This window comes from Passer montanus, unplaced genomic scaffold (assembly GCF_014805655.1).
Source record: "Passer montanus isolate IOZ18808 unplaced genomic scaffold, ASM1480565v1 scaffold76, whole genome shotgun sequence".
NCBI classification, from domain to species: Eukaryota; Metazoa; Chordata; class Aves; order Passeriformes; family Passeridae; genus Passer; species Passer montanus.
Genome location: NW_024372813.1, coordinates 2,616,115 through 2,683,504, shown reverse-complemented (window position 1 = coordinate 2,683,504; position 67,390 = coordinate 2,616,115). Strand labels below are relative to the sequence as shown.

The window sequence follows — 67,390 nt, the reverse complement described above, 5'->3', positions numbered from 1 at the left end:
TGTATCCAGGGCAGGATTGTTGCCAGGTGTGCCCTGGTGGAATGCTCAGGTGGATTGGATGGTTGGCAGCATTTGTCCAGAATCAAGAAAAGAACTAAAATGCCATCGCACTCCTCCCATACCATTCCAGAGCTATGGAATATCTAAGCTGTGGGCAAGCAGACCCCACCCGTCCTACCTGGGATGATGAGGGCATCCAGCCCATTGACATCCAGCGTAGCCAGGTCCTTGATGTTGCCCCTGGCTATCCTGGCACTTTCCACCAGGACATTGCGCTGCTCCGGCGTTGGCTGCCCCTTCACGTGGTCCACCACGTGCATCTGGGGGATGTTGGGAGCATACACCTCAGCCTGGAGTGAGGGGAGAGGGCTGTTATCCTTCAGGAATGATGGAGAAACGTGGGAGAGGCACAGGCAGTGAGTGGGAATGCTGGGGGGCTTTCTTGGGAAAGAGCTGGCATGGAGGAAGGAGGGAAGGGAGGAAGGAAAATTCCAGTAGTTTGTGCCCAGAACTGCTTATCTGGGGGGTTGAAGAGTCCATCCATATCCCAATAAATCCCTCTTGCTGGGTGAACATCCAGAGAACTGCTATCCCATCCCATCTCCCACCAGGACAGGACTTGGAGTTTCCTCTCCCCATCAACTTTCCCAAAGTCAGAGTGTTTTTCTGGAAAATGTTTTCCCTTCCTTTAGCACTTTCAAGTTCATATACAGAAATTAAGAGTGGAAGGTGGTGAACAGATTTTGGGACTGTCCCATCTGTGCACTTCTGGGGCCCACAATTTAAGAAGGATTTAAGGAACACCAAGGTGTCCCGGGGAGGGCAGGGCTGGAAGGAAAGAATGTCCTGTGAGGAGCAGTCGAGGACTTTGGAATTATCTAGGTGGAAGACAAGGAAGATGGGAGGCAACCTCCTGGCAGCTTCCCGTGGAGAGGAAGGTACTGAGCTCTGCTCCCTTGCAGCTAAATAATCCATTCTACGCTGTTGTGTTTCCTTAGAAAAGGAGGATTGAAATATCGCTCGGGTTTCCTCCACTAGAGGCCCCTGCCGGTCCAGGGATGAGGGAGGGACAGGCTCCGAGCCCGCTGGGCTGGGATATGGCAGGAGGGAAGGACTGCGGCAGCTCCAGGAGAGGAAAAGGCAGAATTGCACACAGTGGAGAAAACGTCTGGCCAAGTCTCATCGTGGAGCCAAACAGCGAGGGCAGGGTTGGGGTGGTTTGGGACTGGGGGGGCTGGCACAGGAGGGTCACCCTTTTGCCTCTGCGTTCCACAGAGCAATTCCCATTCCCAGGGGAACGGCTCCGACCTAGGCACGTGGGTGGTTCACAGCAGAGTGAGATGTTCCTGAAGTTTTCCCTCCCTCCTTCCCCCAGTCTCACGGAGCGGCTCTCCCGACTTTTAGAGCAGCTGCACCTTTTTTACCCCTCAAGTTTCACTCACGAATCCTGTCTGTTCTCTCACCCCTGGCAGTGTCCCAAGCCGGGCTGGACGGGCTTTGGAGCACCCTGGGACACTGGAAGGTGTCTCTGCCCGTGGCAGGGGATGGGAGTGGATGAGCTTCAAAGTCCTTCCCAGCCCAAACCATTCTGGGGTTCTTTGAGTAGATTTTCACTTCTACTCTTCGAATGTTTTAAAAAGATTAATTTCAAACAGCCCAAACTGTCTTTTAAACAGAAAGATCAAGAGAGAAAAGAGGATGTGAAGCCAGAAGCGAAGAGAGAAGGCATTCAGGAAAGTCTGCTGGGGGTTTGGATGCAGAGCCCCACGCCAATCCCTTTGTACAGCACGGCTGAGCAGGAGCTCTCCACACCGCTCCCGGTGACTCCGGGCACCGCTGCCGGCTTTTGGGGAGTTTGTCAGAGCCAAGGAGCGGAGAGGATGAGGAGCAGAGCCGGGAGAAGGAGCCGGGCAGGACCCGGCCCGTGCCTCTTACCTGAGCCCCCTCCCGGCTGAGATGCACCAGCACGGCCGAAGCCTCGTGCACCTCGCTGCCATCGAACACGCCGCAGCCGGCCAGCACCACGGCCACCCGCTTTGCCATGCTCCCCGAGCACCGCGCCGCTGCGGGCTCCGCTCGCTGCCGCCGCCCTTTATAGCGCCAGCCCTCCCCCGGGCAGGAGGGGCCGGAGGGCTGGCCTCGCCTTCTTACTGGCATTATTTCCAGCTCCACAGGCAGGGCATATAAATATTATTTGTTTCCTCAACTGGCTGCTCCCTCAGACATCTTCCTCCCCGCACGTTGTCTGCAGAGCAGCCCCAGCTGACATGCCCTGCTCAACACAGCAGCTGTGTTTTTCCTCCTCAGCTCTTGATTTTCCATTCTAGTTCAGACTGAAGCACCAAAACCTTTGCACAGGAGATGTAACAAAGGGAGCCTGCCCAGAGCCAGGACTTCAACCAGTGCATTCCCCTTTCTGACCCGTTCTTTGAACCCTGCACTGCAAAGGCTGCTTCAGACTTTTAGCACCACACCTCCTTTTTGGATTCTGAATGTTCCTTCCCTCAGATCCCGTCTCTCAAAAGTGGATATTTTACACTTTGCTGCAGTTGTTTGCTGGCTTTTGCATCCTGAGTTTAGAAATGAATGAAGTCATAGAGTTGGAGGTGACCCCACAATGTCCAACTCCCAGCCCTGCACAGGCACCCCAACAATCCCACCCTGTGCCTGAGAGAGTTGTCCAAGCACTTATTCATCTCTGGAATAATGGGATTCTTCATCAACAGCACCATCTCTCCATTTATTTAATTCCAGGGAGGTGGCCCTGGGAATTGCTGGAGCCCTGAGCTCTGGAGGGGTCCCTGGAGCCGGATTCGGTGTCTGGAGCTCGTTCCTCCCACCCTGGCTCTGCTCTTATGGAGATGATCCTGTACATCTCTATTTCAGCCCAGCCCTGGTGAAATAACTGCGCCCTGTGGAGGCTGAGAGAACAAAAAACTCCCACAACATGGCTGCAGGGTGTTTTTCAGGGGTTATTTATAAGACATGTTCCTTGGGGCTCTGTCATTTTTGGGAGAGACGTGAAGCACATCCTGTGGGTGATGAATTCGTGGCTTGGCAGGGTGCTCAGTCAGGGCAGGCCTGAGGAGGAGGCTCACTGCTGATGCTTGGGACATTTATGGCATGTTTCTCCCCAAAGGAGGGATTTCAGGTAGCCAGCTGCTACCTGAACAAGCAGGAACAAGAAATGTGTGGCAGAGGCCTTGCAGTCCCACTAGCCCAGCCCAGACTGTGCCTCACAGTTACTTTTATTGCCCAGAACAGGAATTAAATTGAGATATGCATAAAAAACACCCAAAGCCTTTCCCCTGTTTTCGTTTTGCTATCTAAGGAATCCTAACTATGGTTTAGGGGTGTATTATTTCCTCTTGCATGGAAAAACAGCCGAGTGATGTTGCAAGCTGAACAGGTAGTTTCTCCTTCCTGCAGCTGCTGTGGGAGCAGTCCTGCTAGCCATGGAACAAAGTAGCCAGAGGCTGAGCATTTCCACAGCCTGCCACACCAGTCACCCCTGCCTGTTGTAAAGTGGCTGGGCTGGTTCCCCTCACAGGGGCAATTGGTGCAACTGGACCAGCCAGGCTTGTTTCCTCCCCCTGTAAAAACATCTGTCACAATAGACATGTCAGCCCTAAAGATCTCTCTGCAATGAAGAGATGAATGATAAATGACATTTCTCAGCCGATATTCCAGCCTGGATGGCCTTGGCTGTACACATTTGTCAGGGGCTTTGGTATTAACAAGTGGCTTTAATCTGCATTAAGGCTCTAGTGAGGAGGGGTGGGAAGGGACCCTCTTCCTGCAGGGTGAGCACAGTTAGAGGTACCAGGAAAGTCTGGGAGCAGTGAAGGGGATGCAGCTGGATCCAGCTGCCATCGTGCTGCAGCTGGCTCAGGGGCAGGAGGAGCAGGGTCCTGGTGAGCAGAGGGCCTGATGCTCTGGGGTTCTTCTGGGTGCTGCCACAGCTCCAACACCCCTTGGATGATCCCACAGGCCTGACTGAGCTCAGCCAGTGCAGCTCCCAGCCCCATTCCCAGCAGCTCTCCTGTCTTCCTGCCCTGGCTGTGGAACAAGATTTATGGGGGATCACAGAGCAGGATCTGCTGAGGGGAACATCAGAGCTGGCTGCTGGAGGAGCTCTGCAGAGCCATCCCTGGGCAGCCCAGGAGTGTCAGTGCAAAGCTCTGCATGCTGTTCTGCACCTTTTACCTTGTCAGGAGAGTGGGAATTGCTTTAACTGGAGCTGAGTCCCCCAAGGGAACAGTCCCTACACTGGCCCATCCCCACCAACAACACAACAGAGGAAACAAGCTCTGTCAGCTCTCACAGAATAGTTCTCTGACAATTCCCACCCAAGCCACAACTCAACACGATCCCCAGGCCAGTGCTTTCTGCAGCCTCCCCTCCATCCATAAACACCTTTGTGCCCTGACCACCACTCCCCACGGGGAGCAGCAGGAAGCTGCCCACAGGTCCTTCATGTCCCCTTTGGGACACAGTTCTGGCAGTGTTGGACACTCACTCCTGGCCTGGAAAGCCAGTGAGGCTCCCCTGGGCTGGAGGAGCTGGATGTGGAGTGACAGATGGACAGAAGTCACCTTTAAGGGAATGGCACTGAGTCTGCCCTGGGTTTGCCCAGCTCAGGGGGCTGGTGCCAGGCATTCAGAGCTGAGACAGGGACAAACAGCAGGCCCGTGGCCAGTGTGAGGAGAAACAAGTGGTCCCCAAGGAGCTGCTGGGCTTGCAGAGGGCTTGTTTGCTCCACCAAGGTGGATGCTTGCAAAAACCTTCATTTTAACCAGTGTAATTTCCTCACTGGCAGGAGCAAAAAAAAAAAAAAAAAAAAAAAACAAAACAAAAAAAAACCACAAAAAAAAACCCCAAAAAAAAAAGCAGCAACAGCAATAAACTTTTAGCCTTATTTTTCAAGTGTCTTTTTGAACAAGGGTTAATCAACAGTAAAATTAAGAGGCCCCTGGAGGGAGCTACCAGCAGCCCACGCTGACTCACAGCCCCAAATTTACTGCAGCCAGAGCTTCATTTGCATTTCCTCCCGCATGCAGAGAGGAGCAGGAACAGAAGAGGTTTGTAGGGAAAAGGGGTGGAGAGCAGGGAGGACCGGCGGCAGCGGCGATGGTTTGGTTATAAAGAGCATGGGAGGAAAGAGAGGCAGCAGTGCAGCCCTCGGCCGGGGCTGCGGCGCGCAGGGATGGGAGACAGCGGGGCTGAGTCACTGCATTCCTGCATCGGGCTCCTGGGCATTTCCGCAGGTAGGGACCGCTCCTGGCATCCTGGCACGGGACACGGGCTTGGGACGAGCTTTCCGGGACACCCTCCTTTTCCGAGGGGGCTAAGGAGGCTGTTTATCCACAGGCTTCTCTGCCTGGGGTGAGCTTTCCTATCCGGAGATCCCTGCGCCTGCTTCAGCGGCCAACAAAATATTTGTGTTGGCTTCCAAGGGCTGGCCTGAAGTTTTGTACTCGTTCCACCATGGGTGGGAAGCAAATCCAAACTTTTTCATAGTCACTGTAGTAAATCATCTCGGTTTGGATGCAGTTTCCTCCCCTTTCCTTTTCCAGCCCTTCTCCCTGCAGCTCTGTTTTCTGTGTTCACTCCCTTTCCCTTACTCCTCCTTTGTGTTCCACCTTCCCAGATTTTTTCAGCTGGTTTTCCATCAGTACAAGGCTGGAGTGATCAGCTGCAGGGTGTGTGTGTCGGTCTGCCTTCTGTATAACTGGAATTGTGGATTTTTACCTTTATCTGGCAACAAGGGAGCACTTTCTGACTCTTTCATACATTCCCAGAATGGTTTGGAAGGGACCTTTAAGATGATCCAGTTCCATCCTCTGCCACGCGCAGGGACACCTTCCCCTTGACACAGCTGCTCCAAGCCCCAATATCCAACATGACCTTGATGGGATGGGGCACCACATCCTCTCTTGGCAACCCCAAACGACTAATCCCCAAATTTTTCAAACCAGGCACCCAGAAAGCAGTGAGACCTTGGGCACAAACTGAGTCACACTCCCCCAGCTCCTTAGGCTTTCCTATTTGCAGATCTTGCACTGTTATTTTCCCTCTATTCCCCGCTCTGTCCACCCTGATTCTCCCCTGGTTTTTGGGCCGGGTTTACAGGCTCTGTGTGCTTCCCTCCTCCATGTCCCACAGGATCTCTCCTGCTGGCCGTGCATTTCTACAGCTCTCCCCGAGCGACCCCGCTGATCCCCAGCACGGCTCTTGGGATCCTGCTGCTGGTTGTGTCAGCTCTCCTGGCCTATGCAGGTAAGACCTGGGGCTGCCAGCCCCCGAGCCTCCCTCCCATGGCTTTGCACATCCAGCTCTGCCCTGCCAACAGGACACACACCACGGCAGCCTCGCTGGACCACTCATCCCTTCTCCCAGAGGAGTGTGCTGTCCAGAGCAGCTGGGGCTGCCCCTGGATCCCTGGAAGTGTCCAAGGCCAGGCTGGATGAGGCTTGGAGGGCCCTGGGACAGTGCAAGGTGTCCCTGCCCATGGAGGGGTGGAATGGGATGTGCTTTGAGTTCTCTCTCAACCCAAACCATTCCATGGCTCTGTGTCAGCACAGCAAATTTTCCCACTATAGGCAATTTGTTTTAAACAAATGCTCTACCAGGATCTTGGAGTTTTAACACACTGAATACACATGTCTCTCCCAGGCTTCTGAGAGTGCTTTCAGCAGGCATGGATTGAAATGTCCATGGGTAAATGCCAAGAGACAGTGCCTCTACTTATCTGAGAGAAAAATATCACTGCCTAGGACATAACCCACACCTTCTAGAATGAATGTTGAATTATTTATCCTTTGTAACTCATAGCAACATGAAATCACAGAATCGTCAAATCACAGAATTGTTCAGGTTGGAAAAGAGCTTGAAGATTGTCAAATCCATCAAGCAGCACCAGCACCATGGTCACCACTAAGCCATGTCATCAGGTGCCACATCTGTGTGTCTCTAAACACTTCCAGGGAGGGGGAGTCCACCACTGCCCTGGGCAGCTGTGCCAGGGCTGGACAACTCTTCCCATGAGAAATTTTCCCTGATACTCAATCTAAACCTCCCCTGGCACAACTTGAGGCCATTTCCTCTTGTCCTGACTCTTGTTCCCTGGGAGAAGAGCCTGACCCCTCACTACAACCTCCTTCCAGGTAGTTGTAGAGCGGGATAAGGTTCCTCTGAGCATCCTTTTCTCCAGGACAAATCCACCATCAGGCAGGACCTGTGCTGATCCTTGCCCCGTGGTGATCCTGCTTCCCACCTTTCCTAGCTCCTGCTTCCCACACCCTGCTGTCCAAAACCACGGCCCTGTCTCCATTTGTTCCGCAGGGATCCGGAGGAGCCTCAGGAACGCCTCCCTGCTGGTGGCCCTGTGCCTGACCCTGTCAGCCCTCTGGAGTGGCTATGGAGTGATCCTCATCCTGGCAGGGCAGGGAGTGCTGTTGGGCCCGGGGGATGCCCGCGATGCCCTGCTGCCAGGCCTGGCCACCTTCGCCCTGGCCCTGCTCCTGCTGGCCGTGGTGGGCTTCCTCTGCGGAGAGCCCCTCCTGGGGCTGGTGGCTGCCGCCGTGTCCCTGGCCAGCGCCCACGAGGTGGCCCTGCACTGCAGCCCCTCGCTCGGACCCTCGGCGGTGGCTTGCAGCCACCTCAGTGTCTGCTTGGTCGGGGGCTACTTTGCTCTGGGGAGGATCCTCTGCCTCCTGAGCAAAGGGAACCTTGCCCTCCCTGGCACGGATCTCGCTGAGAAAAAGGCGCAGGAGCAGGGCCGGGGCAGCACCAACCCCTTTGCAGCCCCCGGGCTGCTCCTGAACATGCTGTCAGCCAGTGTCTTCTGCTGCAGGCTCCTGGGGGTCACCCACAGACTCTTCCTGGGCCACGTGCCCTGGCTGTGGGCAGCTGGCACCTACCAGATTGGCATCTGTGTGCTGTCCTACCGTGCCATGGACGTTCTCATGGCCACAGCCTTTGGCTTCACTTCCATCCTCAAATTCGCTGCAGGTTACTGCCTCCTGTACCCCACCTGGCAGCCAGAGGAGCCGTCTCTCCCAACCCCATTCCTGGTGGTTTTCTCCATTCTTTTTGCTGTCTTGGCTCTTTTCCTCTCCCTTCAGAGCCCTGTGGATGGCCTGTACTTGCTGGTTTTTGTCACCTACTGCATTGCCTTGGCTTGCAGTCCCAGGGGTTTTTTTGCAGGTGGCCCCCAAGGCGTGGCCGTGGCTATTTTTGTGGCCTCGGCCTTGGTGGCTCTGATTCACCTGTACAATGTGAGGGCCAGGACCAAGATCCCAACAGGGAAGGGTGCTGTGAAGGCCCTCCTTGCTCGCAGCAGTGTCCTGAAGCTCCGGGAGGGGCCAGACCTTCACGCTCCCTACCTGGGCTATTCCAAGTATGCTGATGCAGAAGTCCTTACCTATGCCTGCAGTGTCCTGGCTTCTTTTGCTCTAACAGCCACAGGAGACCCCCAGGCTCCTCTTGCCACCATTGTCATTCCATGGGTGGTGGTAGCTGGTGGGATCCTGAAGCTCCTTGGTGGCTCAGTGGCCTTTGCCCGGGGTAAAACCCTGGAGAGCAGTGCCTTCATCCTCTACTCTGTCATGTGGATCATCTGGGGCCTGACAAGGTACGGCGGCCTCTGTGGCACTGCCAGAAGCTTCCACACAGCCGTGGGCATCATTTCCTTCATGCTCTTCAACACCTTCATTGTCTTCTGCTCACTCTTCTTAAACATGGCCTGGTTCTTCTACTCCCTCACGTTCATGCTCGTCGCTGTCAGCTTCCTGCTGGATGCCATCCATGCTCTTCCCACTGGATATGACATCGCTGCCACCCTCATCTTTGGGCTGGTCAGCTTTTACTGCTTCCTGGCTGCCCTGGCCAGCAGCACCTTTGAGGGCTGCTGCTTGCCCACGGGGAGGCCCATGGTGCGGCTCAGTGGTGTCGGGGCAGGAACGACCAAGTGCCTCCACCTGCCTGCCAGGAAAGCTTCCTCAGTCAAGAGAATTGCAGGTAAGGAGAAAACAGAGGGCAGGATGTGGAGATGGAGGGGAAATTCTGGGAGGATTTGTAGCAGAACACTCTTAAAAGGACATTATCCCAATCAGAGAATCACAGCATGGTTTGAGTGGGAAAGGACCTTAGAGCCCATCTTGTTCCATGGGCAGGGACACCTTCCACTAGACCAGGTTGCTCCAAGCCCCATCCAACCTGGCCTTGATGTGGAAACTTGGATGATATGGTGATGTTTTGGTAAAGTGGGCCAAGTTGCAGAAGTAATGAGCTGAGTAGAGCAGCGAATTCCCTGCTATGTCTCCTGCATCATTTCCCTGTGTCCTCGTCTGCTCTGAGACCCAGGAATCCTCCAATACCACTCAAAGCTTTGCAGAGAGAGAGCAGAGCCAATGCTTGGTCCTTGCCCTCTCCACTCCAGCCCAGAACCCCCTAAATGCCAGGTACCCCCTTGGAGGAATGCTGGGAAAATGCACTGCCAGAGTGGGACAAGGAGAGGAGAGCACCACATTGTGTGGGAATGCCATGGGAATTACACCCCTCCCCTGTCACTCAAGGGCTCGTGCCCTGCTCCTGTGCCCACAGATATCCTGAGGAACGGTGGCACCTGTGGCATCCCCACGGACACCGTGTACGTGCTGGTGGCCGCCTGCAGCCGGCCTGACGCCGTGGAGAAAGCTCACCGGTGAGTCCTGGCTCCTGGGCTGGGCTCAGGAACCTTCTGGAACTCAGAGCTGCTGCTGAGTGCTGGCTACAGCTCCTGCTGAGAGCAAGGCAGCTCAGCCTCGGTGGGAACAACATTGGGGGGAGAAGATCCAGGTGAGGAAAGGAGGGAATTGAGCTGTGGTTGTGTTCTGGGACACTGAAGGCTGATGGAGCTGGCTAACTTGGACACCACAAGAAACCCAGACCAGTGGCAAGTGGGGCAGGGGGTTATTGTTCTTACTTGGAGGTACGTGTTGCCACAACAAAACTCCTCTGGTGACAACAGACTTGCTGTAAGCTGGAGCCCCTCATATTGGTGGGGTTTCCTCAGGACTTGGGCTGTTGGGACTTTACCCATCATTACACAAGAAGTTAAAGCTTTGATTTGGAAATAGACATTCCTGATTGGGAGTAGTCATTAAAGTTCCTTCCCATCCAGTCATTTGTTGAACAGTCCTACTTCTTCTCCAGACTGGGAGACCTGACTGGGTCGCCAGACTGGTGACCTGGGGCAAAGCCTGCACACCATCTCTTAGCTCTAGACCTCTCCAATAATTTCCTTTCCTTGGATTTAAATCCTCTTCTTGCTTTCAGCCTCACCTTTTCTTCCCTCGTTCCAGGTCCAAGCGCCAGGCTCAGGATCGCCCCATGTCCCTCTGGATTTCCAGCCTAAAGCAACTGGAGCCTGCCAAACATTTGTTTACTCCCCTTCTCTGGGACTTCATGGAGGCTGCCTGGCCATCTCCCATTAGCTTGGTTATTCCCAGAGGTGAGGAAATGCTGTTAATTCCAAGCTCTCTGGAAAGCTTTGGAATTCCCAAAACTGTGAACCCCTGCAACGCCACATGTTCCGTAGGGATATTCCTGTTACAATCATTGTGTAAACCTCTCAGTGGCTCTGCTTGGTGCAGGTGAATGGGTGGATTTCCTGGGAATGAAGGACTCTGCCAAGTACGTCGGGACCCCTCAGAGCGTGGCCATCCGCATTCCCGACTGCTCTGTCACCACACACCTCATCGACCTGGTGAGTCTGGGCACCTCCGCCCCGGCGACCTGACCCCTTCTCTGAGAAGGGCTGGGGCCTGCAGGGGGGGACTTCATGGCAGCAAAGAGGGGAAAAGGAGGTACCACCACGTCAGGAAATCAGGAGAGTGCCCTTAACAGTTTCATTTCCAACGTAGAACGCTGTTGGAAGCAGGGACTTCTCTGAGGCTGGAATAACTTCAGAAGGTGCAGAAAGTGGCCACAGGAGCTGTGGTACCCTGAGAGTTCTAGGTCTAGGCAAGTGCTATTGCTGGAAAGCAAGATGTCATTTCATTGCCATCATAACTAAACCCAAATTTGTCAGCACTGGTCACTCAAATGCAGTTTGGTGGGGCTGTGGTTGCCTGCAAAAAAGGTGCCAGTGTGGGTGAGCCACACTGAGCTCTCTTCAGAGCCACAGATGAAGTTCAGAGCTCAAGTTACCTGTTTTATCCCAAAAGTCCTACTCAGAGCTTTGACTCCCACTTTTCTGTCACCAGGTTGGCCCCATTGTGGTCACATCAGCCAACCCAACAGGAGAGGCTGACACAACCCACCACAACCAAGTATATGCCAAGCTGGGAGATAAGGTAACCAAGACACGTGGGGATGGGAAGGTGCAACCTCTTTGTTTCCAGAAGACAAATCAATAGATGGTATCAGGAATCTGGGAAACCCTCTAATTTAAAAAAATCTCATGGATGTGCCTCATGCTGATGTCAAAGAGAAAGAAGATTTTGGTGTGAAACCAAAACTCTTCTGCTTTACACAGTGTAGTTATGGCTTGGCAAAGTGAATGGGTTCATATTCTAACACAGGATGATGGGAGCAATAAAAAATTAATTCTTGCTTACAAACAAGCAAATCCTAGAGCCTGGTGTGCCAGGGCTCCAGCTGGCACTGGGCTGTGGGAACTCAAGGATTCCCATCTAAGGCTGAGGCTGGTCTAAAACTGGTGCCAAGCTCCAAGATATTCCTGGCTGTCAGGACTTTCATGGAAGTGCTATGGTCATGGCCTTTCATTGGTTTAGGTGGGAGATCAGGAGAGGTTCTTCCCTCAAAGAGTGCTGGGCACTGCCTGGGCTCCTTAGCGAGTGGGCACAGACCCGAGGCTGCCAGAGCTCCAGGAGAGTCTGGAAGGGTGGAATTGTTTGGGTGTCCCGTGCAGGGCCGGGGGCTGGATTGATGGTGCCTATGGATCCTTCCAGCTCTGGATGATTCCATGATTCTAAGATTTCACTGCTGAATTCTGGGGGTTTTACGTTTTGTGTCATTGTGGCAGCTTTAAACAAGAGGTGGTGCAAATCTCATACCTCTAACTCCTCAAAAATCAAAACACATTTGGGACTTCTCCAGAGCTCCTCAGCTGCTGTAAAGCTGTGCTGTGCTGTGCTGCTGACCTGCACCATGCAGAGCCCTCCCTGTCCTTGCTTTGAGGTTCATTCACTCCAAATCTAGCACTGGTGTCACTGCAGCGGGGCAAGAAGGAGCAGCACTGTCTTTGATGAGAATTATTTACTGTCAGGGGGGAAAACTCCCCCTTTCCAAGGGGAATTTGGTGAGAAAATCTGCTGGTTTTAGGTGGATGCAGTTCTTTGTGGTGGGCCTTCTCCAGAGAACATTGCCTCCACCGTGGTGGACTGCACCAAGATCGACAGTGGGAGCATTGGATTCTTCCGCGTCGGCATCATCCCCAAGTCTCAGGTGAAATTCAGCTGGATTTAATTTCCATTCCCTTTCTCCATTGAATGAGTTTCAACCTGGGGCTTCCTAATTCAGTAAGGAGACCAAGAAGTCTGTGATAGCACGAAGAGTTATCCCAGGCTGGTGTGAGGGACAAGAGCAGAGCTCCATGCTTCTGTCCTGATCCTGCTCTGGAGCACTGGAGCACCTCTGTGGAGCTGGGGAATGGGCAAGGTGGGGCTGATTCATCCATGGAAAGGGCTCTGAGATCCAAGGTCATGGACCTCTCTGGGGCAGACTCTCCACATTCACCCATCCCAGAGACCTCTGAGCACGGAAATTATTTGTGTCATCCCAAAACTGAGCCAGACACTTGAAAGATAAGATCTTGTGGAAGGTGTCTCTGACCAGCGGGACCTTTAAGGGTCACTTCCAACCTATTATTTCATGATTGTTTAATTATTTCAACAGCTGGAGAAGAAATCAGTGCTCTCCCTAACCTCCTAACCTACTCCCACCTGTGTCTATTCATTCCAGGTGCTGCAGATCCTGGAGCAGGTGCAGAAGAAACACCTGATGGTCCCTAGCAGTGGCCCTTGCCCCACAAAAGGCTGGGAAGAGCTCCAGAGTCGTGGCCATGCTGTGCCCAACGGGGTGGGCAGAGCTGCCTTGGTGGAGCCGGGGCCGGATCCCGATCCCGAGCATCACACCCGCTTCTGACTGCCCAGCTCCGTGCTCTCCGGGACACCGGCTCCTGGGAAACGCCATTTCAGCCAAACTGGGGAATGGGAGAGGCTTCCCAGCTGCAGGGGTGCCTCATTTGTCTTCCTATGGACACTGCTCAAATATCCCCGTGCGGCGCTGCCTGGCAAACCACGGCACCCAGCAGGAACATCTTCCCCTGGGGACACTGCCAGCTTTCCCTGGAGATCAGTCACGGCCAAAGGAGGCTTTCCTTTGGTGATAGGCTGGCCCCGGAGTTACGGAGCTTTATCCCTGACACCGGGAGGGAATTCCTTGGGTTTGGGGCATGGAGTGAGGCGAAGCAGTGCAGAATTACCTGGTGGGGGAAAAACACTGCATGAAACTTGAATCACACAGAATCCTTTAGGTGGGAAAAGACCTCTCCAATCCTTGAGTCCAGCCAACCCCCCAGCTCTGCCAATGCCACCGCTGACCCATGTCCCCAAGTGCCACACCACATGGGGAAGGAGGAGGGGAGATGTGTCCAGGTGCTTTGCTGGTGGATCCAATGGACTTGGCAGTGTCTGGGCTGGGAGCTGGGGGTGTCTCCTGCCGTGCTCTCTCCAGAAGGGAGCTCGCCCGTGTTTGATCCCTCTTGGGAGGTCTTGCCTCTGTTGGGAGAACTCAACACTCCAAAAAAGTGCTGTGACCTGAGGTGCCATTTCTGTATTCCACACTCAGTGTCAGGGTGGAATTCCCAACTGAAGACTCCAATATTATATCCTTAAAGGTGCTGGAGCTTTAGCAAAGACCCTCCCTTCCCATGTTAGGAATTTCAGGAGGGCAATCTCCATGTGTTTGAGGATGCCAGGAGCTGGTCTCTTGCTTTACAACCCAACCCTTCCCATCTCATGGCATGTTTCCTCCAGAGTGCAAATTACATAGGAACAGAGGAAGGAATTCCAGCCACTCCAGGCAGTCTTCTCCAGGGGCCCAGCTTGTCTGCAAGCTCCTGAAATACAGGGAAGGAGTTGGAAACCTACTGACCCATGACCTTACTGGCATCACTGGGACGTGGTGGGATGGCTCCTGGAGTGCAGCAGTGGGAGGATGTGGACCTTTAGGAAGGACAGGCAGTGTGGAGTGGTGGCTGCTGAGCAGGAGGAGTTGGGAAGGAGTCTCAAACCTTCGTGAGGAGTTTTCCTTGGCAAACACTGCAGTTATGGCTTGTTTCATCTCTAAAAACTGCTGGTCTTTTTCTTACCTGACTCAGGTGCAAGGTGCTGATCAAACTCCAGCTGAAACCAATCCATTGATCATTGATTTCACCTGAAGCTGTGCTGGAATTTGAGGATAAAAATGGTGCAGTTGGAGGAGCTCAACCTCCATGAACTCTGCCAAAATGGGGTCTCCTCAACTTGTCCTCACAGAGCTGGCTCTCTTCCTGCAGAGAAAATTCCAGAGAATTAAGTGTGTTCAATAATTTTGCTGATCTACTTCCTGTATCACCTTGGAGTTTATTAAAACTGGTTTTTAGGAAGCAATAAAATATTTTCAATAAACAGATCTCACACGGGGCTGTGCAGTTGTGACAAAACCTTGTGGGGCAATGGGTTCTGGATGTTGGTGTTCCTCACCATGCAGGATCTCAGGAGGAAATGAAATTGTGACACTTCCATGGTGGGGAAGAGGCAGGAGGGAGAAGATAACTCCTCACAGCAGCTCCTGGTACCAGCTCAAAAATGCCAAGGCTGAATTTCACCCCTTAATCACTAGAAAAACACCAAAATCTGAGGGAATGTGGTAAGAAGTGCAAATTTGGAGATGTGCTGAGACATCACAAAACCTTTTGGTGAGGGAAAAGTGCCCTGGCTTAAATATACCGGGGTGCTGCTGCGAGAAGATAACTCCTCACAGCAGCTCCTGGTACCAGCTCAAAAATGCCAAGGCTGAATTTCACCCCTTAATCACTAGAAAAACACCAAAAATCTGAGGGAATGTGGTGAGAAATGTGAATTTGGAGAGGTGCTGAGACATCACAAAACCTTTTGGTGAGGGAAAACTGCCCTGGCTTAAATATACCGGGGTGCTGCTGCCCTGTGCTGCAAATAATGCTATTTTAGTGTAGCACAAACTAAAAGTGGCTGAAGAAAATGTGTTCCTCACTTGATGCTTCATCTGGATCCATTTTTCATCTTTGTCTCCATATTTTTTTTGTTTTTATTCACAGGAAATGTTGGTTTCAGTTTTGGGACACTGGGGGAAGCATTTCTCACTTTGTTGAAGTGAGACAGGGAGAGGTTTCATTTCAGGCGTGATTTTACCCCACCCACAGCTCTCCTGTGTACCAGCAAACCAGAAAGGAACAGCTCAGGGAAAAGGGGATTTAAATGGAATCTTTCACTTAAATCAAGGCAAAAAAATTATTTCTACTATTTCCACAGTTTCTCAGCATTTAAGTGGAAGCAAAACATTTTTGAAGAGAAGTGGAGAGAGGGAAAAAGTTGCTGTTTTAAGTGGCAAATCCAGTCAGAAAGGGCTGAGACAAACATTTGAATATTGAAGTACATGTGCTGAAAAATCACAGATCAGATCTGTTTTGGGCTATCAACAAGAGTGTTTTCATCACTAAAACTGGAGGTTATGGTCAAAGAAGTTTGTCCAGGCTCCTGGAGGGAGAGCCTCACTGAGCCCTTCTGTCCTGCTCAAGGGGAAGGAATCGCTCCCATGTTCTGGATAAGAGGGACAGAAGGGGGTGTGAGGTGCTGAGACCTCCACCACAGGAGGAGGAAAACCAGAAGAGACTCTGAAACCAATTTTGGTTGCATTGTCAATGTCTTGGAGATCTTTAGGCCTGAAAGGTCACCCTGGGAGACAAAACAACCTCATGAATGGGGCTCTTTGTGACCCAGCCAACTCTGCAATCCCACTGGGGTTGGAAACAGCCCGGGAAGAAGGGCTGTCCCACCTACCTTCTGCCCTTTGTGGAGTCTAGACATCCGTGTCAATGGAAAAAAGATTAAATAAGGATGTAAAAGAAGTGTATTTTCCAGTGGCAGGAAAAAGCCAGCTCACCCTTCGAGAATAGAGCAGTGCCATGGGGACAGGAACTGACTCAGTGCCATGGCCCGGGACGTGCCGGTGGGGTGGGCAGAGCGCTTCCGAGGGGAAGGGCGGCTTCCCAACCACGGCTGGGGCCACACCAGCCCAGCAGGAGCCTTGGGACATGGGCAGGAATCTCCCTTGGCCACTTGTAACTTGCAGGAACTGGGAGCTCGGGGGGATGGGAACATCCGAACCAACGATCTCGGAGATCTTCTCCAGCCTCGTCGGTTCTATGGTTTTATGACTCTCCTCTTGGGTTCCTTCTCCTGAAGAGTCAAAGTCTGCCTGGGCCTTGGGATGGAGTATGGGGTGGAGGAAAATCTTGATTGGGTCGTCTTCAGTCAAAGCCAAGCCCAGTGATCTTGGCAGGGTTGAGGGCACAGCTTCTGCAAACACGGCCTGCAGTGGGTTCTTGTCACACTCACCTGTTCCATTCTTCCTGCTGCTCCTCCCTTTCCCGGCAGCAGCCCGGGGTTATTCCTGCAAAATCACCAGATAATCAGCTCTATCAACAGCAGAGAAACACCATCGTTCAAAATCCTGGGCCAGGTTTTCAGCTGCTCCACTGGGATTTGACAGCTGAGAGGGGCTGAGCTGTGGTGCCCAGCTAAGCAGCCTGGTCTGGGCCCATCCTGGAGTCCCCACATTCCTGCCAGAGGGAACGCTGGATTTAGAGATGGCTGGCTGACAGCAACGGGGCCCTGAACCAAAGCAAAAAATAGCTGTCAAATCCCAGAATCCCCCAGACTGTCTGGGGTTGGAGAGGACCTCAAAGCTCATCTCATTCCACCCCTTGCCACGGCAGGGACATCTTCCACTATCCCAAGTTGCTCCAAGCCCCAGTGTCCAACCTGGCACTGGGCACTTTGTCCTTTGCTGTGCACCTCCCTCATTGTGACTCTTGGTGCTCCTGGAGCTGCCTGCTGTGGAACAGCAGCAGAGAATTTATCTCCCTGGGGAAAGGATGGATTATGTACAAAATCTTGGGGGAAAAAACAGCTTTCTGGAAATCAAGTTTTTGAGACTTAACAACAATTAATGGGATTAATTAAATCCAGTTGTGGCTCCACCATGTTCTTCCTTTCTGCTTCTGCTCTGATTTGAAGATTTCCATCCCCTCTTTCTGCCAGCTGGGGCTGAGAGAGGAAAGGGTCTGTGGGAGCTGCATCCTCGGGCAGACCCCGGTGGGTTTATGGGATCACTGGATTCCCCTGCTCCATTCCCATGAATGCTACCCCTCTCCCCCTCCTTCCCAACCCAACAATTGCTCCAGGCCCTCCTTCCCTTGCAAAACCAACCGAATCCTAATTGGAAGCACAGATTCTCTTGTGGGAATTAGAAATGGCAAAAGAAATGAGGAATAAGGAAAGGATAAGGAAAGAGCAGACATGGAAGCTCACTGATGTTTTGGTAGTGAATAAGGAAACCAAGTCCAGATGGTTGGACTGATGATCCCAGTGCCAGCAAATCCCAGGGAATAACAGAGCAGTCAGGGCAGGAGGTCGTGTGGGGCTGGATGGGGAGGTCTGCCCTGAACATCCAGTTCATCAGCTGCAATAAATACCTTGAGTGAAAATCTCGTGTTAAAGGGTCAGCATTGGCAGTCCTTGTGAGAACTTTTCATTCCTTCCTGGAAAACACGCAGAGATCTCACTCATGTTATTATCTTGCTCTAGATAGCAAAACCCAGGAACTTCAGCAAATTCTTCTGCTCTGGCCACGAGATGGATGTCAGGGTTGGGACAGTTGTCCCGAGAAAGGTTCATCTGTCCCAGCAGCTGTGGAACAGTCACTGAGGTCCCTTCAAAGCCCAGGCACCCCTGAGGAGCCTCATGTTCTCATATCCTGATGCAGAAGAAGATTCTTTGACCATCTCTCTGCCTTGGCTCTGTGCAGTTCTCATGGTGCCACCCCAAATTCAGAGACCTAACTGGCATTCCTTGTTCACTTAGGTGATCACTTGTCATGGGGGATTCCCCATGTGAGCACCTCCATTCCCATACCCCATTGTTCATGTGACCCACCCAGCAGGAAGTGACATGGGCCTTTTGTGAGGTGTTTTTGTTCCTTTTGTGAAGAGTTTCAGTAAATACCCAGCACCAGGTTCTTTCCCTGACACAGCACGAATTCCTGAAGTGCTATAATCTCTTCCTCCTTTGGTCTCCTGTGTATCTCTGCTGGTTTACACCACACAATCTCTCCCTCATCTGCTGAATTAACATGGATTCAGGTGATCATTCCCACTGCTGTGGATTCCAGCATGACACAGTGACCCAGCATGGCTCAGTGAAAACTCCCAAAGGACCAGGATATGTCCTGGTTTCCTTTCAGGAGTTCTTTGGAACTCGGAGGGCGGGTGGGTGTCAGCAGCACTGACCCTACCCCAACCACCCTCACCTTATCTCCTCAAAATTCCAAAAAGTCCCCAAACCACCTCTGGCATCCTGTGCCTGCAGCCTTCCCAAGGTCCCTGTTGTCCCACACTGGGTTATCAGATCCTACATGACCCAAGGGGTCCCACAGACCCCTCTCCCCCTCCTTCCCAACCCTACAACTGCTCCAGGCCCTCCTTCCCTTGCAAAACCAACCGAATCCTAATTGGAAGCACAGATTCTCTTGTGGGAATTAGAAATGACAAAAGAAGTGAGGAATAAGGAAGGGTTCAGGAAGGAACAGACATGGAGGCTCACTGCTGTTTTGGAAGTGAATAAAGAAACCAAGTCCAGATGGTTGGACTGATGATCTCACCAACCCCAGTGAGTCCATGGCTGCTGGGATGGGGGGTACAGGCTCCTTGGCCACAGGAGCAGCTGAGCTGGGCTTTGCACAGACATTTAACAGTGATCCTGTTCTCCAGCTCACTTCCAAGGTCTCGCTCAAAGACCTGAGGTGTGAGTGAAGGGAAGGTGGAGGCCTTGTCCAGGGCTCTTCATTGCTAAACTTTAACATGATACAGCAGCTCTGGGGGGTTCATAACTGAGCAGCCTGGCCCAGTTATGGTTCATAACTGAGCTGTCCCTGCCCTGGAAACTCAATGAGATGGGCTTTAAGGTCCCTCCCAACCCAAACCAGTCTGGAGTTTTGGGATTACTGAAATGGGTTTTGCACAGCAGTAGGTGGGTCCTTTGAGGTGGCCTTGTCTGTGGTGCTACAGATTCTGGAGATTTTTGAACTTTCTGGATGTGCTTTGCCCAGAACAATTCCTCCTGTCCACTGAGGTAGTGAGTCTCACCAGATCCCCGGGGGAAGGATAGGAGTTAGTTGTGTACGTGCCTTCACAGATTTCTTTTTCTCCAACTCTGCATGAAATTATGTTTAAATTGATAAAATGCAAATTTGCAGAGCTGTGACCTAATTGCCACCAGGAAGATGCATTTTCTTGCCTCATAAAGTTATCAGACAAATAGAATTCTTTGATCAATCAGTGAAAAAAGCCCAAGAAGAAGGAAGGAGACAGGTATGGGCAGGGCAGAACCGAAACCAGACAGCAACAGCCTTGATGTGGGGCAGCTCCGGGAAGGGCGTCACCAACTCCTGGTCCAGGAGGGACTTCCTTGTTTTCAGACTAAACCATGAGTTTTTTGAAAGCTGCCCTAAGAGAGTCCAGGCATGAGGATGACTTGGTTCTCCGTGCTGAGACAGAGATGGAAATCCAGTTTTCTGGGAAGCTGAGCTGACCAAACCCTGCTTTCCTGAGGAAGGACCCCTTCCGAGGCATGGGAGCCCTGGTGGTGCCCAAACGTGCTGCCACCCCCCAGACGTTGGTCCCTCGGTCCCAGAACAGGCCTGGCCATGGTCACTCCTCAATATTCCCTTCACAAGCTCCTGGAGCACAGATGAAATGTCCTGCAGCACCCCTGGCATGGGTGCAATTTAACTCCCTGACTGTGTGAACGCTCAGTTTTGTACCAGCACTTTGCACCAGCGTTTATTTTAGTACAAGAATTAATAAAATAATGTCCTGCTACCTAAAGCCTCCTCTCCCTTCCCTGCCTCTCCTTCCCTCTCCCTGCACACACAAGGGGCTGTGCCTCTCTGCCAAACCTGATCCCCATCCCTGAAAATTATTTTACTGGAGCTCAGCTCACTTTGGAGCAAAAACCAACGTGAGAAGGGGGTTGGAAATTATTGAAACCCTCCACAAGAGAAATTTAGGGACAAATATGACAAAATTTGCATCCTTTACACCGACTCTGGTTGACATTGCTGTTTCCATTGGGAATGGAGCCTTCCCAGTTGGGAATGAGCCTTCTCCAGTGTGCAGCAGAATGGAAAACACAACAAGAGGTGTTAAAATCAGCAATAGCTCTGATGAAAGGCCCTTGTGTTTAGGGAGCCTGAGTAAAGGAACTGAGGGCTCCCGTTGTTGATCTAAGGTAGGTGTGTTTGTTTCCCTCTAAACTTGCAGAAACACAGGCAGAGGCTGTGGAGACCTGGGGAATTTACTTTGGAAGAATTGTGGGAATATGACGATGGGGACCTTGCTCCAGGCCCAAATGTTCTGGTGCTGGGTTTATGTGTCAGAGCCCCAGCACGGTGCTGCTCACCCCTGTGGGGGATGAGGTCTAAGCCATTTCCCAGCCTAGTTTGTCCTGGGAACTGCTCAGAGCCCAATAACCAATTCCATCATGTATTTGGCTAAAGTGGCAGAACCAGCAACCTAATCAAAGAACACCAGAATTATTTGGGTTGAAATATTTGGGAATTTAAAAATCATGTCCTGCCATGGGCAGGGACACCTTCCACTCTCCCAGGCTGCTCCAAGTCCCATCCAGCCTGGGCACTTCCAGAGATGGAGAATCTCCAGTATATCACTACAATGAAAAAGTCTTTTTGTTAAAATGCTGTGAATTACATTTCACAATAACATCAATTCTTTGCCATTTGTCTGAGATTTATCAGCAAACCCAGCAAATCTTTGCTCCACAACTTCCATGATGCTGGTCAGAAATTCCCAGCTGTGTGTGCAAGGCACAAATGACCTGGTCCAGTGGAAGGTATCCCATGGCAGAGATTGGGAAAAGGGTTATTGGCTGGGTTTGGCCCCTCCTGACCCAAACCATTTTAGAGTTATCTGATTCCCCCAAACATGTTGTTTTTTTCAAGGAAATACTCCTCTTTATTTAGCAGCACCACTGAAAAATCAAATTTATTTCCTTCTTTGCAGCAAAAAGAGGTGAGAACTTGTTCCTGGCACAAACTGATTGTGCCATTTATTATGTTAATTAAAAATCCCCTGTTTTTCTTCTTTATCGCCCGATGGTGGAAAACAGGTGCAGAGCAAACACCTCTGACCCATAATTACTCCTGAGTCACCAGAACACTCATGAGATGCAAGTGCCAAAGTGAGAAGCCCACACTAGGGTGACTGTTTGGTTGGGGTTTTTTTCCTCTAACATAATTTGTTTGTTTCCTTATTCAGTAAATGATAAAAACTCCATTACTGCATAAAATTTTACACCCCTGGCTCAGTCGCCCATAAGTACAGACAGTTTATTGATTTCCTTGTGCTCTGCTGGGAAGGAACTCTTGACATACATTTTATAAGGAAATACTAATTCCAGTTCTCCATGAAATGAAGTGGTAAACCCCTGTAATTTTCTTATCTTGCCCCACTTATAAATTCTGGAATCTGTTTCTATTCTCCCCCCGATTTTCCATCCAATGCTTTCCTCAAGGGCTGACACATCTCGGGCTCCCTTTACCTGCTGCAGAGCACCAGAGGTAACGTTTCCATCCTTGCCTGGATTTACGAGATCCTGGCTGTTTGGTGTGAGCAGTGAAGGGGCACTTGGGGAGCTCCACACCCTTCCCTGGAGCTGGCACCTCCCATGGCACCAACATGGAGATGGTCTAACGCAGTCCCAGATCAGAAGTCAAGAAGGGACCTTCTCCTCTTCTATTTTCTCGGGGTTTTTCTGCTGTTCCAGCAGTTTATAGCCAATATTAACAAACCTCACTTGCTCAGGAAGTTCAAGTCGTTTGTCAAGCATTAAGGTGTTTAAACATGAGAGGAGTCCCGTGTTGTGGGACTTCACCACATGCCTTAAAGTTAAGCCTCTGCTGGGTGGTGATGAACCTCAGCTGGCACTTACATCCATTTATTGAATAAGTGTTTATCACACAACCGTGGAATGGTTTGGCTTGGAAGGGACCTGGAAGCTCATCCCCTTCCACCAGCCCAGGTTGTTGAGCTGTCCTAAGGCATGTGCAGGGAGGAGAGCCTGACGAACTTCCACTTCCAGATGCTGGCACGGGCTGGGAAACCACAGGAGCTGGGAATGCCCAGCTGGGCCCGGGTGGGTTTGCAGGGTCAGGAGGCTGCGGGGTGAAGGGGAGCCTGTGTTCCATCCCAGGAACGGCTGCCAAGGATCTCTGACCGGGAGTTTGGGGAGCTGCTGGGATGAAACAACATCCGTGACCTGGAGAAGGAGGGAGAGCTGCTATTTATGGCGACTTCTGAGTGCAAACGGGATGGCAGCACCAGCTGGACAACAAGGGCAGCGCCAAAGCAAGCCAGCACCCTCGGGCTGGAGCTGGTGTTGACATGTCAGAAACGAGGCCTGGGTGGAATCCAGCCCCAGGGCTCCCAGATTTTCCTGCCCAGCTCCCACAGCAGCATCGGGTGAGCAGGTGGGATGTGGCCTGAGGGAGAATTCCATGAGCAAGATGCTTCAAAACAATGATAAGGAGCAAGAGAAGGGAAGGGTCTTGTCCCCTGGGCAGTGGGAGGTGGGACTGTGGCTGTGCCAGGGGAATGACCTCCCTGCCCAGAGCAGGAGGGAGGAGAGGAAACGACAGGGAACTGGCAAAGCCTCCCACTTGGACAGTGCCTCCAGGATGGGGAAAAACATTACAGAAAATCTCCAATCTGTCACGCACCTCGCAGTGTTTTGAAGCCTTCAGGTCTAACTCATTGTTTCCTTTGTTGAGGTTTGTCTTTAGTGATTGGTTTCCCTCATCCCTGGCTCCCCCTGGGGCTTGTTTGCTTTGGGAGAGAGGGAGGTTCAGTTCTCTGCTCTTGGCAGAAACGTCTGCCCCTCCACAGCGCCTAACACAGGGACAGGGGTGGGGACAGCCCTGGGGACTTGTGTGGGGACAGCTCTGGGGCAGCAGCACCCAGCCCAGGAGCAAGGTGTTGGCACAAGGTGATCCTGAGGATCCCTTCCAACCCAAGCCAGCCCATGACTCTGAGCCCTCGGCAGCCCCCAGCTTGGCCACAGATGTTCATGGATGTTCCTCTGCATTTCCCAGGAGCTGAGTGCCCTGGGATGAGCTGGGAGTGGCCAGGAAGATGGCAGGGAAGGAACAGGGTGAGTTACTTGCTGCAAGCCCTCTGTCAGAATTGCACCTCACTTTATTCACTCCTTCCTCTGGTGTTTAGTCATGGAGCTTTGCCAGTTTGGGAGGATGAGGAGCTCAGTGGAGATCAAACGAAACACAAATCCTTCTCCTTGTGTTCCAAAAAGAGGATTTATTTAGTGGGGTTTAGGATTTTAAAATACACAGATGTGAGTGTTGTGGAGGAGGATGCACAAACATTGTGTTCACAGCCCAATGCACTGCAGAAACACAGGAGCTCTGGGAGTTCCTGCAGTAAATCATCAGCTCCTGGGCAGCTCTCCTGGAGATTGCAGGCACTTACTGGGGATAAACAACAAATCACTGCAGAAGGTCCCAGGAGAGGCCCCAGCTGGGGAAGTGCTGTCGTTCCCAAGGAGGTAAGATCAGATCAGAGAAGGAATGGCTCTCCCAAGGCCATGTGCTCCAGCCAAACATGGGACACCTCTTGTTTTTAGGGAGAGCAGACTCTGTTCCTTTGCTCAGGGAAGGTTCCTTCCATTCAGACCACTCTGTTCTTCACTCTTTCAAAGATCTGCATCACTTTCCCAGCTGGGATGCAGCCTTCCCGCACGATGGTGATGCCACCTTCCCAGAGGGAGAATGAGCAAGTCAGGACAATCCCCAAAGTGGCACAGAAAGGAACGTGAAGGAACATCTCGCACCAGCAAAGCCACTCAAAATAAACTTGTGTGGAAGGACCAGAAAGTGAAACCACCGATGAACACTGACCTCACACTTTGTTCAAGGGTTTGGTTTTCCACTAATGAATCCCTCTCAAATGTCAGCCCAGAGCCACCCAGGACACCTCAGCGTGTGCTGCTGCATCACTGTGGGCAAGCTCCTGTACCACCCTGTTCGTGCTGGGCCAAGGCAGCACCCAGCCCTCCTTGCAGCAGCACCCAGCCTCCTTGCAGCAGCACCCAGCCCTCTTCCAGCAGCACCCACCCTCCCACTCAGAGCATTTCCACCCTGACAAGGCAGATTTTCCTTGCACAACTGTGTTTGTCCTCCTGCCTTGTTCCCTGTCAACACAGAGGTCCTCCCAGGACATCTTTTGTTTGTTTGCCTTCATCAACATGTTTGCAAATGTCCAGGCACTCAAGGGCTGTTACTCTTGGAGCACGCTGTGCTGCCAGACTGATACTGGGAAAGGCATGGAAGCCTCCCAGGAAAACGCCACTGCTGACACCCAGGGCGGGTCTCACACTCACTTTCATCAATCTTTGTGCAGTTGACCACAGTGGACGCCACCACCTCGTCAGACTCTCCATCACAGAGAACACCCTCCAGCTTATGGCCAAGGCGCCTGTGGGGCAACAAATAGCAACAGCCCTTCTCAGACCGTGCTGTGACCTCGTGCTGAGCTCCCCTGGGTGCAGGACACCAAAGCAAGGCCTGCCAGCACTGAAGCAGCAGGGTGGCACTGCCAGCGAGCAGTACTCACGAGATGACCATGTCGTGGTGGGTGCTGTCCACCTCCCCGCTGGGGTTGGCCGAGGTGATGGCCAAGGGCCCGGTCATGTCGATGAGGTGCACCAGGACTGTCAGGTCAGGGACTCGGATCATGATGCTGTCCTGGGTTCCCACCCTGCTGTATCCTGCTCCGACCCCTGGAAGGACAGGCAGAGGAGGTTGGCAGAGGCACAGCTGGCACAGCCCCTGTTGGGGGGATTCCTGCTTCCTTTGGAAGTGACCCAGCTCCATGCACCCAACTAAATGTGTCTTTGTGGGTGTTCCTGAGCAGAAATCTTTGAGAGCAGAGGCACAGTTTGGGGTCCAACTGGGTAAAAAGGAAATTATTCACAGCTGGAGACATCACAGCTGTTTCCACGGACACAGGATCTCCCTATATCCCAAACTCTGACTTCCTGTGACCTCTGCCCACCCTCCACCACCTTCCTCTGCCTGTTAAATGTGGTTAACTCAGAATCACTGAATCCACTGAGCTGGGAAGGACCCTTGAGATCATCGAGTCCAGCCTGTGACCCAACACCACCTTGTCACCCAGGCCATGGCACCAAGTGCCACATCCAGGCTTTCCTTAGACACCTCCAGGGATGGGGACTCCAACACCTCTCTGGGCAGCCCCTTCCAATGCCCAATCACCCTTTCTGGGAAGATTTTTTTTCCCTAATGTCCAACCGAAACCTCCCCTGGTGCAGATTAAGGCTGTGCCCTCTCCTCATGTCCCTGTTCCCTGGGAGAACAGCCAGATCCCTCTGGCACTCCCCTCCTGCATCAGGAGTTGTGCAGAGCCAGAAGGGCCCCCCAAGCCTCCTTTTCTTCAAGCTGAGCCCCTTTCCCATCTCCCTCAGCTGCTCCTCACAGGATTTGTGCTCCAACTCCTCCAGTTCCCTCATTCCCTATTTCCCAGGAGCCAGGGTTGAGGTGAATCATGCCAGTGCTCACAGTGCCTGCCTGTGTCCGTGTGGGGGGAGGCAGAGGTGACGAGCAGGGATGACCATCAGAACCCTCTCATCTCCTGGACACTGCTCCACCCTGGCTTGCTCATTCCCAGTCAACAGCGGGGGGCTTGGGAGAGGGACCCTCCCAGGCTGAGGAGCCTCCCTTGCCTCTGGTTAAAGAGCTCATCCTGCTGGCTCCCACTCTTGATGAGTCATTCCAGCTGATTAACACCCTCTGCTAAACATCCACCAAAGCATCCTGGAGCTCCAGCGGGGATTTCTTGGAGAAAGTGACCGGAATTTCTCCCCATCACATCCCAAAGGGTGTTGGGATTGCAGACCTGCAGTGCTGAAAACGTGAAAGGGGGACAGAAGGGTTGTGCTGCTCATCTCACCCAGCTTCTTCAGCCACTCTCCCTTCTGGATAATGCAGCCAATGCCGCCGGGATAAACGTTTTCCATGAACTCCCAGAGCAGCGGGCTGATGGGCGGGGCAGCTGCTCGCAACTGCTCCAGGTTGGAAATAAAGATGCAGATGGGCTTCTCTTGAGGCCTGTCCTGAAAAAACAGAGAGGGAAGACAGATGAAGAGGGAAAGTTGGCCTGGAGAACCTCGAAGCCTGCTGGAATGCTGGTTTGTGTGTTTCCCAAGGATCAGGAGCTCTACGCAAGGAAGATGCTGTGTCTGCACAAATGCTGAGCTGTAATGGATGCCACAGCTCAGATCTGCACGTGCAGATTAAAGAGGAGGCAGAGCAGCAGCCTGCCCTTGGAAACTTGTGGGATGCATCCAGTTCCCCCTCTTTAAGCACATCCATCAGTGGAACAGTGATGCTCCACTCAGTATCAGCATTTCTGGGATGTTGCACACCAGGGGCCTGATTTTTCCAAACTTCTGCTGGTGTAAACCAAGGTCAAACACACCAATTTGTGATGGGACAAGGGATGGAGAGCTCAGCCCCCTGCAAACCACTATCTCCATTATCACTCCTCCAGAGCTTTGGAAGAAGCTTGGTGAAATAAGTTCGGTGTGAAACCAGCAGTGGAGATGGAGGGGAAATAAAACAAGCTCGCAGAGCAGTGTCATTTCAGTCCTCAACTGACATCAGCTTCAGTGGGGCCAAATGACTCAGGAGCTGGGCACGTATTTACATTCTGTTTGTATTCTCTCATCGGCAGGGAAGGTCAGCACTGGCACCAGGGCAGCGCAGAAGAGACGGCCTTTGTGCCGCTGCTCGCGCTCGGGGCCAGCTGAGATCGTCTGTTATGGTTATTTCTCCAGGCTAGCCAGGAAATTGCCTCATGGACAGCAGACAGGGCCAGGCTGCAAAAGCTGGATTGAAGGTGCAAACTCTGGGGCTGGTTCCAGCACTGAATGGCTCCAAAAGTCTGGGGGAATGTAGCCCTGGGATTCTGATTCAGCACTTCGCGAGGCACAAAGGACAAACACAGGTTTGGACCCGTTTGTGAGTGGCTGTTCCTGTTTGGGGTTGTGCTTTGTCCATCCCCAGGGATGTCGCTGCCTAATTACCAGTGCTCCAGCCTGGAGCAGAGGGGCTGTACCCTGGGTCACTCAGAAAATGGTCCCTGATGTTCTGGTGTGGCTGTCCATGAACTCTGCCCATGGTCACCTCCTGAGTCTTGGGACAACCTGAAACCAGGGGCTCCCCTTTCTGCTTCTGCAGAAACTCGTGGACAGGACACAGAGCCAGGTAAGCAGAGACATCCCTGAATTCCCACCTTGATCCTGTAGACCTTCTCGATGGCCTGAGGGTGCTTGCAGGAGGCTGCCAGGGCATACACGGTGTCTGTGGGGACCCCACACACGGCCCCCGTGTTCAGCAGCTCCGCGATGGTCCTCAGGCCACTTGTGAGGTGGGACTTGGGGCAGACACAGGGCAGGGGATCTGCCCCGTCCTTCTTGGAGCTCTGGACCTGCCAGGAATCAGGAGGCAGTGAATAAGCAAATATATGGAACACAGGGCAGGATTGCACCCACCTGAATGCAGGGATCCACCATGCCGTGATCCCTTGGCCATCCTAAAGGCAGCACCTCTAGGAATGCTTCTCCCAAAGCAGGGGAGGGAATTCCAATTACTAAAGTCAAAGAGAGCAGCTCAGGGTGGATGTTTCAACTGCCAATGCCTTAAGTTAGAGGAGATGAATCCCACCCAGCACAGCTCCCTGGAGAAATGGCTGCTCTCCAAAGTGACCTAAAGAAATTGTTCAGGAATCCAAAATCCAGACCAAGATGGACTTTCAATTCCCATGAAACACTGATTTAATGGAAATGTTTCTCTGCAGCAGGAATTGGAGCTGGCAGATCCATCACCCTGGATAGGGAGAGTTGCCCTAGGCACACACATCAGAGGGCAGAACAAGTTTGAAGCTAAGAAAAGATGGGGAATTCTTGTTGTCCAGTCTGGGAAATTTGTAAGTTCCCTGTTCCCAAGGTTATGGCTTTAAAACTCCAGTCTATGAGGAATTCTTAGACTGGGCATGGCTGATTCCCCAGGAGCAAGGTATGAGTCTTGTAAATATCCTTGCCCTTTCTCCAATGTTATTGCTAATAGAAGAGAGCTCATTTCCAGCTCACGGCTCCCTACAAAGGGACCACGACTCTGAACAGCACTGAAGGATTCAGCAGAAGAGAAATTCCACAGGAATCCGCACTGAAGGCCCCAGAACATCCCCTCTGAACAAGGAAGCTACACCAGCATCCAAGATCTCTTACTGTGAGCAGAGGAGGTCCCATCATCAGGAGGTCCTTCCCGAACATGCAGTTGGTGAGAGAGGCTGCGGCTCCGTAGAAGCAGATGGCACTGAGGATGCTCAACACCACAACTGGAAAAAATCCCAGAGTCAGAGGCAGGAAGGGCGATTGAATCCCCATCCCTGGAGGGATTTAACAGTGTGGGTGTGGCACTTGGGGACAGGGTTTGTCAGTGCTGTGGGGATGGTTGGACTCAGTCACTTGGATTTCATGGTGCTGTGATTCTATTCTGCAGTGACAAAGTCCTGGTGGAAAAGCTCCCACTAATCCCCTTGCTAAAGCACTCCATGGAATTAAAACTTCAATTGTCACTTGCAGCAAAGCCAAGGCTTCAGCAGAACTACAGCCATTGACAGCTGTGGCATATCCAGCTCATCCCACACCTCAGAAAGCATCCACTGGGAAGCAGAGCTGGACAGAACCTCTAGAGGTGCTCTGATCCAGCAGTACTGTGTTTATTTGGAACCTCAAGGCCCTGGGGGTGATAGGAGGAAAGGTTTCCTTCTCCAGTCATGCTTGCACACACCCCAGATTTCCAGGGAAAGAGGAACACCCTGGCTGATTTTCCCACACTGCTCCCCAACCCAGGACCCAGTCCCTGCACCGTGTGGGTGAAGGTTTAATGTCCACGTTCCCCTAAGGCTCACTTTCAAATGGCAAAGGGAGGTTCTCCAGTGTAAAGAGCAGAAAACAAACGGTCAAGAGCTCCATGGCCAAGGTCAGGCAGAGCAGCACCACATTAAAAGAGGAAGCTGTGGAAAGAAACACAAACAAGAGGGACCCACATCAAGCACGGCCCATAAAATGTCCATGAACCAGCAGAAGAGTTCCTAAATCAACTGAGGCTTGTTTGATTAAACCGAGCAGCCCCAGCTCTGATTTCCCTGTTGGTGGAGGAACAAAGAGGCACAGCCAGGGTCTGTTCAGCCCTCAGGTTCCACAGACACCCTGCCAAACCCTTGATCTGCCAGGACACTGTGCTCACATGGAAAACACTTCTCTGGCAGCCCAGCAGGTTCTGATTTACACCAGCTGGGCTGGAGTGTGGCTGTGGCTTGGTGCCAGTGGCCCAGTGCGTCGAACACTTTCACCTGATTTGATCCTTTTATTTTCTTTGAAATGTTCTTCCATTCCCTCGGGGCTGTTTCTCCTAAGCCCAGCTCAGCTTCTGTTACTGGCTGTGGGCAAAACATCTTCGTTCTTGCTTAATCAGAGCGACAGGCAGAGCCTCGCCTCGCTCACTGGTGCATCTCCACCAGGGAGCAGTCACAGGAGGATTCATGATCTGACCCCAGATGCCCCTCAGTAAACATCCCACGTGGTTCTGAGACTTACCCAAAATGATTAAAAAAGCATTGAGCACCAAAAAGGCAACGGAGCCAGCAGTGAATCCCTCGGTGTGCCCCGCCCTGATGTCCAGCAAGTGGCCTGAAACAGGAGCAGCACATCTGGTTACAAGCAAACCACAAAGAGCAGCGTGACAGGAGAGTGGCAGGAGAGTGGCAGAGCCTCAGCTGGGATTGCCACAGCTCCAGCTGTTGGATGGTGGCCTCCCAAAAACCCTCCCTCACCAACACCCGCTGCTTCTGCCACGCAAAGTATTTGAGGTATTAACTGTGGGGCTGGTGACAGTTATCCAAAAAAAGCTCTGGATTTTACCTCCAGCTTGGAATACTCAGGGCCTGGCTGGACACTTCAGCAGCTCCTGCCACACGTCCCAAGCCACAGCTTTAACTGTCCCCACAGGTGCTCATTTTAAGAGCTTTTGGCATGGAGGCTGTGTGAACACTCTGCCCACCTGGAGCAAAACACAGCTTTTAAAATCCAGACTCAGCTTCTGAGAGCTTCTTTAATGGCTGTGACCAGCTGGGTTAGAATTCTCCAGGCTCCCGAAGGAGAAATCCAGAACCTGGAGTCTCTCACTGCCTAAAAGTATCTCCTGTGTTGTTATTCTGAGATAACAGCCCAGAGCCAGCCCTGTCTCACAATGTTTTTGCAGGGAAATCTTGGCTTTTATTGGAGTTGGAGGCACAGCTTGGACTCCTGGAACTGAGAGCACCAAGTGCCTGCAGCAATGGCAACCGAGTGCAGACTGGGGTGATTGGTGAATTATCTTTTTCCAGTGAGCAATATCAGTAAACCTGATGTCACTGACTCTCCTGAAGGAAGGAATTCCATCAGACAAAGCAATCTGGGAGCACCCCTTTAACAGGAACCATCCTGTGCTTTACCTGCCAGGCGCAGCCAGGTCCAGGCTGCCCAGAAGGCAGCATAGCAGAAGGGCAGCACAGACCCGAACCTCTTCCCGCCCTGCACCTGGATCCGGCACACGAACAGCTGTCCCAGGGCTCCGGGGATGAGCACGGAGGGGATGGAGAGCTGCTGCCTGCCCGGGGCACCCACGCTGCCCTGGAGGGCGGCGGCCGCAGCCAGGCCATTGCAGATGTAGAACAGTGAGTCCGGCACGGCAGCGCTGGTGCCGCTGGGGATGTCCTTGGACCTCGAGAGCCAGCTCTGGACAGCCCCCAGCATGGCCTGGAGAGCCGAGCTGGGCACGGCCTGGGCGCCCACGGGAATCAGAGCCTTCTCCCCGATGGAGTTGATGAGGCTGGCGAAGGCGGCGTACAGGGAGAGCGCGGTGCAGAGGCTGCAGGCGGCCCCCAGGAAGGGCCGGGCGCCAGGCAGCGGGATCTGGTGGATGAAGGCCAAGGTGAGGAGGATGAAGGAGGCGTTCTGCAGCATCTCCAGGGTGTCTTTGTGGATCGACATCAAAAACAGCAGGCAGGCAATGGCCAGGAAGAACCACGCTCCAAACATTCCCAGCCTGCTGTCCTGAGCTGCAGGCAGCCCGAGGAAGGTGGTGAGCACAAACTCCTCCCAGGACATCACCAGCCAGAGGAGGCTGTGGACACCAAACTTGGTGGTGTGGTAGCCATCCCCTCTGAGGTAGCTGTAGAAGCTGGAGAGCAGCTGGCAGCTGGAGATGATGGAAATCCACGCTGCCCCCACACAGAATGTCTTCATGTACCCAAAGAAGTAAAAGGCAAATATAAAGGGTGACACGGTGTCGCAGATGTTCCCCAGGGCCATCGGCTCCGCGTACTTGGTGTTCTTCTTCTTTTCTTCCCCGAGGGCCTTGGAGGAGCTTTTCTGTGCTGATCCCAGCAGCAGGACGTTGAAGAGGGGGTGCCCAAAGCCGGGCAGGACGTACCGCTGGGTGATGCCCTTCAGGAGCAGAGCCACAGCCCCGTACAGCCCGCACAGGACGATGCCCAGCTCCAGGACCCCGGACACCACCAGGGCCCAGTCCCCGAAGAGCGCGACCGCCTCGAAGCCCAGGGCCAGCGCGATGGCCCCGAAGATGAAGGGCATGATGTAGTTGACGGTGGCCGAGCAGAAGGACAGGATGAAGGAGATGGCAATGTAGGCCACCAGCCCGGCCACGGAGCTCTGGCTGGCTGAGAGCAGGGCTGTGCTGCTGGCCGGGAGCTGGCTGGCGTTCCCGGAGGGGAGCGTTGTGTTCTCCAGGGAGGGATACGCGGCAGACAGGACCTTTGTGGCCCCATAGCTGCTCCACAGAGCAGAGAATGTGAGGAACGCCGCGCCTCCAAGGTGGTCGTACTTGCGGAAGGCGAGAAATCCGGCCAGGAGCTGGACAAAGCCTCCAATCAGGATGAGGTGGACACCTGAGAGACGCAGGAAGGAGTCAGATGTGAAGCCAAGTACAAAAAGGGTGGAGCTGCAGGAAGCTCTAGGGCACACCCCACAGCGGGTCCCATGGCCTTCCTGTGAGCAGCCTTGTGGCCTTGTCCGCCCCTCTTCCCACCTTTGTGGGAAATTTCCCTGTGTGGCCCCTAAGCCCCTTGGCTCCGTGTGGTGAGCAGGCCCCAAGGACAGTTTGGATCTAGCAGGGAATGGCACAGAGAATATTTGGCCCAGTGGCTGGGGAGGGAGGAGCAGCCATCCCCAGGAGCACACCGGCCTGCGCAATGGACACAGCCCACATTTCCCCACCGTCCCACCAGTGGTACCCATTGGCCCATGGGGATGACCCTCAAAGAGCACAGGGGATGTTCAGCCACACCACACCACCCTGAGCAGCAGCACCCACCTGCCAGGACCTGCTCTGCTGCCCGAGGCGCGAGGCCGGTGCTGGCCACGGCGAAGTTCTGCAGGCACAGCAGGAAGGCGCTGACCACGTTGCCCAGCAGCCCCAGCACCCCCGGTTCGCTGTAGAAGACGGCGGCGAAGCCCTCGGCGCTGGCCATGGCCCTTCCAGACAAAACAGCAGAGTCGGCCCTCGCCCCCACAGCCTCCCCGGCCGTGCCCCCTGCACCAGGCTCGGGCACCCGGCCAGCCTGCAGAGCCGTGCCCCAGCCCCGAGCAGGGACAGGCTGGTGGCAGGCTCAGGTGTTTCCATGTTCCTCCCCGCTCCTCGCAGCAGACAAAGGCTCCATTCAAAGCACCACTTGAGGTGCCTACTTTCCACAGCCCTATCCAGAAAAAACACACACAACCTATTTAGGCGACCAGGATTCCTGGCAAAAACATGTTTAGGTGCCCCAAAGCGCTGCAGGTGGTGGTGATGGTTGCTGTCCCCTCTTCTCCAGGCTGCTGGAGATGGAGAGGCATGAATAGCCCAACACAAACCAACAAACATCCAGACGAAACCCACAAGGTATTTTTGAGCCGTTCCAGGACGTTTCTTATCCACTGTTGCAGACAAACAGGGTGCACACACACACACAGTCTCCTTTCCAGATGGAATTTTCCAGCTCCATCCCTTTCTTGAAACCCCAGTGACTAAATAGGCTATTTTCAAACCCTTCATATTTCTCCCATGAACTCGTCTGTTTGCAGGCAGCCCCCACATTTCCACTCCTCAGCACTCCTGGGTACCAGGAGCTGAAGTTTTCTCTCTGGAGGGTTTTGTTGGGAAACAAAGATGAAAATAAAACAGCAATGTTCTTGTTATTTGGGTATTTTTAGAATATTTGGTGAGCTAAAAAAGCTGGAAAGGGAGAAGGTGATGTATTCTGTTCTCAGCCATTCCAAAGAACCCTTTGGAAAGGGAGGAAAGCTCCACTATTGTTAGGGGGAGTGAGGAGGAGGGAAGAAGCACCATCCAAAGAAAAATAATAACAAACCTAAATCCCAGGATCACACAAATCCTCAGCCCAAATTTACATTTTACAAACATCAGTACCCTCTGGACTCTCTTGTTCTGCTAAAAACCCCGTGTTTTCCTCTCTCCATTTATTCTAAAGGATGTCACTTCCCCAAAGGAAGAAGGCTGAAGGATAAATCTACTCCGACAGCTCCAAACTGCTTTGGCAACATCAACTCTCATCAAATAAGGAAAGGCTAAAAACCTCCAAGCAAAGCTTGGGGAGCAATGAATTATTCAATTACTTGGTTGTGCTAAAGGTTGGAATATTGGCTTCAGAGAGGGAGATGCACCAGACCCCAGTTCCCAGGGAGGAATTCTCCCTTTTCCCACCGGGGCACTGCCTTTCAGGAGGTCCCAAGGAATGCTGTGCCCTTGCGCAGAGCTGAGCCTGTGGATTCCATGATTTTGTCTCTTTTGTTGTTTTAAATGACACTTCTATCTAAAGAAGCAGTTTGGTTTAAGTGGTTATACTTGGAAACGAGCCACAAAATTAAACTCCTCCAGATGTTTTGCCCTGAAACAGCCCAGGCAGTGGCTCAAAGGCACACTCAGAGCCCCTGCTTGGAAGAGGGTGAGCTGGGATTTGGGAGGGAGTTGGTCTGGCCAGGTGACTCCTTGGCTCTCAGCAGTGGGTTTTGATCTGCCAGAGCTCATTTTGTTGGTGTTTTCTGCATAACAGACCTGCAACAAAGAGCTGGGAGGGAAGGAGACACAACTCACAGGGATGTTTTCCTCTTCTTCCAGTGCAGACGTGGGGGAAGGGAGGAAGACAAGCAAGAGAACATGCTGGCAGGCTAAGGAGGTGGAAAGGGCAAGGATGTGAGAGGATCCAGCCCAAGATGTGGAAAAGGAGGAGGAAATGGTTTGGGGTTGGAAGCAGCTGCAGCTGAACCCCCTGCTCACACTTGCCCCCACACACCAACCCAGACTCGTGGTCCCTGCCCTGAGACGCCGGGCACAATGTCCCTGGGCATTGTCCCTGCCTCAGTTTCCTGCAAGGTCAGGACACATCAAACCAGGAAAATGCCCCTGGTGCTGCCTCAGGAGCAGCAGCACCAGAACGCCAAGGGCTGCCCTGAGCTGGAAAAAGGAGGCCCAGCAGGGGAACCTCCAGGGGGTTTCTGATCAAACATGCCCAGGTTTGGCCCTGGGATAACCCCACCCATGGGTGCTGCCACTGTCCTTAATGCTGCCATTTCACCACAGATTTCACCCTGGTGGTGCGGCAGGATAACGTGGGGCTGTGCAGGAGGCAGGGGGCAGATGGAAAATCCCTCTGTGCCGGGTGGGATTAGAGGCTCTCTGCACACCCGGGGCCCCAGCAGCACAGCCACTGTCCAGGGAACCAGGGGTGGAGATGTCCCCATGCCGAGGAGGCACCTGGACACCTGGGGTGCTGCCTGGGAGCTGCATCTCCCAGAGGGATGGGGCAGCCCGGGATGAGCCTTCCCTGCTCAAATCCCTGGTGCAGTGAGGCAAAGCCAAAGCCACACCCTCCCTCATCCTGCCCCCTCCGCCTTCTTTCCTCTCCCTGCTTTCCCCCACATCCCTCACCCTGGGGGCTGCAGGGATGCTGTGGGAGCTCCTCCCTCCCTCCTGTCCTCGGTCACCTCGGAGCTGCATGGGACAGGCTCTGGACACCACTTCCTTCCCTCCCTGCTGTCCTCACAGCAACTCCCCTTCACCCCCTGCCAGGAAAGGTCATTCCCATCTCATCCCGTTTCCATGGGGCTGTCAGGTTTGCAGGAATCTCTCTGTGCATCCCACAGCTGCTGCTGCTTCTCCGTGACCAATATTAGCCAGAATATTCCAGGGCACGGGCATTCCGTCCCCAGGAGGCTGGAGCAAGGCACCCCACGCCATGGGACACATCTGCAAACACCAAACCCTTCCATTTTCACTCATCCCCGGGGCACCTTGCCATTAGTTTTCCATCCCACCTTGTTAGTGATAACAAACATTTACAGAGATCTGAGGAAATGCTGCTTCTCTCCAGATAAACATGGAAAGAGAACAAAATTCATTTTGGACAAACACACAGCGAGATGAACAGTGCACAGCCACAACACACAGCTGGATTTCACATCACAACCCTGCCTCTCCTCTGGTGCAAACCACGACAGAATTGCCAGGGATACATTGCTACAACAAAGGTCTGCATGGGGGTTAGTAAAAAATCCAATTTTAAATAAACGTGTGTCCCTCCAGGCTGTTACTCTGCCCAAAATAATTAATGTCCCCATGTTCCACTGCTGAACAAAGCAAAGAGCCATGGCACTCCCCACAAAATCCAAACATTGCTTTGGGAACGAAGGCTCCCGGTGTTCCCTGGAAGATCCAGGGTGCACTCCCAGTTCAGTGACCCAGCAGAGCTGGAGATGGAGAAGAAGGAGAGCTGGGAAAGACGCAGCCAAACACCCAAACGTGAAGGTATTCAAGAAAAGCATCCAAGAAAACCACCACTGCCTCACTTCTGCCTCTGCAGCTGGGATTTACCTGCTTTGGTGACACTTCAGCTCAATGGGAGGATGCTCTTGTCCCTCTCATTTCCTGGTGAATCTCACTTTTATAGTCCTCCTCGGGAGGAGGAGCCTGGAGCCAGTTGCTTCACCCATTGGCACCTGTGGCACTTTGGAGACAGGAGTTTCCTTGAACCTTGTCAGTTATTGTCTGAAATCTTTATTTATTTCCTGAAACTGGGGGTGTGGGGAGGGGGGGTTACCCTTCTGTCCAGCAGGGACAAACCACCCCTCCTCACGGATTCCCCCCACCCTCTGGCTCCCCAGGGGCTGATGTCATCCCCCTGGAAATTCAGTTGCACAAAACAGAAAGCAAATTGCCTTTTGGACGCAGATATAAACCCTGCCACCAGCACCTTCCAGCCACACACCTCTGCCTCCCTTGAGCCGAGCACACCGAGCTGGGAAAGGCACTGGGAAAAGCAGCCACCAGCATGGTCTACTCCACCTTCCAGGTAAAACTCTTCCATGCAAACCCTCCCCATCCCTGAGCTCGCCTTTGGCACTTTAAAGAGAAAATGTCGCTTTCCTCCCCTGGTCCAGCTGATCGTGGCACTAAACGGGAACCTACCCCAAAATTAACAAATTCCAATGGTTTTCACAGTCACTTAATTCAGCTACTGACCTTTTCCTGCCATCCTGCTCCTCTCATGTGTCCCAGACACCCCCTGGGCTGTGCCACTTGGGGGTTGTTGTTGTTGGGATGTGCTCTGTGGGCTCTGCTCCCTGTGCCCACTCCGAGCTGGTGCCACTTGCTGCAGGATCTCGTGGCAGGGCTGCAAAGGCTCTGCTGCCCCTTCAGCTGTGTGGCTTTATTTCCCTGGATGTTCTTGGCATCCCTGCTGGACGCAGCTTAGGAAAATATTTTTTTCCCTCCTTTAAATATGTCGTTACTTTTACGTGCTCATTTGATCTGTGAGTGTCTCACGATGGGAGGCACAACCAGGAAAACTGCTCTGAGAAACCTTCCAGCAGCTCAGTGACAAATTCCCTCTCTGTGTCTCTCCTCTAGAAATCCCAGAAGTTCTTGGCAAGCTCTCGGCAAGTCCACAAAACTGCTGCCCACGGTTTGTATCTGTATCTATTCCCCATCTTTTCCTAGCGAGTGCCCCTGAATAATTGCTGGAAAAGAAGGTGCTGGGCTGAGCACGCCAGGAGAAATCCTCAAATTCTTGGAAGGAAAAGCTTCCAGATGTTTGGGGGTCCTGTGGTGTTTCTTGCCCTTGGGGATAAAAATGTGGATTGCTAGTCCTGTGCTAAATCAGATCTTTAACTGGTTTAGAACCAGACTTTCCAAATTCTTCGACCACAACTGTAAGATGTTGAAAGGGTGGCTCAGATCCTTAACTCCTCCACTTGTCACTGCTTCCTACTCACACCTGATCCTGCCCTGGGCATTGCCTGGAGACATTCATGGATCTCTTTCTGTGGCTCCAGCACTGCCCACCTTTGGATAAATTAACCACAACTTGGCCGTGTAGACACTTGGTCTATTTTGTCTCAACTTGGTCTAAGTTTGTCTATTAACTGACCTTAAAATATGTTCTTGGTCTACTATGTTTATTAACTTCTTTCTGAAAGTTTTCTTGGTTTAATATAAGTTTATTAACTTATTTTAAAAAGAGCTCTTGGTTTATTGTAAATTTATGATAGATTTATGAAGTAATTTTAAAATATATTCTTAGTCTATTATCTCAATTTATTTTAAAATTAGTTATTTACAATAAATGCAAGGAATGTTGCTTAATGAGACCTGAGGACAAGAGAAATAATAATCCACAGGGATTTATTTGGTCTTGTATCAAATTTAATTTTTTAATGAAGTCATGCCATAGCACGAGGAAAACCCCGGGGTCATGGAATGCTTTTAGCTGAAGGGTTAAAAAAGCCCTCTGCCTGCTGAGGTGACAAAGAGTATTTGATGGCGGGAGGAAGCAATCCAGCTTTTCTGGGTGCTCGGTGATGGGAGCAGATTTTCCTGCAGCCTCTCCAAGCCCTGACATCACCGCTCCGGCTCCGGGGGACCCGGGCTGGGCTGGGCAGCGGGTCCGGAGCGCTGAGTGCCGGGATTCCCGCAGGAACGCGGTCCCCGGGAGGGGAATGTTGTCCCGGCGAGTCAGGCGTGATGGCATTCCCAGCTGTGTTTACAGGAGCCTCAGACCGGGCTCGAGGTGAGCCCAGCCTGAGCCAGCGCTCCGTGAGTCACTGATGTGACATTTCGGGATGAATCCAAGCTAGCGATATTAGGGAATGGTCATTTCGTTAATTGCCATCTTTGCTGCTCCAAAAACAAAGCCTCCTGTGTACCTGCCGATCTGGATGAGCTTTACTCTTGGTGCAAAGTATTTTTTTTGGGACATTAATTCATCTTTTATCTCCATCTGTGTGTGCACCTCCACATCCACCTATGAGTAAATGTATGGATTTGCCATTCTGCAAATGTTGTCCATGTAGAATTTTATTTTTCCTGCTCTCCTGTGCACTCTCAAATTAACAGTATAAATTGTAATGGGCCATAACAATTTCAATTCTATGAGTTATAAATATAATTATATTCATTATATTCTGTATTCTAATAATAGAATTATGAATAATTTTATAGATTATAAATTATTATATAAATTACAAAAATATTATATAAAAGTAATATATAATAATTATTTCTACATATATAATCTAAATAAGGCACTGAAATTAAAATATACAACAGACACAGACTGGGTGTTTTCCATAGAATTTTAACTCACTTTTAATGATTGGCATAATTGGAGTACATAGGGCTTAAGAGCTTTGGTGGCTGAGTGAAGACACTTCAGTGTCTTTTAGGATGAAACACCTGGATAAATCCAGGTTTTGGGTCTAGTCCTGCTTTCCAAAACATTATGGAAGTTTTGGATTTCTGTGGTCCATTCCTGTTTGGCTTTCCTCTGGATGAAGGGACATCATTTGTGTTGGTCCCTCCCAAGAAATGGTTGTTGGAACCCCAAAATGAGGGGGCTCTGAGATTTCTCCACCTGAACCTTCTGGAAGCCACCCCATCTGTGGAATATGAAATTTTATGTATAGATCCTATGGAATCAGAGAGTACCCAAGGCAGAAGGGAGCCATGGGGATGATGAATTCCAGCTCCCTGCCCTTGCAGGACTCCCCAGACTGACCCAGCTGGCTCAGGGGTGCAGCTCCCTGGGCCTGGTGACACCAGGGACGCGGAGCTGCGGCTGCAGCGCAGGGCTCACCGCTGTCCCTGTCCCCTCCCTGTGCCCTGTCGTGCAGTGGCAGCCCGGAACGCCCCTGAGGACACGGTGACCAGCAGCTTCGCCTCGTTCATCCGCGCGGCGCGGCCCGAGCACCTGTCCCAGACCGTGCGGCAGCGCAGCAAGAGGATGATCCTGGACAGCATCGGCGTGGGGCTCGTGGGCAGCACCACGCGCGTCTTCGACATCGCCCTGCGCTACTGCCGGGTAGGGACAGCCCCGCCACTGCCACAGCCACAGCCACAGCCACAGCCACAGCCACTGCCACTGCCACTGCCACTGCCACTGCCACCGCCACTGATACAGCCACTGCCACTGCCACTAACACTGCCACTGCCAGAGCCCGGCCACTGCCACAGCCACAGCCCTGCCACAGCCACTGCCACTGCCACTGCCACTGCCACTGCCACTGCCACTGCCACTAACACTGCCACTGCCACAGCCCTGCCACTGCCACCTCCGGAGCTGATCCCAGCCCCTGCTGGGGCTGGTGGTGGCTGGAACCATCCCCGCTCTCTCTGATGCCTTGTGAAAGCTGACCTAGAACAGAGACTAGACTGAGTTAAAGAATAAAGTGGGGTTTATCAGGAGGCCTCAACAGATCCACCTTGGGCAGCACAAGAGCCCAGCCAGGGCTGCACCTCAGGTGAACCAAAATGGGCACAAAGTGCATGACCAACCACACGGTCCCACACCTCTATGAGCCTTGGTCTACCAGCACACTGGAGTCAATTGCCCAACTACAGCCCCAGACTATGAAGTCCCAAATGTCCTGCTTTTCTCTCTTCAGTCCACTGTTGTCCATGCTCTTGGGCCTGAGATTTGGATCATTTGTCCTTGGTCCCCAGCTAGAGCGGGAATTGTTTTGTCTCCCTGCTCTGTGCAGAGCTCACCATCCCCTGGTATGAAGCCCAGACCCACACACTAAAGCAGCACAGAATCTGAAAAACTTAAAGGCTAAAACCTGTGGTATCAGCTCCAGGGCTTTCCTGACATTCCCTCCTTCCCGCAGGAGCTGTACTCCTCCATGGCCGTGAGCTCAGTCTATGGAAAGCCAGGAGTGAAGCTCTCCCCGACGCTGGCTGCCTTCACCAACGGTGTGGCGGTGAGGCTGGATTTTCCCGGGGATCTGTGCTCCCAGATTTTTCAAGGGGGATTTGTGCTCACAGATGTTCCAAGGGGGATCTGTGCTCCCAGCTTTTCCTAGGGGGATTTGTGTTCCCGGATCTTCCAAGGGGGATTTGTGCTCCAGCCCTTCCAGGGGAATCTGTGCTCCCAGCTCTTCCTGGGGAATCTGTTCTCCTGGTTTTTTCCAGGGGGATCTCTGTTCCTGGCTCTCGCAGGGGAATCTGTGGTGGCAGGAATTAGCATTCCAGGAAACAGAGTGGTCACTGATGGGGTGCAAAAGCCGGGAATCTCCTGGCTCTTGGAGGAGCGGAACCGCCCCGTGGGGACACTGAGTGGAGGCTCTGGCAGAATTTCCTCAGGAATACCAGCAGGGAGCCCTTATTCCCTCAGCATCCAGCCAGCACATTCCCATCTCTGTTTCCTGGCAGACTCATTCCATGGATTTTGACGACACCTGGCACCCTGCCACCCACCCCTCTGGGGCTGTCCTGCCGGCTCTCCTGGCAGCTTCCCAGATGCTCCCTCCAAACACCAAACCCAACGGCCTGGATTTCCTGCTGGCCTTCAACGTGGGCCTGGAAGTGCAAGGGAGGCTCATGCACTTCTCCACTGAGGCTCACGACATTCCCAAAAGGTAAAGCTCCTGTTCTTTGCTGAGGATGAAGAGGGTTGGTGAGTCTGGGTTTTAAAATGCTCATTTAGGTTAAGCCAAGTTTAAGTCCAGTTTAATTTAGCTTTACCCAAGGGTAAAGCTTTACTGAGAGCCAAATGCCAGAGATGATTGCACCATGCACTTATTTGGTGATTTCCAGATATTTTGCCTCAAAAATAACCCTCAGCAGGACTCCCAGGGAGTCTGCAGTGCCATCTCCTGACCCAGACAGGGCAGGATCACAGAACCAAACAGAGCTTGGTGGTGGGTGCAGCCCCTGGGCCAACTGCTGCCACCAGCAGTGCCCTGGTGTGATCCAAACAATGGAATCTTCCAGGAACTGTTCCCTTGGGTGTGTTTGAGGCTGAGTTATTTGTCTGAGGGGTAGAAAGTTTGGTTGTGTGGACACAGACCATGGCACCTCCTGGAGAAAGTTCAAATTGCTTTTTGGAGATGCTAGTTCACCCTGGTGTTTCTGAGGTTTCAAGGAGGTTTCAAGGATAAACTCAGTTTTTAGACTAAATTTATGTTAATTAACTCTAAATTTAGAGTTAAACTAATATGCAGTGAAACTCTGATTTAAAGTTAAATTATTAATTAAAATGCAAGGATAAACTCAGTTTTTAGACTAAATTTATGTTAATTAACTCTAAATTTAGAGTTAAACTAATATGCAGTGAAACTCTGATTTAAAATTAAATTATTAATTAAAATTTAACCATAAATTATTAAAATTTAACCATAAATTATTAAAATTTATGGTTAAATTCTGAGCCAGGTGAATCCCACCCGCACGAAAACCATGAGGGAGTTCTACTGGCTGATGGGCCCCTCACTTGCCATGAATTTTTCTGTGGGAGGGGTCCTTTGGTGCTCCCTGTGCCAGGCAGCCAGGGCTGCCCATTCCTGCCGTCCCCCTGCAGGTTCCACCCTCCCTCGGTGGTGGGCACGCTGGGCAGTGCCGCGGCCACGGCCAAGCTGCTGTCCCTCAGCTCAGCCCAGTGCTGCCACGCCCTGGGCATCGCCGCCTCCCTGGCCGGGGCGCCCATGGCCAACGCCGCCACCCAGGCCAAGCCGCTGCACGTGGGCAACGCCACCCGCCTGGGCTTGGAGGCCGCTCTGCTGGCAGGGCGAGGGATGGAGGCCAACCCCTTGATCCTGGATGACATCCCGGGCTGCTCGGGGTTCAGCGCCTTCTACAGTGTCTACAAGCCCAAACCGCTGTCCGCGCCCGGCGAGCACCATGAGTTCCTCCTGGAAAAGCAGGACATTGCCTTCAAGCGGTTCCCGGCCCACCTGGGCATGCACTGGGTGGTGGATGCTGCCTTGTCCGTCCGGAACCTCTTCATCAACCACGCGGGGTCCTTCTCCCCGTCCCTGATCCGCACCATTATGCTGAGGATCCCGGTGTCCAAGTACATCAACCGGCCTTTCCCCAGCTCGGAGCACCAGGCGAGGCACTCCTTCCAGTTCAACGCCTGTGCTGCCCTGCTGGACGGCGAGGTGGGCCTGGGCTCCTTCTCCGAGAGCAGCATCCACCGGCAGGAGCTCAGGGAGCTGCTGGACAAGGTGGTGGTGGAGCACCCTGAAGACAACGTGGCCAACTTTGACAAGATGTACGGAGAGGTGGCCCTGCTCCTGCACAGCGGGGACGTGCTGACGGGCAAATGTGACACTTTCTATGGGCACTGGAGGAAGCCCCTGAGCAAAGAGTCGCTCCTGAAGAAGTTCCGAACCAACGCCTCCCACGTGCTTCCAGAAGAAAAAATAGAAGCCATCATCACTCTGGTGGACAACCTGGAGGACCTGTCAGACAGCTCCCAGCTGGCCTGCAGCCTGTGAGGGGACAGCATGGGGGCTTGGTGAGGGGCTTGTCCTGGCAAAGCTGCAATTCCTTTCTTCATTGGTGCTTTCCTACTGATTCCCAAGGGCAGGGAAGTTCCCACCCCTTCCAGTAGATAATTCCAAAAGAACCCACAAGGCAGGAGGAGTGTGTGTGGGTTAACACACAGAATAAACTTCAACTCCTGTTTGGTGCTGGTTGAGGAGCTGAAAATTCACCACAAGTATAAAAAAACTCCCATGGAAATCTCTGAGAATCCTGGGGTATCATCCAGTTCTCCAGAAGGAACAGTGTCTGTGCATTTTTTACAGCTGGATTCTGAGCTTATTCTGTTCAGAATGCCTGACTGCTGAGTCTGGGAAGAAGAGGAGGCCCAGCTGCAGAGCCTGTGCTTTTCTTAGTGCTCCTCTGGGCACTTTTGGGATCAGGGTCAGGCAATCCCACTGGCCACAGGAGAAATCCATCCTTGCTTCAAACAGCCCTGCCCTCAGAACTCTCCAGCTGAGAGGGATTCTTTTCCTTCCCAGTGAAAACCTCCTGTTTCTCCAACCCATGGGCAGTGTTTTCCACTTCTCTGTGTGCAAATGATGGTTTGAGGACCCTTGAGACCTGGATGTCTTTCCTGAAGGTGAGACAGTGGTTAAATTAGGAATCCTACATCAGTTCTACACGCTGAGGGTGATCCTTGCCCATCCCAGCTGGGCTGTCCCACCCCTCCTGGCTTTCCTGGGCTTTCCCAGGCACCTGTTCTGAGCTGGCTCACGGGTTTCTCTGGGAGGTGACTTGGGCACATACACTGTGACTCCCATTGAGAAACTCCTGTTTCCCTCCTGTGAGAGGAGGGGAAGCTCATTGAGACTTTGCTCTTAACTCATCTTTCCATGAAAATGTTTGACATCTGGAATCTGTGCTCCTGAGCAGCCATTCCCTGGAAGGCTCCTTCCCCTGCACCCTCCCTGAGTGGTGAGATGGAGAACTCATCATTTCTCCACATTAAACACTGTGATTGCTGATCCAAAGAGCTCCTTTCCAATATGATCATGATAAAATTGTGGAATCTACTGTGGGAATCAGTATTCAAGAGGGATGAGATGGGAGCAGACAAGAAGGAAGATCCTTTTTCTTGCTGGTCATGGTTTGTGCAGGGAATGAACCATCCAGAAGAAAACTGTTTTCCCACCTCTGTTCATCCACTCTCTCCCACTGTCCAATATTCACAATGAATCTTGCTGAATAAAGAACGGAATTAAATTAATTTTCTCCATAAAAATTTAATGCTGTGTTATGTAAACCACCCATTTTAATTGGAATACTGACAATACAGAGGCTCTTCCAATAGATGGGGAGCCCAGCAGAGGTTGGGACAGGGACAAATGCAATGCTGGCCTGTGGCCAGTGGTTCCTCCAGGTGAAAACATTGAGCCCCATGGGTTCTTTCTCCCAGAGACAACAACAACCATCAGCCAGCAAAGCCTCCTGTGCTCCAACACCATCACTCCAAGAGAAGTCCCTCCATCATCCACACATTCCAAATACTTGCTAAATTTGCATGACAAATTTTGAGTTTCCTGTGGTTTGGGTCAAGTGTGAGATCCCCAAAAGTGTAATTCCATGTTTCACCCTGTGGTGAACAGGAAAGCCACGGAGCCAGGCGAGTTCTCCAGGCCAGCCAGCATTTAAAGGGATCAAGGTGTGGGACAGAAGCAAGATCGGCTCCAGTGGAGGGAACGAAAGCCTCTCCCATGGGCTGTGACCCTCTCCCGTGGGCTTTCACCCTCTCCCGTGGGCCTTGACCCTCTCCTGTGGGAACCAACCCTGTTCCATGGGGATTAACCCCTTCCCATGGCTTTGACCCTCTCCTGTGGAGATGAACCCTCTCCCGTGGGCTTTGACCTCTCCTGTAGGGACTGACCTTCTTCCGTGGGAACCAATCCTGTTCCATGGGGATTAACCCTGGCCCATGGGCTGTGACCCCCTCCCGTGGGTACCGACCCTCTCCCGAGGGCAGGAGCCCCCGAGGGTCCCGCCGTAGCCGGGCACGGCCGGGGCACATCAGCACCCTGGAGAGCAGCCGGAGGCTCCGCGGGGCCAGGGGACTCCGCTCCCAGGGATCCCTCCCTCGGATCCCTTCCCGGATCTCCACTCGAGGAGATGCCCGTGGCTTTCTCCCATGGCATTCCTGTCTTTAGTTCCCACAAAGGACTCAATGGAAACCAGCTCATCCCCGCCCATCATCCAAAGCACTGAATATTTTGTGACCTTGCCTTTATTAGCACCATGAAGATTTTTGGATTTCCCACGAAATTCCAGCAAAGAAAAAATGAGTACAGTTCAGAGATTGTTTCAATTTTATAGAGGATTTGCACTGTAGAGGTCAGAAGAGTCCTCCCTCCTTTCCAGCGCTGTTCCCGTGGGGATATCGATGCTACCTCAGTGTGGCCAGCCTCGGAACTGCTCTGCTTGAGAATCCCCAGGTCCTTCATTGTTTTATACTTTTTAGATAACTTTGAAATGGATTTTTAAATAACTAAAGGAGAAGAAAAGTCAGGACAGTCCCACAAGTAACCAGGTGCCATCAGAGTCAGACTCCTCTGTGCCAGACCATCCTCAATCCCTCCATAAATCCAGGTGAACTCCTGGACGTCTGACACTGCCCTTCATGTAGGCTCCTCATCCCTGCTTTTTCCATTCATGAGTTACAGAAACCCCACAATTATTGATACAGAGCTGAGGATGAAACTTGGAGCTTCAGTTTCAGGAGTGTTTGAGTGTCACACTGAGGCTAAATGCCCAAACCCCAGGAGAGGAATGTGTTTGGACAGCCACAGCTGGATTTAAACCTCTGGCGTGGTAGGAGAGCCACCAGCACCAGGCAGCTTGATGATGAGAGGATGATGAGAGGATGATGAGAGGAAGGGAGACATAAATTTCCAACTGTGGAAAAGTGACTCTGGAGAGGAGAGGAGTGACAGGTGGACAGTGTAGCAAAAGGGATAGCAGGAATTAGGGAAGGTGTCCCAGCAATTGCAATGCAGCAGCAGCAGGACAGATCTTCCCAGCAGGCCATGAAATCTCCATGATGCAGATGTATAAAAGCAGGATTCACACCCAGAGCAGAGCAGAGCAGAGCAGGCTGCCTTGGGAAAACTCCCAAAGTAGGTCCTCACAGCCCTATTTTGTGGCTATGATTTGAGGTGTGTCCCAGGTTTACACAATTAAAGCTTGGACATTCAAATGGGCCAGCCAAACCTGGCCTCTGCACCCCATGTCCTGCTGGGACCCAGGCAGAGCATGGGCTGTGGTCAGGGCTGCCCCTCCGTGCCTGCAGCCTCATCCGTGCAGTACCTGGAAACCTCAACCAGGTTCTCGTCGGGGTCTCGGAAGTAGATGGAGGTTATTGGACCCACAGCACCAGTTCTGGCCACAGGACCTTCTTCAATGGCCACCCCACAGGCCTGGAGGACACAGGAGAGCAGGGCTTTGATGGTCCTGCCATCACTGTGCCCTCCTCCCCCAGCTTCGACAACATGAACTGTTGGATGAGACAACCCCGACATTCCCCAGGAAAGTGTCACTTAGAGGCCCTGGATTTGTGTCTGCTGGGGTGACACTGCCCTGGAGACACTCTGGGCCTGCCTCACCTTCAGGTGCTCCAGCAGCTGCTCCAGGGGCACTGCTGCGATCAGGCAAAAATCCGCAGAGCCGGGCGCGGGGCGCCGAGCCTTGGGCTCAAACTCCTGCCCAGCCTGGTGCAGGTTGAACTTCTGCTGGCCAAAGCGCAAAGCTTTGCGATTCCCCTGTTCCCAGAGGAAAAGGCCGGAGTAAGGGAGACATCCTGGGCTGGACTCCTTCAGCACCCACTGCCCCCAGCAGTCCTGGACACCCGGGGGCTGCTGGGTCCTGCTAACTCAGGTCAGGCTTACCTTGAACGTCACCACCTCCATGCCCAGGACTTTGGAATAGAAGGCCACAGTGTCCTCAATGCTCTTCACAGTCAGCACAAGGTGGTCCAGGCGCTGGATGAAACACGAGGGTGGGCTTGTGCCCTGTTCCTTCCAAGCCATGCTCTCAGGGCTGGGAACTGGCATGGAAAACCAGAGAATATGGAAGTTAGGAGCATCCAGCTATGCAGGGAAATGGAAAACAGCCCAGGGAGCTGAGGGCTGAGAGGAATCGCCCAGGTTTTCCTCTGTCCTGCAGGTGGCAGAAGTACAGAAGCAATAAATCCTCCTCCCTGCAAGAGCATCGGACCCTGGTCTGCGTCTGGTGGCACCCGAGCCTGTCAGAGCCCCTGGCCGGGTCAGGTGTGGGAACCAGCTGGGTGATGTCCCTGAGAGCTGAGGTCACCAAGATGCCAAGCTCCCAACACACAAACCCCGTGTGCACCAAGGATGGGACCATGTGTGATCCTTCCTCCAGCCCTCTCTGGTGTCCTCCCAGGTGTGGACACTCATCCAGGTGGAGCCAAGCCAGAGAAGGGAGACAAACTGGGGCCTGGCACAGCAGCAGGAAACATCTGGGGACGTTTCTTGTCATTTGTCTTTAAGCAGCCATATGTCACCACCAGGCCGAGGGTGAGGCCAGGGGCTCGGGGTGACACAGCACCGGGGTGTGAGGAGTCACCAGGCAGGGGTCACAGGTTCCTGGTGGCATAGGTTGGGCTCAGATCCTCTGGCACTGCCCCTGGCTTTTAGGGACATGGGCTAGGGTGTTGGCAGGCCAGGGGGGATGGTTGGACTCAATGATCTCAGAGAGCTTTTCCAGACTAATGGTTCCATGATTCTGCATGGGAAGTGTCTGGTGAGGAGAGACCCCACAGCCCCAGTGGCACAGGAGCAGGGTCAGTGCAAAGCCAGGTGCAGTTTCACTGGGATGTCTGCTCCCTGCAGCCAGAGGAGCCTGTGTAGAGCAAGATCCCATTAACCCCTTCCATGGCATGGCCTGGGCTGGGCCCAATGACTGCACTGCTTGTGGGGGAGCCATCAGCAGAGCCAGAGGGATCCCTGCTCCTCCCTGCTGGTGTTTGGAGTTCAACAACCTCGGAGCCACCTGGCACAACCCCTCTGCAAATCCCTTCACCCTGGGCGTCCTCTCCCCGATTGCAGCACCTTCATGTCCCAGCCTAAGACCCCACCTCCTGCCCTCCCCTCCCAGGTGAGCCCCTGAGCCAAAAACGGAAAGGAAAGGGGTTGTAAAATTCCTGTTACCTGCAGAGGGACGAAGAGCTGGGAAGGCAGCACTGGATGGTTTCCTATGACCATCCCCTTCCTGCTGGGAGCAGCCACGTCACGGGACAAAGGAGGGAATGATGAGATTGGAAATGGGAGCTCTAAACATTGCTCCCTGCAAGGTGGACCTTGACCCAAAGGGCAACTGCTTGAAAAATTGCAGAAAAACAGTCTGGATTTTTCCCTTTACAAGGGAAAGTTGGGTTTATGTGCTGGCTTAAAGCTCCCACTGAAGAAGCCAGGATATCCCTGGAGAAAAGGGGCTGTCCAAGCAGCCACAGCAGCCTCCCACCTCCCTGGCAATGCACAGGGAATCTTGCCTCCAAGATAATGTCCTAACACACAAAATAAATAAAATAATCTTTGTCCTGTGAAGCAAATATCAAGGAGTTCAAACTCTGCAGTTGTTTAGGAAGAAGTTTGTGACAGAAAATATGTGAGCCCCATGATCATCCCAAGAAACAGAGACAACATTTGAAGAATGACAATATATTGGCGAGTTGCTGTAGGAAGATTCCTACAAAAACGGGTTAAAAGCAGGCAATTCCCTGCAGGATCGGTTTGGATCTCTAGAACTGCACATTTCTCCACTCCAGTTAAGATGTGAGTAAATCTGAGCTAAAAGCAACAAATCCATTAATATTTACAGCTCTGGACTTTCATCTGCTGGATGACTTTCAGCGGAAAGCCGTGGAGCAGCGGTGCCTGTTGGGATACCTGGATGTGGGAACACCTCACACTCAGAGCGTCTCCATGTGGTTCAACCCCCTGCTTCAGCACAGGTTCACTGAAATTCGAGCACAGAAAAGGAGAAAGTCCCTGGAGAGAAGACATTTTTCCATTGTGAATGTTCTGCTGAGGACTTGCGGCAGCAGTGCTCGCTCAGGGGGAAATCTGAGGCTTGGAGTATCATTTCCTGGTGGCAAAATGGTTTCCTGGAGCAGGGAAGTTGTGGTTTGGGTCCATCAGCTCCACTTCCTCAAGAGAGATTTAGTGCAGGACCAACAAGTCAGAGGGACTTTGGGATTAAGTTCAGGGTAGGAACCCAAATATCCTACTTGGGAATGGCTTTGTGTTCAGCTCCTTGGAGGTGTGGCTGCAGACAAGGATTCCTGAGCTGCTCCCAACATCCAGAGAGGAATTTCCCTACATGTTGGACATGGTGATGGAGTTGAAATAGCTCAGCACATCCTCCATGGTGAAGTCCAGGGCAATCCCTGCTCCTGTGTAGCAGCGTTGGATGAGCTCCTCAAACTCTTGGTACTGCTGGATGAATCCCTGCTCCATGGCCTGCCACACCACCTGGAAAACCAGAACCCTGCTCCAGGGGCTGCCACACCACCTGGAAAAGCATAACCCCTGCTCTATGGGCTGCCACACCACCTGGAAAACCAGAACCCTGCTCCATGGGCTGCCCCACCACCTGGAAAAGCATAACCCCTGCTCCATGGGCTGCCACACCACCTGGAAAACCAGAACCCTGCTCCATGGGCTGCCACACCACCTGGAAAACCAGAACCCCTGCTCCATGGCTTCTCACACCACCTGGAAAACCAGAACCCTGCTCCAGGGGCTGCCACACCACCTGGAAAAGCATAACCCCTGCTCTATGGGCTGCCACACCACCTGGAACACCAGAACCCTGCTCCATGGGCTGCTACACCACCTGGAAAAGGAGAACCCTGCTCCATGGGCTGCTACAACACCTGGAAAAGAAGAACCCTGCTCCATGGGCTGCCACACCACCTGGAAAACCAGAACCCTGCTCCATGGGCTGCCACACCACCTGGAAAACCAGAACCCCGCCTCCTTGGCTTCCCACACCACCTGGAACACCAGAACCCTGCTCCATGGGCTGCTACAACACCTGGAAAAGCATAACCCCTGCTCTATGGGCTGCCACACCACCTGGAAAACCAGAACCCTGCTCCATGGGCTGCCACACCACCTGGAAAACCAGAACCCCTGCTCCATGGCTTCTCACACCACCTGGAACACCAGAACCCTGCTCCATGGGCTGCTACAACACCTGGAAAAGCATAACCCCTGCTCTATGGGCTGCCACACCACCTGGAAAACCAGAACCCTGCTCCATGGGCTGCCACACCACCTGGAAAAGCAAGCCTGAGCTCCTTCCCCTGCCCCTGCAGCCACACAGGCAGTGCTGTGTGAATCCCAACCATCCCAGTGTCACACCCATCCCACTCCAGTTACCAGCAGAAGATTTTCCTCTGGGGACAGATGTTTGTGGATTGTCCTGTAGAGGCTCTCCAGGGCCCTTTTGACTTCCTTGCCAGGATATTTTTCAATGACTTTCCGGAGTTCCTGCTTGCTGTAGGCCAGCTGGAAGCTGACCTCCTCTTCCTTCACCCCCTGAGCCAGGCGGGCTTTGACCCCCTCGAAGAAATGCTGGGAAGGGAAGGAGACATTCCATGAGGAGCCATCCTGAGGTATTCCTGCACCAGGGCTGACCCTGAGCACTGCCCTCAGTTCCCATGACTAATTCAATTGAAAAGAAAAATTTAAGGATGTTTAATGAAGTGTTGGAGATTTTTATCCTCCAGGAAAGCAGAACTTAGGGAATTTCATGGTTCTCTCCCCTCCCTGCTCAACAAGCAGCATCCCTAAGGGTTGCAGGCCCATGGAGCAATGGGACTGCTGGAAAATCCCTCCAGTTCCTTGGTGCTCCCCCTGGTTTTCTCCCCACAGAGGGTTTGGAGCCAGAGGTGGGGAAGGGAGATCCCAGAACCTGCAGAGGTGTAAAGAAAACTGGAATTTTCTCAGTTCTCCTGACATCTCTGCCAGAGCTGGACAGGACACTCACTCCACATCTGCTGTAAAACAAGGGAATAATCCCTTCCTTCATCTTCCTGTCTCTTCATACAGCCCAAGAATCTGTTTGGGTATTCTTGCTACAACTGCTGAAGTGGGACTGCACAGCCAAAGCCAGCAGTGGTCAGGAAAGGGGACACTGGACAGGACATTCCACATCTGCTGTAAAACAAGGGAATAATCCCTTCCTTCATCTTCCTGTCTCTTCGTACAGCCCAAGAATCTGTTTGGGTACTCCTGCTGCAATTTCACAGTGAAGAAATACCCTAAATCCCAAGGATTTAGAGTCCCTAAATGTACAGACTGTTTCCAAGAACCAGGAATGGCTTCCTGCACTATTCACACCCCTTTGCACCTTCTCTGGGTGTCTGTGCTCAGACTGGAAGAGCTGGAGGAGGCCATGCCAGGATTTTGGGAATCCCTGAGCACAACGAAATCCAGGTGCTCTCATATCCTGTGACAACAAAGTAACATAATGCCAGACTGGATTCAGGGCAGGGAGATTTGAACACCAGTTAATCCAGAGTTTTGGGAAGAGCCCTTGCCCTTGGAGGCCCGGGCCAGGGTCCCGTGCTCACCTTCAGCCTCTCCAGGGGCTGGCCCACGTACGTGGTGACGTATTTCTCCATGTGCTCCCTGGACCTTTGCTTGGCTTCTCTCTTCTTGCCCTCCAGGCAGGGGATGTTCCTTTGGCACAGGAAGTTGTGGATGTGGTGGAAATTTTCCATCATCACCATATCCGTGTTCACTTTCAGGTTTGCTGAGGAGAGGCTGTTGACTGGAAAGGAAGGAGGGACTCAGGTGAGGAGGGAAGCCCCTGCAGGCTCTCAGGAGGGATGTGCCTTTGGGACGGCTCATTTGAACCGTCTGACTTCAGAGGGAGTAACTATAACACAAATCCTGATCCCTGTCCACGATTCCCTGCCTGACCTCATTCCCTGCAAACATTCCTGGAGCTGGCAGGGCCGTGTCCATGGATTTATCAGTGGGTCACCCCAGGCTCACCTGCAGGTGGGAGCTGCCCCTCTGCACCACCTTGTGATCTGTGGTCAGAGCTGGGAATTCTGCAGCCCCTCAGGTCCTCGCCAGGCAGGAAAACAGGATATTTTCACTGACAGGAAGCTGAGGGCTCCAGCTGGGACAACACAGGGATCTACTGGAAGCTCCCCACCCCGCTCTCCCAACCCCTCTCTCCCTACCAACACCTCTTGGTGGTTTTGGGGGAGTTTTTCTGGCTCCCAAGACCTTGTAAGAGGAGTCTGATCTGTGAGGAACTCCCCCTCCACAGTGAGGCAGGAGATGTTGGAACTGGATCCAAAGCTGAGCCTTTGTGTGTAAGCTGAGCCCTGTCACCCCCAGGCCAATCCCTCTTTGACAGAGCACCCAGAATTTGCCTGGTGCTCCCAGGACCTTGCTCAGGGAAAGGGGCTTCAGGAGCAGGCAGTGCTCAGGAGACAGGCAGCTCCCACCCTGCCACACCTGGAATGTGCCCGGTGCTCCCAGGATCTCACTCAGGCAGAGATTTCAGTGTCCAGGGACAGGCAGCTCACCCTGCCCTGGTCACTCCTGCAGCTGCAGGGGGACATTTCCTGACCAGAGCACCCAGCCTTGGCACTCACTGCTGCTGAAGACGCTGCTGGCCAGCCTGAGCTGGGCCTTGTCCAGCTCCCCCCGGCGCTGGGATGTCTGGAACACCTCCTCAGAGAGCGCCACAAACTCCTGGAAGCGGCTGACACAGGGCAGGATCCCCCCTCTCGTCCTGCTGGCAGTCTTGGCCTCCTCCATCTCCTTGCACAAGGTCCCCTGAGAATGACACAGAGAGGTGGCACCCTCAGGTCCGACCTCATCTGGTGGAGCACAGGGCAGGACAGAAGGCAAGGAGCTGGGTTTGGGAAGGCTTCTGCCATTTCCAATGCCTTCTGTAACCCCAAGGAATGTGATACCCGTGTTTGAGGCTGACAGGGAGCTGTGCCATTGGCAGGGGCTGCCCAGGGAGCTTTGGGGTCCCCATCCCTGGAACACCTGGGTGTGGCACTCAGAGCTCTGGGCTGGGGACAAACTGGGGGCTGGGCTTGGACTCGGTGATTGTGGAGGTCTTCTCCAGCCTCCATGGTTCGGGGATTCCATTTGGGAGGTTCTGGAAGAGGTCAAACATCACTCGGGCCTGCTGGCTCCCTCCCACCATGGACACTCACGATGCATTTGTTGAAGTTGCTCTTGGCCAGGAGCAGCACATTCCCCAGGAGGGCGTGCAGGAAGGACGAGGGGGGAGCTGAGGAAGGGCCCCAGGTCCCAAACACGGAGTCACTCAAGGCCACCAGGACCTGCAGGCAGCCCAGTGGGTGAACCTTGTTGCAGACATCCAGAAATGCCCTCAGCTCCGGCTCCAGGCAGCTGAAGATCTCACTCAGCAGTTGGGTTATGGCTTCTTCTGGTCTTAAAAACCAAACCAAATCATGGAAAAGTCAGGAATTAACTGGGAGGGGACACTTCAGCCTGTGTCCTGTCAGAGCACCCAGGGTATCCCATCCCCCACATACTGGCTTTGGCTCTTGGTGCGAGGAGGCTCCTCTGGAGGTGCCATGGGCTCTCGTCCCTTAGTGGCAGATCCCTGAAAAAAGATTAGAGGAGAAGCTATCAAAGGATTCCAGAATAGTTTGGGATGGACCCCAAACCCCCTGCCTTGTGCAGGGACACCTCCCACTGTCCCAGGCTGCTCCAAGCCCTGATGTCCAACCTGGCCTTGGGCACTGCCAGGGATCCAGGGGCAGCCACAGCTGCTCTGGGAATTCTATCCCAGCACCTCCCTGCTCTCACAAGGAGGAATTCCTTCCCAACATCCCACCTAAACCCACCAAATGTTGATTTGTTTGCTCTCCCTCAGCCAGGAAAATGAGCTCTGGATTTATTTTTGCTGCAGCTTGTTTAATGCTTGGAGACCCCTGATTTTCCTGGAGCTGTCAATTAAATTCCATTTAATTCTCCTCTTAAGCTTGCCCACTGCTGGTTCCTGCAGGATGAGAGCCCAGGAGAGCCCAGGTCCCCATGGATGTGCCAGGATAATGGGCCTGGAGAGGACACGGTGCTCACCCCCAGTGCCTGCAGCTCCACGGAGTCACAGCCGAGCCAGAAGAATTCCTGCAGGAATTGCTGCTCCGAGGTGCAGAGGGGCTGCAGCTGGCTCAGCACCTGCTGCAACACCTGCTGAGAAACCACCTTTGGTCTGGAAACCCTCTGGGATTCACTGGGGACACCGGAGCAGCTCCGTGTCCACCCGAGGGGACATGGGCAGCACAGGCAGCACCTCGGGCTCTGCCCCGGGGAGGGACATGGAACATCTCAGGAACCCTCAGCTCCTTACCCTGCGGATGTTCCCGCTGGCTGGGGTGTCCTCCTGGCGTTCCCTGCTCCTGGAGAGGCTCCACCGGGGCTGCCTGCTCCCCATTGGCTTCTCCCAAGTGTCCTGCAGACCTGCACGGGGTGTGCGATGTCAGAACCCTCCTCCCCTGGGATTCTCCAGCTCCTGGAGTCCTGGATACTTAAAGTCTTTAAAGGCTCTTTTTACATCTGACCTCATGCATGAATTAGTCTTTTCCTGTTGCATTCAGATAAATGCGGAATTCAGATGAAATTTCCAGTTTTTCTCTGACTTCTCACCTGTTTCTCCCTCTTTTTCATTATTTTTGTTTCATTAAACTGCCTTTTGATTCCGCTGGTTGTGGTGTTTATCCCTTTGCCACCTTGTGCTTACTCCTGACAGCTGGGTTGTGGAAAATCCCAGGGGATAAGAGAACAGATCAGTACAAAAACCTGCAAAAGCCTTGGGAAAATTGTTTGATGCTTAATTTTGATTGCAAATTGCCTTTTAAAAATATCCAGGGGAGGTGGGAATGGCTTTTTCCCAAAAAATGCCCTTTTAAAATTAAAATATTTCACTGGAAATAAATATATTACTACAACATTGGCAGTTTCAGCACAGGGGGCTTGGCCTGAGTGGAAAAGTTGAAAAAATCCATTGAAAGATGTGTTTAAAAACATTTTTCTACTCCCTGAAAGGAATCCGTGGGGAAACATCCAGATTATTTCCTAATTATTTCCAGAAATGGGAATCATTCTCCTATTCCAAAGGTTCTGGAGGAGTCAGGTCACCTCCATCAATCACAGTATCTCAAATATCCCTGTTTGAGCCACTCCTGAAGGGTTTTCCCTTTGGGAAGGATTTGTGAGCCCTGGGCTGAGCAGGGGTGAGGGATGAGCCAGCCCTGCTCACGACCTCAGCCTTGCTAAAACCAGGACTAAATTAAGGAGCTGCTTCCTAGCCTTTTTCTCACCACTACATTATAATTTCACTAGCTGGGAAGTGGCAAAACCAGGAAAAAAATAAATCTTCCAACAGCAAATGGGAAAGAATTTAACAAGCCTGCAGAAAACGGAATGGCAAAATGAGAAAGGACTTAATTACCAACCCCTAATTAATAATAAACAGCTTGAGGTTGCCTTCTAAATTCTCCCATCACATAAGGCAAGAAATCAGCAGGTGGTGCCATAAATAAAAATACTTTATGAGCGCGTGGAATCGACCCAAAATATTTACTGGGATAATCAGGAGAAAGGAAGTGGCCTGGAGACCTGGACTGCGACATTTTCCAGCGGGGATGAGGGAAGTTTGACTGCAGGAATGAGGGATGTCTTGGGGCAGGAATGAGGTGTGTTTTGGAGCAGGGATGAGGGATATTTTCCAGCAGAGATAAGGGATGTTTTGGGGTAGAGATAAGGGATTTTTGCGGCAGGGATGAGGTGTTTTTTGGGGCAGAGATGAGGGATGTTTTGGGGCAGGGATAAGGGATATTTTGGGGCAGGAATGAGGGATGTCTTGGGGCAGGAATGAGGGGTGTTTTGGGGCAGGGATGATGGATATTTTGGGGCAGGGATAAGGGATGTTTTGGGGTAGGGATAAGGGATATTTTGGGGTAGGGATAAGGGATATTTTGGGGCAGGGATGAGGGATGTTTTGGGGCAGGGATAAGGGATATTTTGGGGCAGGAATGAGGGATATTTTGTGGCAAGGATAAGGGATATTTTGGGGCAGAGATGAGGGATGTTTTGGGGCAGGGATAAGGAATGTTTTGGGGTAGGGATGAGGGATGTTTTGGAGCAGGGATGAGGGATGTTTTCCAGCAGGGATAAGGGATGTTTTGGGGCAGGTTTCCTCACAGCCTGGGCTCCATCCATGAGCAGGAAGGACCATGGATGAGGCTCCTGCCGAAGTTCAGCAAAGCCAAAGGTGCCCTGCAAGCCGTGCCGGGAGCAGCCAGCTCTGCGGGAATATTGCAGCAGGAGGAGCGGGGACAGCCGTGGGACAGCTCCTGCAGCCGGACACCTCTGCAGCACCCTGGAGAGCCGCACTGGGGTTTTGGCCTCTCCTGGGGCTGGGAAGGGTCACCTTGCCCTGCAGAGGGAGGGGGAGCTGTCCCCTGCTCTGCCCCCAGCGCTGCAGAGATGGCACAGCGAGCTCGATGGGACACCGCCAGCCCCGGGGAAGGTGCCACGACCGCTGTGGGCACAACTTGCTAAAAATTCCCCCTTTTCTCACGAACTGCGAGGTTGTTGCAATGTTCTGCTCACATCAAGGATGAGCTGAACAATTCCAGCCCAGCCTGGGGCTTCCTGCCTGTCCCAGACCTGTCCTCACCCTCTGGAGTGGAGCAGAGACATCTCAGGACAACAAAATTCACCCTGTCCTGCCCGGGGAGAGCCCAGCGCTGGGCAGACACTTTGGGCTGATTTCTACCAGAGCAGGAACACCTTGTAGCCTCCCAAGCATTTTCTCCTGTGGTTTAATCCCTCCTGGTCTACAGACTTGTGTAGGATTTAAAGATGGATAAAATACTGAAGGAAATCCCAGTTTAATGTTTATAGAAGAGGATGGGGCAGACTGGCTGCCACATGTGCCCAGCACCACCTTTTGTTTAATTTAACAACTTTATTCCCATAAATGGTCCAGTGGTGCCCATTTAGGTGCCATTAGGACTATTTAGGTGAAATTTTCCTCTTTTTTCACAGACTGCTGTGCAGGTATTTGTGTCAGCACTCCCCATCCTGCTTTGCTCCCAGGGTTTGAGGTCCCCTGTTTTCCCAGCTGCTGAGTGACTTTCCCAGGGGAGTGACACTGGGAAGAGGAGCTGGAGGGGGTGGTGGGGAAGTTTTGGGTGTGAGGAACCCCAAAAGTGGGAGCCATAAACCACCTTCATTCCCTTCCTTCAGCTTCATCCCCTGGCTTGGGATCTGGACATCGGTGATGAAGGAAGTGCAGAGCTGGAAGTGCTGACTCTGATGGACAAAACACACCAGCCTGACCTTCAAACTGGGCCAAACTGGCCTGGAAATTTCCATTACAGCTCTTTGTTTTACTGAGGGAAAATGTGACTTGTGGGCCATAAAAAATTTCCAGAGGAGACAGATCAGTTTCTCTTTTTATCTTCAGAAACACCTGACTGGAATATTTTGAGTCAGACCCAGCGATTTGGGTGGAAATGAGCACCTTGGGACAACACAGCCTGGCAGTCAGCTCCCTGTGAAATCATCCCATAAATATTGCTGTGAATTCCCTCTGTCTTCTGGGACAGGCTTCCCCCTGCAGGGGAAAGTATCTGAGGAGTCTTACATGAAATATGAACCAGGCTTTAGACAATCATAAAATCACAGAATGCTTTGGGTTGGGGGTGACCAAAAAATCACCTCATTCCACCCCTGCCACGGGCAGGGACACCTTCTACTCCCTCTCCCAGGTTGCTCCAAGCCTGTCTGGAACACTTCCAGGGGTGGGAGAATTACAGGGTGTTCCTGGAGCCTTGTCCAGGCTGAACAGCCCCAGATCCCTCAGTGTGTCCTCACGGGAGAGGAGCTCCAGCCCTTGGAGAGGGTGAAGGCAAGGGAAGAGAAAACCTGGTGAGGTTTTCTTGGGAGATAATGGTGGAGTGGGAATCTTTGAGAACCAGGGAGAAGGGAGCTGACAACAGCTTTTGTTTTCCAGGCTTTTCTACATCCCCCTCTCTCTCCTGTGGCTGCTTGGAACACGATCCCATCCACCACTGTGTCATTCCTGAGCCTGCACAGGGAAGGGAACCAAAGCTCCAGCTCTGAGAAGCAGCCGAACAAATGTGGGGAATTCATGGAGCTGAGGCTCTCACAAACACTGCCTGGTGTGGAGCAGAGCTGGCTTTTGCCACCCTGCCACCTGCAGACCCAGGAAATAAAGTCCTGGAGCAGTCCTGGGGGGCCACCTGTGCTGGAGGTGACTGTCACCATCCCTGGTGCCAGCAAACCCTGCCCAGCAGCACAGAGGGCAGATTTTGAACCACTCACTTCCTTTCCTTCTCCCTGACAGGGAGACCTTGGCCTGTTCAAAAAGGGCTCTGATTTCCCGCTCGTAGAGTCTGCCGAGGTTCTGGGAATACACCTGGAATGGGGAGAAAAGGCCAGGTAAGGGCAAAAATCCAGATTTGGGCATTGCAGACCTTTCACTTCAGCACAACCCTGGCACCCCCCAGTCAGGCACAGAGCTCCAGGTGGGCAGGACATTCCCAAAGGGGCAAACCCTGGAAGCTCAGGTGTCTCATGGTGAGAGCCAGGTCCCAGCAGGAATTCCCCAGCTGGGCCTGCCTGTTCCCAGGGAGGGTTTGCAGTGCTTGCTGAGGGTTTCAGCCGTACCTTGGGCAGGTCCCAGAACAGAGCAGGGCTGGTGCTCCTCAGCCAGGCCATGAGCGGGGTGTAGGGCAGCAGCTCCTCGTGGTGGGGCCCGTGGCTTGGGGCACCAGGAGCAGGGGCCTGGGAATTGCCCTAAAGGGAGAGAAATGACAGAAAACATTCACACAAAACAGCCTTGAAAATGTGCCTGGACGCTGCACCCGCAGAGTTGTGCAGGTGGGATTGGAGCGGGGCAGGTTTGGAGCAGATCCAGATGGAAAAGCTTGCTCAGGGATGTGCCCAGCCAAGGTCTGCAAATCTCCAAGGATGGAAACCACACAGCTCCTTCCCAGCTCCCTTCTCAGAACTGCTGCTTGAAACGGAACACTAAGGATGTAAGGAAGTAAGGATTTGGGAATTGCTCCTTTCCATGGAAGGAAATCTCTGGGATTGCTGCCCACGGGGGTCTTGTCCATAAAATCTGTTAAACTCCCAGATCAGTACTTGAAGGTGTTAATCACAGGATCACAGGATTGGGGTTTATCCTGGGATTTTAGGTTACAAACAGATCAACAACCCCCAAAATAAAATAAGAAAACCTAAACAAAAAAATCTCCAGACCTAAGGGCTTAAGGAATATCACCAGAGGGATTTTGGGAGCATGGATTTCTCCTACATCCCTGGAAAACTAAGCTGAGGACTGAGGGACAATGGCAAGGGGAAGGTATGTGGGAAGATCTCTTTGGAGAAACAATTTAGGAAAATCCTGTCACAGCAGCATGTCCTGCACCACTGGCCCAGCCTCGCCAGGATATTCCAATTTCCCAGGATTTCAGGCTGCCATGAAGAGTGGAGCCCACCTGCAGCTCAAAGATGTTTGTGATGTGGTTGATGAAGGAGCTCTCAAAGTTCTGCTTGAGGGTTTCAAACAGGATCAGCTGCTCTGCCACTGCCTGCAGCTTCCGATAACCTCGGGGGGAAAAAAGGATATTTTGGGATTTGAGGCGATCTGGGGGAGTCGCAGACCCACATCCCTCAGGGAACTCAGACAGAAGTCCTGAGGTAAATCCACCCAAAAGCTGATGAAGGGGCAAAAGCTTTCCTGTGGTACCAAGGAAATACAGACAAGGAGTGGAAAATAAAATTTAACAAATAAAAATAATCCACAAGTCCAACCTCAGCCAAGGAGACCCGTCCAGTCTCACCACAAGGAAAACTTGGGATTTCCTGCCAGGATCATGTCCCTGCACACCTTCAGGGATCCAAAAACTCCCACATCCTGCCACAATGAACTGCTGTTTTCCACGCTGGAGCACAGACAGCACTGACCAGGATTTCCAACCACAGCTTCCCCAGCTCCTTTCCGAGCTCCAAGAGGTGTCCACCCCCGGCAGGGTGATCCCGTGGGAGGAATCCCTGCTCCTACTCACTGGGGTGGATGGGAAGGTCCATGCAGGAGGAGAGGGCCCGTGCTGCAGCCGTGCAGGCTCCGATGGCTGCGGGGCTGGACAGATCCGCGCGGCGCAGGGCGGCACGGTGCTCCCTGCTCAGCTGCAGCTGGCCCTGCAACACAGCCAGGGAGGGCAGCTGCCAACACAGCCAGCCCCTCATCCTCCCTTCCCTTCCCATCCCACTGGGAATGCTGCTGGCTGGAACAGCCCAGTGCTTCCCCCAGCAGCAGCTGCCGTGTCTGTCAGGAAATCCATGGAAGTCCCCATGAAACCCAATGTTCTGCTCAGGAACAGCTGCAGTGGTGGACAAGGAAGGTCTGGTGCCGCAAGCTTTGCCTCTAATTAATTAATTAAGCTCGTTAATTGCTGGGTTTGTATTCCCAGGTCATGGTTATTTAATCAGCTTTGCCATTCCTAATCCTGCCCTGGAAAAGGCCTTTCAGAGACCCTCTGGGCCATGGTGAGGGTCCTGCACATCGCAGTTCTTCTCTGTCCACCCTCACCTTACACCATCCCCCATTTCCCAGCCGGAGGAGCTCCATAGCCCTTGCAGAGAATCAGAGCTTTCAGTGTTTAAAATTCCCTGGAAGTTTTTCCCAGCAGATTCAGCTGCTGAAGATTAATGTCCTCGCAAAGGCACGCACCGTGAGGAGCAGGAGCTCATCCATCAGCCGGGTCCTGTTGGAAGCGAGGCGGTGCAGCAGGGAGTTCTCCCGGTGGATGTGATCCATCTGCTGCCTCACACCCCCCAGCAGCTCATGGCAGAGCTGCAGGGTCTCCTCCACCCGGGCCACCTCGGCCAGCGCCTCGTCGAGGCAGCTCATCAGCTGGGCCGCCTCCTGCTCCGAGGAGAGGAGGGCCTGGAGGTTGGCCTGTGGGAAGCACGAGCAGAGGGATTCAGAGCTTGGCAGGGATCTGTCACCATCCTGGGGTCAAATGTCCTGTCTCTCACCCTCCTGAGGCACAGCAGGGACCGTGTCACCCTAACCTGCAGGATGTTGGTGGCAGTGCCGCTGTCCCACCTTGGCCAAGTGCCACCTGCATGTCCCCAGAGCCAGGGCACACAGAACCCCGCCCTGGGCAAGGTGTCCCCTCAGGGCTCTTCTAACTGCCCCAGCAAGCAAATTCCTGGGGAGTGTCCAGGAAAATCTGGCCATGAGCAGAAGAGTCTCCATCAGTCCACCAAGCCCTGCTGGTTGTGTGCCCTGGGAATGTGTCGCTGCAGGGAGTGTCCAACCCTCACCTCCACAAATGGTGGAGTCTCCTGAGGACCTGAGTGTCCATCCCACAAGATTTCAGAGAATCCTAGTCCGGTTTGGGTTGGGAAGGAACCTTAAAGCTCTTCCCATTCCACTCCATGGGCAGGGACACCTCCCACTGTCCCAGGTGCTCCAGCCCCAGTGTCCAGCCTGGCCTTGGGCACTGCCAGGGATCCAGGGGCAGCCCCTGCTGCTCTGGGCACCCTGTGCCAGGGCCTGCCCACCCTCCCAGGGAACAATTCCTCATTCCCAATGTCCCATCCATCCCTCTGGCAGTGGGAGCCATTCCCTGTGTCTGTCCCTCCGCCCTTGTCCCCAGTCTCTCTCCAGCTCTCCTGGAGCCCTTCAGGCCCTGGCAGGGGCTCTGGGGTCCCCTCTCCATGTGGACATCCCCAGCCTGTCTAACCATGGACACTCATCTCCAAAAGCACTGGTTATGCTCCAAATTCTGCTTCCTTGCCACACCCAGGGACCCCATCCCATCAGCTCTGCCCAGAGCTTCCCATTTATTAATTTTTCTTTAATTAGAACCAGAAGCCTCCCCCACGCCTGCCCCTGCCACTCCTTCAGGCTGTCACCACGGGGAGCATTCCCGGTGACATTGATGGGACAGTGCTGTGGGAAGGGGCTCTCCAGAGGCTCCAGGAACAGGAATAAAATCCAGGTACAGCACAGAGCTGCTGGGAGCTGCCTCCCCAGGCACATGTGCTGGGATCCTGGAATTCTGGAGGAATATCAATGTCCAAATCAGAGCCTTTGGCCTCCCAGTGTCCTGGCCGTGCCGTCCTCCCCTTTGGAGAAATCAACTTTTCCTTGCTGCCAGTGCAGGGATTTCTGTGATTCCCAGAACAGCTGGGTTAGAGGAGGGTGATTAATATGGGAGAGAAAGCCAAGGTGCTATCACGGGGATGGGGGGAAAACATTGAAATGGATGCATGTGCTGGTCTAACTTGCTGGGATTTAATAACATTTAATATTGGAGATTAGAGCTCGGAAATGGAAATGCTCATTAATTAATTTGTATTAGAGGGAAGTCACACTTATTCATTAGAGGGCATTAAAATAATGTATTCAACGGCGCCTTTCATCTCAAAAAACTTAATAAAGATGTATTTGTTGCTCTCCCAGGGTGTTTTACAGCTGGGAACAGTCACAAAGTGCCTGAATTCCTTGCCAGGAGCTGGCAGGAACAAACCTCAGGAGTTTGGGCTTCCAGATTAACTTCCAAGTGTAATAAATCATATATGGGAATACAGCAAACTCTGCAGCTAAAGGAGGCTTGGCTTAGGGTTTGTGGTTTCTTGTATGATTTAGGATATTTCCTTTGACTTATTTTTTCCCCCTTTTTCCTTGGCTACCAACCATAAAATCCCAGATATTTTAGCAGAAGGTAAGTGCTCAAAGCAGCTTTCCTAGGCTTTTTGTTCCAGAACTTAAAGGAGAAATTTCCTCTGCAGAAATGCAGTAAATCACGGCAACCCAAATGGAGTCAGCAAAGATCAATAGTCAAAAGTCATGGAATTGTTGGGGTTGGAGAGGACCTTAAAGCCCATCCATTTCCATCCACTCAGGGAGGGGAGCCAGGGATACTGAAGGATCCTCTTCCAGAGGGCCCTTGAGCTCCTTGGTTTAATTTCCTCCCTTTCCCTTCCAAATCTTTGGAAAACCACAGAATCCTGGAATGGTTTGGGAAGGAAGGGACCTTAAAGTCCATTTTGCTCCAACACCTTCCACCATCCCAGGCTGCTCCAAGCCCCTTCCAGCCTGGCCTTGGACACTTCCAGGGATCCAGGGGCAGCCACAGCTTCTCTGGACACCCTGTGCCAGGGTCTGCCCACCCTCACCAGGAATTCTGGAAATATCCTGTGCCTTTTCCACTGGCCCTTCCTACTCTTTTATATTTGCTTTTCAATCTCCTTCCAGCTCCGTTTCATTTTTCTCCCCTTTTCACTCTCACTGGATCCAGCTTTTCCTTCTGTAGGGGCCCCTTTTGTCCCTTGCCCTTGCTCAGCCAGTCCCAGAGCACCCCACACCCCAGTACCCCACAGTCAGACCCTTCCCTTCCCTTCCCTTCCCTTCCCTTCCCTTCCCTTCCCTTCCCTTCCCTTCCCTCCCAGAATTTCTCCCAGAGCAAAGGGCAGAGCTGCTGATGCCCAGAGACCCAACCCCTCCTTCTGGGCACCTCCATGGCTCCTTACCTCCTCCAGCCCCTGCAGCTCCTGGCACAGGTGCTCTGTGAAGGCCACGGAGTGGTTCAGCAGGGGCTCCTCGTGCTCCTCCATCAGCGCCAGCACGGCTGCAGCCTCCTCTGGGCTCAGTCCCTGGGATGGGCTCAGTCCCTGGGATGGGCTCAGCCCCTGGGATGTGCTCAGTCCCTGGGATGTGCTCAGCTCCTGGGACGGGCTCAGCCCCTGGGATGTGCTCAGCCCCTGGGATGGGCTCAGTCCCTGGGACGGGCTCAGTCCCTGGGATGTGCTCAGCTCCTGGGATGTGCTCAGTCCCTGGGATGGGCTCAGTCCCTGGGACGGGCTCAGTCCCTGGGACGTGCTCAGCCCCTGGGACGGGCTCAGTCCCTGGGATGGGCTCAGTCCCTGGGATGTGCTCAGCCCCTGGGATGTGCTCAGTCCCTGGGATGTGCTCAGCCCCTGGGACGGGCTCAGTCCCTGGGATGGGCTCAGCCCCTGGGATGGGCTCAGTCCCTGGGACGGGCTCAGCCCCTGCTGCAGCTCAGCCTCTGCCCACTCCTGCCCGTCCTGCCGGCACCGCTGCATCCCTGGGGCAGCAGATCTCCTCACAGAGAGCAGCAGGCACAACTCCTTTCCTGGGGAAGGCAGTGAGAAGCACAGAGAGAAGAAGAGAAAACATTTCATATCTCTACTAGCTGCTCCTCCTGTTTGGCACATGTGGAATGTGTTACGGAGATTGTTTGCCCAAAGAGATTTGTTAATTGGACACCGGTGAAAGTTGTTTTGATTCCTTGGCCAATTGGGTCAAAGCTGTGTCTTGTCCCTGACAGTCACGGGTTTTTCTCTAGTATCTTAGTAGTATAGCATCTCTTTAGTATGGTATAGCATCTCTTTAGTATGGTATAGTATCTCTTTAGCATGTGATTTAGTATAATATTAGTGTAATATAGTATAGCTTAACAAAGCATTTGTTCAGCCTCCTGGAATCATGGAGTCAGAGCACATCATTCCCTGGTTGGGGGCACCCCACTTCAATACCTCCCTCTGGGGGTGGGGATGGCCAGAGCCCTTTGGTGAGGTCCTTTCAGCAGCATTGCCCAAACCAGGGCCCGCTGAGGCTGAGGGGGAGCCCAACAGTTGGAATGAGATCACGGAATGGGGCAAAGAAAGATGGGGGTGGGATAAAGGGTCAGCTTTGCAGGAGGGACAAAACAGACACTGGGGCTGGGTTGGGATTTTCCTTGCTCTTGTCTCCAGGATTGTGTGCTGATGTGTCACACAAAGATGGGGCAAATTCCAGAGGTGAAGAAACTCCTTGATTTAAATTAGAAACGCCTCTAATTTAAACTAGACACTAGGAAGAAGGGTTTGATAATGAGGGTGGGAAGGCCCTGGCACCCATTCCACAGAAACTGTGGCTGCCCCTGGATCCCTGGCAGTGCCCAAGGCCAGGCTGGACACTGGGGCTTGGAGCAGCCTGGGACAGTGGGAGGTGTCCCTGTCCATGGTCCTTAAGGTCCCTTCCAACCCAAACCCGTGCTTTTCTATGAAATGGACTGAAAGTCATATGTTGTGGAGTTAAATATATATACAGATAATACATATTGTGTGTTGATGTGTCACACAAAGATGGGGCAAATTCCAGAGGTGAAGAAACTCCTTGATTTAAATTAGAAACGCCTCTAATTTAAACTAGACACTAGGAAGAAGGGTTTGATAATGAGGGTGGGAATGCCCTGGCACCCATTCCCACAGAAACTGTGGCTGCCCGTGGATCCCTGGCAGTGCCCAAGGCCAGGCTGGACACTGGGGCTTGGAGCAGCCTGGGACAGTGGGAGGTGTCCCTGTCCATGGTCCTTAAGGTCCCTTCCAACCCAAACCCGTGTTTTTCTATGAAATGGACTGAAAGTCATGTGTTGTGGAGTTAAATATATATACAGATAATACATATATAAAATGCATTTGATATTCACAAATGTGTTTATTCCTTGATGAGGGGATGTCACCAGGCTCCTGCCCTGGTGTTACCAACCCTCATCTCCCCAGACCAGAGACTCCTGGAAATGAGATAAATTGTTTTTATTCCCAGCCTGGCTCTGTGTATCCATGGGCAGTGGATCAGTGATGGCTGTGCCACCAGACACCCAAACGCAGCTCCTGCTGCTCCCCTCTCCAGACACCACCTCACCCTGTCCCACCACCCTCATTCACTGCCTGAGTTTATTCACCTTTCACTGACAGGGACACTGCAAAAAGCTCAGAGAGTTTAGAGTGTTACAAGGCTATTAATTAATTAATTAATTAATTACCTTCCACTGCACTCAAGGGGACGTTCACAAAGGGAACAGCACCGGTTCAGCTTCCACAAGCACTGAGAAAGGTTTTCTTCTCCTCCAATCTGCTGGAGATCCACTTGCAAAACTTCTCCAAGTGAAGCTCACAATCCAGGCTGGCCTAGATATCCACAGGTAATTAGCACATCAATTAACGAGGTTTAACCAGTCCTGCTCCAGCACTGCTCATTTAATTCCACATTACAGAACCCCTTCACCTTTCCCTGCAGTTTTGGGGGATGAGTGATGAGTTTTGACAGTGGCCGGTGGCAGATGCTTGGGATCAAAAGCAAGCCCGGAGTTCTGGTGCCTTCAGGATTCCCTGGCACTTCCAGGATCCCATGATCCATCATCTTCCCAAGCTGGAGGTTGGATGCACAGCCCTGTGTTTAACAGCCCTTGAAGGAGCTGCTGTCCCTGCTCTCCTCTAATAGTTTTTGGGATTATTCAGAGCGTTGGCACTTCCAGCATCCTGAGGGAATGAGCTGGAAGTGCTGAGTGGGAAAGGGTGAGCAACTGGAGGTAAGAATTTGGGATAAATCCAGCACCCCACCCCCACTGCAGATATTCCCTCTGCAATCCCCATCCTGCTGAAATCTCAAAGCTCTCTTCACTCCAGACTGGGAATGCCCAGAGAAACCCCAGAAAGGCTTCCACAAGCTCAGCCCCAGAATCCCTCTGGAGGCAGGTGGATAATCTGGGTAACCCAGCATCCTGTGTCCTGGCAGGGGAAGGAAAATGGACAGGGAGGAAACACTCCTGGCATTTCCCATGTTGCTTCCATCCATACAAATGTTGCCATCTCCCTCTTCCCAAGGGATGTTGTCTCCTGGAGGGCACCTCCAGCCACAGGAGGTCCACTAAGCTTCGTGTAAGTGCAAAGAACAATGAAGGCTGCTGAACTTGGAATATCCCACAGCTGGAAATTCCTTCCTGCACCATTCCAGCTCTGCAGCACAGCCTGACCCTCCTGGAGAATTTCTAATTATGGGTACTAATCACCATCACAGCCGTGGGGAGCTGATTGGGGTCACTGCAGCCCTCAGACATGTTCACTCCTGGCCAGGTTGTTCCAAAATACCTTGAAGTGACACTTCCACCCGGGTG

The 67,390-nt window shown here is 52.7% G+C and overlaps 5 protein-coding genes across 6 annotated transcripts in view; 2 read left to right on the top strand and 3 right to left on the bottom strand.

Annotated features, from left to right (window-relative positions):
* Window positions 1–2,057, bottom strand: part of LOC120512665 (glutamine amidotransferase-like class 1 domain-containing protein 3B, mitochondrial) — a 4,046-nt gene extending 1,989 nt beyond the window's left edge. Inside the window, exons 1-2 of the mRNA XM_039731231.1 lie at window positions 1,936–2,057; window positions 179–350 (exon numbers count right to left, since the gene is read on the bottom strand). Of these exons, the coding sequence (XP_039587165.1) occupies window positions 179–350; window positions 1,936–2,043 (280 nt within the window). The 5' untranslated portion in view covers window positions 2,044–2,057. The remainder of the gene's footprint in view (window positions 1–178; window positions 351–1,935) is intronic.
* Window positions 2,058–5,077: 3,020 nt separating this feature from the next.
* LOC120512669 lies at window positions 5,078–14,647 on the top strand. Its single transcript, XM_039731235.1, has 9 exons — window positions 5,078–5,267; window positions 6,166–6,279; window positions 7,345–9,021; window positions 9,607–9,706; window positions 10,347–10,495; window positions 10,638–10,750; window positions 11,250–11,339; window positions 12,331–12,453; window positions 12,970–14,647. Exons 1-9 carry the CDS (start codon window positions 5,207–5,209, stop codon window positions 13,150–13,152), a joined length of 2,610 nt encoding a protein of 869 aa, XP_039587169.1. The 5' UTR covers window positions 5,078–5,206; the 3' UTR covers window positions 13,153–14,647.
* Window positions 14,648–38,556: 23,909 nt separating this feature from the next.
* LOC120512600 (cis-aconitate decarboxylase-like) lies at window positions 38,557–43,307 on the top strand. The gene is made up of 5 exons (XM_039731093.1): window positions 38,557–38,602; window positions 39,705–39,892; window positions 40,698–40,790; window positions 41,242–41,447; window positions 42,389–43,307. Exons 1-5 carry the CDS (start codon window positions 38,557–38,559, stop codon window positions 43,305–43,307), a joined length of 1,452 nt encoding a protein of 483 aa, XP_039587027.1.
* A 2,907-nt stretch (window positions 43,308–46,214) lies between these two features.
* Window positions 46,215–48,528, bottom strand: GLOD5 (glyoxalase domain containing 5). 2 transcript variants are annotated; one of them, XM_039731276.1, is made up of 4 exons: window positions 48,516–48,528; window positions 47,232–47,389; window positions 46,950–47,105; window positions 46,215–46,763 (listed from the first exon to the last, which is right to left on the bottom strand). In XM_039731276.1, exons 2-4 carry the CDS (start codon window positions 47,370–47,372, stop codon window positions 46,611–46,613), a joined length of 450 nt encoding a protein of 149 aa, XP_039587210.1. In that variant the 5' UTR covers window positions 47,373–47,389; window positions 48,516–48,528; the 3' UTR covers window positions 46,215–46,610. The 2 variants fall into 2 exon arrangements, with proteins under 2 accessions (XP_039587210.1, XP_039587209.1); XM_039731275.1 differs by lacking the exon at window positions 48,516–48,528 and having other exon boundaries at window positions 47,232–47,396.
* A 481-nt stretch (window positions 48,529–49,009) lies between these two features.
* LOC120512599 (exocyst complex component 1-like) lies at window positions 49,010–67,333 on the bottom strand. Its single transcript, XM_039731092.1, has 17 exons — window positions 67,286–67,333; window positions 66,321–66,404; window positions 64,417–64,571; window positions 63,963–64,077; window positions 61,150–61,377; window positions 60,485–60,617; window positions 59,915–60,024; window positions 59,079–59,207; window positions 58,734–58,827; window positions 54,730–54,839; window positions 54,459–54,569; window positions 53,909–53,979; window positions 53,564–53,804; window positions 52,988–53,171; window positions 51,947–52,146; window positions 50,751–50,945; window positions 49,010–49,838 (listed from the first exon to the last, which is right to left on the bottom strand). The coding sequence occupies exons 1-17, from the start codon at window positions 67,331–67,333 to the stop codon at window positions 49,683–49,685; spliced, it is 2,364 nt and encodes a 787-aa protein (XP_039587026.1). The 3' UTR covers window positions 49,010–49,682.
* Between the last annotated feature and the right edge of the window lie 57 nt (window positions 67,334–67,390).

Bases quoted from the DNA above. Each gene is read 5' to 3' on its own strand.
- LOC120512669 (XM_039731235.1), top strand. From the start codon at position 5,207: ATGGGAGACAGCGGGGCTGAGTCACTGCATTCCTGCATCGGGCTCCTG. The intron at 9,707-10,346 runs GTGAGTCCTGGC...CCCTCGTTCCAG, and splicing joins GCCGTGGAGAAAGCTCACCG to GTCCAAGCGCCAGGCTCAGG. The intron at 12,454-12,969 runs GTGAAATTCAGC...TATTCATTCCAG, and splicing joins GCATCATCCCCAAGTCTCAG to GTGCTGCAGATCCTGGAGCA.
- LOC120512600 (XM_039731093.1), top strand. From the start codon at position 38,557: ATGGCATTCCCAGCTGTGTTTACAGGAGCCTCAGACCGGGCTCGAG. The intron at 39,893-40,697 runs GTAGGGACAGCC...TCCTTCCCGCAG, and splicing joins TCGCCCTGCGCTACTGCCGG to GAGCTGTACTCCTCCATGGC. The intron at 41,448-42,388 runs GTAAAGCTCCTG...GTCCCCCTGCAG, and splicing joins GCTCACGACATTCCCAAAAG to GTTCCACCCTCCCTCGGTGG.
- GLOD5 (XM_039731275.1), bottom strand. From the start codon at position 47,396: ATGCCAGTTCCCAGCCCTGAGAGCATGGCTTGGAAGGAACAGGGCACA. The intron at 47,106-47,231 runs GTAAGCCTGACC...CTCTGGGAACAG, and splicing joins TGGAGGTGGTGACGTTCAAG to GGGAATCGCAAAGCTTTGCG. The intron at 46,764-46,949 runs GTGAGGCAGGCC...TGTGTCCTCCAG, and splicing joins AGCTGCTGGAGCACCTGAAG to GCCTGTGGGGTGGCCATTGA.
- LOC120512599 (XM_039731092.1), bottom strand. From the start codon at position 67,333: ATGTCTGAGGGCTGCAGTGACCCCAATCAGCTCCCCACGGCTGTGATG. The intron at 60,618-61,149 runs GTGCGTGCCTTT...GCTGTGTTGCAG, and splicing joins ATGAGCTCCTGCTCCTCACG to GGCCAGCTGCAGCTGAGCAG. The intron at 54,570-54,729 runs GTAAGGAGCTGA...GTTTCTCAGCAG, and splicing joins CCAGCGGGAACATCCGCAGG to GTGTTGCAGCAGGTGCTGAG.